This window comes from Triticum aestivum, chromosome 1B (assembly GCF_018294505.1).
Source record: "Triticum aestivum cultivar Chinese Spring chromosome 1B, IWGSC CS RefSeq v2.1, whole genome shotgun sequence".
Taxonomy (NCBI): Eukaryota; Viridiplantae; Streptophyta; class Magnoliopsida; order Poales; family Poaceae; genus Triticum; species Triticum aestivum.
Genome location: NC_057795.1, coordinates 398,665,062 through 398,736,932, shown reverse-complemented (window position 1 = coordinate 398,736,932; position 71,871 = coordinate 398,665,062). Strand labels below are relative to the sequence as shown.

The 71,871-nt window shown below is 46.1% G+C and overlaps 4 protein-coding genes and 1 long non-coding RNA gene across 5 annotated transcripts; 3 read left to right on the top strand and 2 right to left on the bottom strand.

Annotated features, from left to right (window-relative positions):
- Positions 1-19,226: 19,226 nt before the first annotated feature.
- Positions 19,227-19,784, top strand: LOC543479 (EC protein I/II-like). The gene has a single exon (NM_001427995.1). The coding sequence runs from the start codon at positions 19,309-19,311 to the stop codon at positions 19,552-19,554; it is 246 nt and encodes an 81-aa protein (NP_001414924.1). The 5' UTR covers positions 19,227-19,308; the 3' UTR covers positions 19,555-19,784.
- Positions 19,785-25,478: 5,694 nt separating this feature from the next.
- On the top strand, positions 25,479-26,485 carry LOC123078743 (uncharacterized). The gene is made up of 2 exons (XM_044501349.1): positions 25,479-26,094; positions 26,202-26,485. Exons 1-2 carry the CDS (start codon positions 25,479-25,481, stop codon positions 26,246-26,248), a joined length of 663 nt encoding a protein of 220 aa, XP_044357284.1. The 3' UTR covers positions 26,249-26,485.
- An 11,543-nt stretch (positions 26,486-38,028) lies between these two features.
- LOC123127231 (ubiquitin-NEDD8-like protein RUB2) lies at positions 38,029-43,774 on the top strand. Its single transcript, XM_044546822.1, has 2 exons — positions 38,029-39,664; positions 43,567-43,774. The coding sequence occupies exons 1-2, from the start codon at positions 39,088-39,090 to the stop codon at positions 43,653-43,655; spliced, it is 666 nt and encodes a 221-aa protein (XP_044402757.1). The 5' UTR covers positions 38,029-39,087; the 3' UTR covers positions 43,656-43,774.
- On the bottom strand, positions 43,775-45,724 carry LOC123127237 (uncharacterized). The gene is made up of 3 exons (XR_006462208.1): positions 45,160-45,724; positions 44,967-45,028; positions 43,775-44,856 (listed from the first exon to the last, which is right to left on the bottom strand). It is a non-coding gene; the product is annotated as an uncharacterized lncRNA (long non-coding RNA).
- Positions 45,725-45,880: 156 nt separating this feature from the next.
- On the bottom strand, positions 45,881-48,958 carry LOC123078737 (uncharacterized). The gene is made up of 5 exons (XM_044501336.1): positions 48,942-48,958; positions 48,325-48,586; positions 48,059-48,251; positions 46,032-46,153; positions 45,881-45,895 (listed from the first exon to the last, which is right to left on the bottom strand). The coding sequence occupies exons 1-5, from the start codon at positions 48,956-48,958 to the stop codon at positions 45,881-45,883; spliced, it is 609 nt and encodes a 202-aa protein (XP_044357271.1).
- Between the last annotated feature and the right edge of the window lie 22,913 nt (positions 48,959-71,871).

Sequence of the window (71,871 nt, the reverse complement as noted above, 5' to 3'; positions counted from 1 at the left end):
AAGATACATTCCCGACACGGTCCTGTTGATTACTCCAACTACATCGAACTTTCGAATTACTTCCGCTTCGCCGTTCATGTGCCGCCTGGTACGCCGGCAGGTAGCACGGAAGGCATGGTGATCATGATGTATCACAGGTTGCACGTGAGTAATGGCGTTGTTTTCTGCCGACCCGGGGACACGGCCTGGACAATAATAGGTAACGATAATTCAATCAACAACTGCTTCGTCGACTTTGCCTATTTCGATGGCAAGATGTTTGCCATGGACAGGAACTGTGTCACGACAGTGTTCGATGCCATGACGCTCAAGATCCTCTACCAAATCGATGTGCCACCAGCGACGTCAAACTTTGCCTTCAGGTTGTGCGGTGGTATCATCCCAGAGAAGCTTGAGTGCCTCCACCTTGTTGCACTACCACACAAGCTGTTTTTGGTCAAGGTTTTGATGGAATCATACGAGTTCCGTGTCTTTGAGTTGGCATCCGAGTCTGAGGAAGATAACAGGCTCGCTTGGCGCAAGGTGACAAAGGACGAAGGTATAGGAGGCAATTACGATATATTCATGGATGCTTACCACGCCACCTTTAGCAACAACGATGATGGGAGTGGTACTCGAATATATCATGTTGATAACGAGCTCTTCGGCACTGCAAGGTGTGTTTGGGGATACTGCTACAATATGCAGGATAACAAGATGGAGTGCATATACGAGCCACCGGAGGATGACTACAACGATTATTATTCAACTAAGCCTAGTTGGTTTGTGCCCTAGTTAGTTTTTTTCCTACCTAGCCGGGTTCGTCGGTTTCTTATACTGGGAAGAGAGATGCTTTAATCTCGACATAATATATTGATGTTTACAGACAAAAAGTCAAATGTGTACGAACCTAGTTGGTTTGTGGCCCAGTCTGTTATTTCCCTGATATTTCTTTTTTCTAATTTCGTTGTTCGTGAGGGTGTATCTTGCTGGAATTTAGTCCATATTGGGGCAGCCCAATAACTATTTCAGAAATTCCTAATAAATCCTAGAGGCCCACTTAGTCCATTTGTGGAAGGCAAGGGATACTACTAAAGTTTAGTCCCACATTGCTAGTTTAGAGGGAGTTGGACCTCCTTATAAGGGAGGCTCCTTCCCCACTTGTATGAGCATGAGAACAAGAGGGACATCCACGCCACGCCACGCCACGCCACGCCTCGCCTCGTCACGACGCGCCGCGGGTTGCGGGAATGAGCCGAGCCGATGTCTAAATTTTTGCCACGCACTACGGGTATGCGAAAGGTCACTCGGAAGCTGAAACATTTTGTCTGTGCCTGGACACTGAATTCGAACGGCGCGCCTCTTCGGCTGCTATCTGTTCGTCTCGTCTCCCGCATTCCCTTCAGCTCCCGGCGCAACCTCTCGCCTTCTTCTCTTGCGCCTATAAAAGGGAGGTCGCTCCTCTCAGAGAGACGCACCAGAACTACTTCTTCCTCTCGCCACCGGTTCCTGAGCACTGCGCTGCTGCTACGATCTTCTCCATCCCGGCTTGCGGCGTGCACCGCAGGTCGGGACAGTAGGCCTCCGAAACCGCGCTCTTTGAGACCTGTACGGGAGAAGGGTGATAAGGTTTTTGGGGAGCGCTCTGCGCGACTACTGGCTGTTTCATCACGGGCGATCCGGTCGCCGACGACTACTTCCCCGACGACGACTTCTTCCCCGACGTCCACGACCTCCTCGACGACATGGCAGGCGAGGACACCGACCCCAAGTCCAGCGCTCCTGCTGCTGCTGTGCCGTACGTGTTCTTCTCCTTTCTGTTAGAAGTCCTACTACAGTTCTTGGCTCTAGTTCCTGTCCTACGTATGTTAGGCTCTATGTCGTATAAGCAACTTCATCTAGTGACTGTTCTAGATGTGTTTATCTCAAGTTCATATATGCAGACGATGTTTACCTTCTCTCTGTCAGATTGCATGACTTGCTTTATATTTGCTATTCTAGCCATGTTTTATCTACTATTTCTGTTAATAAAATCATTTGGTAAATTGCTCATATTTCCAACAATCCAAAAACCTTATTATAGGCAATTTACCCCGAGTGGTTTTGCTGCTTCCATGAAACCTCCTATGTTTGAGGGTATCCACTATAAGAGGTGGCGCGTGAGAGCAGTCTTATGGTTTCAGACCATGAGGTGCTATGACGCCACTCTTGGCAAACCTGAAGGAGAGCAAGATGCCCAACAGGCACAAGCTTTTCAGAAAATGGATACCTTGTTTAAGGCTGCTCTCTTGAGTGTTCTTGGTGAGAACATAGTTGATGCTTATGCGTCAATTGACAATGGAAAAGATATGTGGGACGCACTTGAGGCCAAGTCTGGGGTCTCGGATGCCGGCACTGAGCTGTACATCATGGAGCAATTCTATGATTACAGGATGACTGAAGAGCGCTCCGTGGTTGAGCAGGCTCACGAGATACAGTCATTTGCTAGAGAACTTGAGCACTCCAACTGCATGCTACCGGACAAGTTTGTTGCCGGGGGTATCATCACTAAGCTTCCTCCTTCATGGAGAAACTTTGCTACCTTACTGAAACATAAGAGACAGGAGTTTTCCGTTCCGGATCTCATTGGTACTCTTGATGTGGAAGAAAAGGCGAGAGCAAAGGACACACGTGCTCGAGGTATTGAGGGAGGATCTAGTGCCAATCTGGTACAGAAGAAAAACTTCCAGTCCCACAAGTTCAAGAACAAGGGCAAGTTTGATGGTAAAGGAAAGTTTGATGGGAAGAACAAGGCTGTGCAGCACAAGAATTTCAAGAAGAAGAATGACAAGAAGAAAGCTGCTTGTCACGTGTGTGGAGATCCTGATCATTGGGCTCCTAGTTGCCCCAATCGCTATGACAAGCGTCATCCTGGGAAAGGCGGCAAGACCGGTAATGTTGTCATCGGGGACATTGACATGAAGGATGCTGGGTATGGTATATTTCCCACTATTCTTTCAGTATGTCATTCTCCTGATTGGTTGATTGACACGAGTGCTAATGTGCATGTATGCGGTGATATTTCCATGTTTTCGTCTTATCAGACCGCAGGGACTTCAACCATGCTGATGGGCAACGGTTCAAGTGCTTCTGTTCGTGGTGTTCGCACGGTCGATCTGAAGTTTACTTCGGGGAAGATCGTGCGGCTGAAGAACGTGCATTATGTCCCCTCCGTCAATAAAAATCTTGTTAGCGGATCTCTTCTGTGTAGAGATGGCTATAAACTTGTCTTCGAGTCAAATAAATTTGTAATATCCAAGTATGGAACCTTTGTTGGTAAAGGCTATGAGTCAGGAGGCATGTTTCGTTTATCCTTATCAGACGCTTGCAATAAAGTTGTTAATCATATTTGCAACAATAGTGAATCAAATGTGTGGCATTCACGACTTTGTCATGTTAACTTTGGTTGCATGTCGCGACTAGCGAAGTTGAACTTAATCCCTAGTTTCACCACCGCTAAGGGATCTAAGTGTCAAGTGTGTGTGCAAGCTAAGCAACCTCGTAAGTCTCATGTGACTGCGGAGACAAGAAATCTTGCACCACTAGAACTTATACATTCAGATCTATGTGAAATGAATGGTATTTTGACAAAAGGTGGAAAGAAATATTTCATGACGTTAATTGACGACTCCACTAGATACTGTTGTGTGTATCTTCTGAAATCTAAGGATGAGGCTTTGAATTTTTTCAAGATCTATAAAGCTGAAGTGGAAAACCAACTTGATCGGAAAATCAAGAGGCTTAGGTCCGACCGTGGTGGAGAGTATTTTTCCAATGAATTTGATGCTTTTTGTGTGGAACATGGTATAATCCATGAGAGGACGCCTCCCTACTCACCTCAGTCAAATGGGGTGGCTGAAAGAAAGAACCGTACTCTAACTGATTTGGTTAACACCATGTTAGACACATCGGGTCTATCCAAGGCATGGTGGGGGGAGGCGATATTGACAGCATGTCATGTCCTAAATCGAGTTCCCACAGAGAACAAAGAGATAACTCCATTTGAGGAATGGGAGAAGAAAAGGTTAAAATCTCTTATCTGCGAACATGGCGTTGTTTGGCGAAAGTCAATGTTCCAATTCCAAAGAAGCGGAAACTTGGACCAAAGACTGTGGATTGTGTTTTCTTGGGATATGCTTTTCATAGCATTGGCTATAGATTCTTGGTTGTAAAATCTGAGGTACCTGACATACATGTCGGTACGATCATGGAGTCGAATGATGCGACTTTCTTTGAAGATATCTTTCCCATGAAGGATATGGCTACCTCATCTAATCAGGAGATGCCTAGTTCATCGAGTCAGGAACCAGTTACAATTACCGAACCTGCCATTTCGATGGAACACTTTGAAAATCCCGTGGAGGAGAACAATGAAGTTCCTATTAGGAGCAAGAGACAGAGGACTGCAAAGTCCTTTGGTGATGATTTTCTTGTGTATCTCATAGATGACACTCCCAGTTCTATTTCAGAGGCTTATGCATCTGAAGATGCTGACTACTGGAAGGAAGCAGTTCGTAGCGAGATGGATTCCATCTTGGCGAATGAAACTTGGGAGATAACTGATCGTCCTTATGGGTGCAAACCTATAGGATGCAAATGGGTATTCAAGAAGAAGCTTAGGCCTGATGGTACGATTGAAAAGTACAAGGCTCGACTCGTGGCTAAGGGTTATACCCAAAAGGAAGGTGAAGATTTCTTTGATACTTACTCACCTGTGGCTCGACTGACCACTATTCGAGTTCTACTTTCACTAGCTGCCTCACATGGTCTTCTCGTTCATCAAATGGATGTTAAGACTGCTTTTCTGAATGGAGAGTTGGATTAGGAAATTTATATGGAACAACCAGATGGGTTTGTAATAGATGGTCAGGAAGGGAAAGTGTGCAAATTGCTGAAGTCTTTGTACAGACTCAAGCAAGCACTCAGACAGTGGCATGAGAAGTTCGAAAGAACTTTAACAGCTGCAGGCTTTGTTGTGAACGAAGCTGACAAATGTGTGTACTATCGCCATGGTGGGGGCGAGGGAGTTATGCTTTGCTTGTATGTTGATGACATACTGATTTTTGGAACAAATCTGAATGTTATTAAGGAGGTCAAGGATTTCCTATCTCGCTGTTTTGAGATGAAAGATTTAGGAGTGGCTGATGTCATTCTGAACATCAAGTTGTTGAGAGATGATGATGGTGGGATTACATTGCTTCAATCTCACTATGTGGAAAAGATCTTGAGTCGCTTTGGCTATAGTGACTGCAAGCCCTCTCCAACACCATATGATGCTAGCGTGCTGCTTCGAAAGAATCGAAGAATTGCTAGAGATCAATTGAAGTATTCTCAGATTATTGGCTCGCTTATGTACTTAGCCAGTGCTACAAGACCTGACATCTCTTTTGTTGTTAGCAAGCTGAGCCGGTTTGTCTCAAAACCGGGAGATGTGCATTGGAAAGCTCTAGAGAGAGTTTTGCGTTATTTGAAAGGCACTGTAAACTATGGAATTCACTACACTGGGCACCCAAAGGTGCTTGAAGGGTATAGTGACTCAAACTGGATCTCAGATGCTGATGAGATAAAGGCCACAAGCGGATATGTGTTCACTCATGGAGGTGGCGCTGTTTCTTGGAAGTCTTGCAAGAAGACCATCTTAACGAGGTCAACTATGGAAGCAGAACTCACAGCACTAGATACAGCTACGGTCGAAGCAGATTGGCTTCGCCGACTCTTGAATGACTTGCCGGTTGTTGAGAAACTTGTACCGGGTATCCTTATGAACTGTGACAATCAAACTGTGATCACGAAAGTGAACAGCTCTAAGGATAACATGAAGTCATCAAGACACGTTCAGAGAAGGTTGAAGTCTGTCAGGAAAATGAGAAACTCTGGAGTTATTGCATTGGATTATATCCAAACGTCTAAAAATCTGGCAGATCTTTTCACTAAGGGTCTATCACGTAATGTGATAGATAATGCATCGAGGGAGATGGGTATGAGACCCACAATATGAGTTGTTCACAGTGGTAACCTATTCTTTGTGATCGGAGATCCCGTGAATTAGATGTGGAAGACAAGCTGTTGGTCAACTGGGAGGAGAGTATCCTTATTTTAAAATACCACTCCATGAAGATGCAATACTCTCCTAATCTGCATGGCAGGTTGATGTATATCTTAATGTGTTCTAAGTGGCTCTTTGAAGCAGAGATGTTGTCCTGCAGAACATCTTTTGAAGAACACACCTATATGAGTCTGATTGTCAAATGTCGCAATCTATGAGAGTAGGGTTCTCTCTAGTAAACTCATGAAAGGTCATGGAGTATGACGCATAAGCTCCACCCGCGGGGAAGACCCACGGTAGCCACGTATCGTTCAAGGCTTTATGTGAAGCTAGATTCACAGAAAACTTGCAGTTCAAGGCTCAGTCCACTGTTCAAGTTGCTTACTAGTGTAGCATAGAGCTCTAGGTGGAAGTTCAACTTAACAGTCTCCACTGCAATACCGGTATATAAAACAGTGTTTTGGAACCAAAGGCAAATTTCTGTGTGCCTCTGGGATCTGGTGGGGGATTGCTGGAATTTAGTCTATATTGGGGCAGCCCAATAACTATTTCAGAAATTCCTAATAAATCCTAGAGGCCCACGTAGCCCATTAGTGCAAGGCAAGGAATACTACTAAAGTTTAGTCCCACATTGCTAGTTTAGAGGTAGTTGGACCTCCTTATAAGGGAGGCTCCTTCCCCACTTGTATGAGCATGAGAACAAGAGGGACATCCACGCGCGCTCCTCCTCCGCCGCCTGCCTCGCCACGCCACGCCACGCCACAACTCGCCTCGTCACGACGCGCCGCGGGTTGCGGGAATGAGCTGAGCCGATGTATAAATTTTTGCCACGCACTACGGGTATGTGAAAGGTCACTCAGAAGCTGAAACATTTTGTCTGTGCGTGGACACTGAATTCGAACGGCGCGCCTCTTCGGCTGCTGTCTGTTCGTTTCGTCTCCCGCATTCCCTTCAGCTCCCGGCGCAACCTCTCGCCTCCTTCTCTTGCGCCTATAAAAGGTAGGTCGCTCCTCTCAGAGAGACGCACCAGAACTACTTCTTCCTCTCGCCACCGGTTCCTGAGCACTGCGCTGCTGCTACGATCTTCTCCATCCCGGCTTGCGGCGTGCACCGTAGGTCGGGACAGTAGGCCTCCGAAACCGCACTCTTTGAGTCCTGTATGGGAGAAGGGTGATAAGGTTTTTGGGGAGCGCTCTGCGCGACTACTGGCTGTTTCATCACGGGCGATCCGGTCGCCGACGACTACTTCCCCGACGACGACTTCTTCCCCGACGTCCACGACCTCCTCGACGACATGGCAGGCGAGGACACCGACCCCAAGTCCAGCGCTCCTGCTGCTGCTGTGCCGTACGTGTTCTTCTCCTTTCTGTTAGAAGTCCTACTACAGTTCTTGGCTCTAGTTTCTGTCCCACGTATGTTAGGCTCTATGTCGTATAAGCAACTTCATCTAGTGACTGTTCTAGATGTGTTTATCTCAAGTTCATATATGCAGACGATGTTTACCTTCTCTCTGTCAGATTGCATGACTTGCTTTATATTTGCTATTCTAGCCATGTTTTATCTACTATTTCTGTTAATAAAATCATTTGGTAAATTGCTCATATTTCCAACAATCCAAAAACCTTATTATAGGCAATTTACCCCGAGTGGTTTTGCTGCTTCCATGAAACCTCCTATGTTTGAGGGTATCCACTATAAGAGGTGGCGCGTGAGAGCAGTCTTATGGTTTCAGACCATGAGCTGCTATGACGCCACTCTTGGCAAACCTGAAGGAGAGCAAGATGCCCAACAGGCACAAGCTTTTCAGAAAATGGATACCTTGTTTAAGGCTGCTCTCTTGAGTGTTCTTGGTGAGAACATAGTTGATGCTTATGCGTCAATTGACAATGGAAAAGATATGTGGGACGCACTTGAGGCCAAGTCTGGGGTCTCGGATGCCGGCACTGAGCTGTACATCATGGAGCAATTCTATGATTACAGGATGACTGAAGAGCGCTCCGTGGTTGAGCAGGCTCACGAGATACAGTCATTTGCTAGAGAACTTGAGCACTTCAACTGCATGCTACCGAACAAGTTTGTTGCCGGGGGTATCATCACTAAGCTTCCTCCTTCATGGAGAAACTTTGCTACCTTACTGAAACATAAGAGACAGGAGTTTTCCGTTCCGGATCTCATTGGTACTCTTGATGTGGAAGAAAAGGCGAGAGCAAAGGACACACGTGCTTGAGGTATTGAGGGAGGATCTAGTGCCAATCTGGTACAGAAGAAAAACTTCCAGTCCCACAAGTTCAAGAACAAGGGCAAGTTTGATGGTAAAGGAAAGTTTGATGGGAAGAACAAGGCTGTGCAGCACACGAACTTCAAGAAGAAGAATGACAAGAAGAAAGGTGCTTGTCACGTGTGTGGAGATCCTGATCATTGGGCTCCTAGTTGCCCCAATCGCTATGACAAGCGTCATCCTGGGAAAGGCGGCAAGACCGCTAATGTTGTCATCGGGGACATTGACATGAAGGATGCTGGGTATGGTATATTTCCCACTATTCTTTCAGTATGTCATTCTCCTGATTGGTTGATTGACACGGGTGCTAATGTGCATGTATGCGGTGATATTTCCATGTTTTCGTCTTATCAGACTGCAGGGACTTCAACCGTGCTGATGGGCAACGGTTCAAGTGCTTCTATTCGTGGTGTTCGCATGGTCGATCTGAAGTTTACTTCGGGGAAGATCGTGCGGCCGAAGGACGTGCATTATGTCCCCTCCGTCAATAAAAATCTTGTTAGCGGATCTCTTCTGTGTAGAGATGGCTATAAACTTGTCTTCGAGTCAAATAAATTTGTAATATCCAAGTATGGAACCTTTGTTGGTAAAGGCTATGAGTCAGGAGGCATGTTTCGTTTATCCTTATCAGACGCTTGCAATAAAGTTGTTAATCATATTTGCAAGAATAGTGAATCAAATGTGTGGCATTCACGACTTTGTCATGTTAACTTTGGTTGCATGTCGCGACTAGCGAAGTTGAACTTAATCCCTAGTTTCACCACCGTTAAGGGATCTAAGTGTCAAGTGTGTGTGCAAGCTAAGCAACCTCGTAAGTCTCATGTGACTGCGGAGACAAGAAATCTTGCACCACTAGAACTTATACATTTAGATCTATGTGAAATGAATGGTATTTTGACAAAAGGTGGAAAGAAATATTTCATGACGTTAATTGACGACTCCACTAGATACTGTTGTGTGTATCTTCTGAAATCTAAGGATGAGGCTTTGAATTTTTTCAAGATCTATAAAGCTGAAGTGGAAAACCAACTTGATCGGAAAATCAAGAGGCTTAGGTCCGACCGTGGTGGAGAGTATTTTTCCAATGAATTTGATGCTTTTTGTGTGGAACATGGTATAATCCATGAGAGGACGCCTCCCTACTCACCTCAGTCAAATGGGGTGGCTGAAAGAAAGAACCGTACTCTAACTGATTTGGTTAACGCCATGTTAGACACATCGGGTCTATCCAAGGTATGGTGGGGGGAGGCGATATTGATAGCATGTCATGTCCTAAATCGAGTTCCCACAAAGAACAAAGAGATAACTCCATTTGAGGAATGGGAGAAGAAAAGGTTAAAACTCTCTTATCTGCGAACATGGGGTTGTTTGGCGAAAGTCAATGTTCCAATTCCAAAGAAGCAAAAACTTGGACCAAAGACTGTGGATTGTGTTTTCTTGGGATATGCTTTTCATAGCATTGGCTATAGATTCTTGGTTGTAAAATCTGAGGTACCTGACATACATGTCGGTACGATCATGGAGTCGAATGATGTGACTTTCTTTGAAGATATCTTTCCCATGAAGGATATGGCTACCTCATCTAATCAGGAGATGCCTAGTTCATCGAGTCAGGAACCAGTTACAATTACCGAACCTGCCATTTCGATGGAACACTTTGAAAATCCCGTGGAGGAGAACAATGAAGTTCCTATTAGGAGCAAGAGACAGAGGACTGCAAAGTCCTTTGGTGATGATTTTCTTGTGTATCTCATAGATGACACTCCCAGTTCTATTTCAGAGGCTTATGCATCTGAAGATGCTGACTACTGGAAGGAAGCAGTTCGTAGCGAGATGGATTCCATCTTGGCGAATGAAACTTGGGAGATAACTGATCGTCCTTATGGGTGCAAACCTATAGGATGCAAATGGGTATTCAAGAAGAAGCTTAGGCCTAATGGTACGATTTAAAAGTACAAGGCTCGACTCGTGGCTAAGGGTTATACCCAAAAGGAAGGTGAAGATTTTTTTGATACTTACTCACCTGTGGCTCGACTGACCACTATTCGAGTTCTACTTTCACTAGCTGCCTCACATGGTCTTCTCGTTCATCAAATGGATGTTAAGACTGCTTTTCTGAATGGAGAGTTGGATGAGGAAATTTATATGGAACAACCAGATGGGTTTGTAATAGATGGTCAGGAAGGGAAAGTGTGCAAATTGCTGAAGTCTTTGTACGGACTCAAGCAAGCACCCAAACAGTGGCATGAGAAGTTCGAAAGAACTTTAACAGCTGCAGGCTTTGTTGTGAACAAAGCTGACAAATGTGTGTACTATCGCCATGGTGGGGGCGAGGGAGTTATGATTTGCTTGTATGTTGATGACATACTGATTTTTGGAACAAATCTGAATGTTATTAAGGAGGTCAAGGATTTCCTATCTCGCTGTTTTGAGATGAAAGATTTAGGAGTGGCTGATGTCATTCTGAACATCAAGTTGTTGAGAGATGATGATGGTGGGATTACATTGCTTCAATCTCACTATGTGGAAAAGATCTTGAGTCGCTTTGGCTATAGTGACTGCAAGCCCTCTCCAACACCATATGATGCTAGCGTGCTGCTTCGAAAGAATCGAAGAATTGCTAGAGATCAATTGAAGTATTCTCAGATTATTGGCTCGCTTATGTACTTAGCCAGTGCTACAAGACCTGACATCTCTTTTGCTGTTAGCAAGCTGAGCCGGTTTGTCTCAAAACCGGGAGATGTGCATTGGAAAGCTCTAGAGAGAGTTTTGCGTTATTTGAAAGGCACTGTAAACTATGGAATTCACTACACTGGGCACCCAAAGGTGCTTGAAGGGTATAGTGACTCAAACTGGATCTCAGATGCTGATGAGATAAAGGCCACGAGCGGATATGTGTTCACTCATGGAGGTGGCGCTGTTTCTTGGAAGTCTTGCAAGCAGACCATCTTAACGAGGTCAACTATGGAAGCAGAACTCACAGCACTAGATACAGCTACGGTCGAAGCAGATTGGCTTCGCCGACTCTTGAATGACTTGTCGGTTGTTGAGAAACCTGTACCGGGTATCCTTATGAACTGTGACAATCAAACTGTGATCACGAAAGTGAACAGCTCTAAGGATAACATGAAGTCATCAAGACACGTTCAGAGAAGGTTGAAGTCTGTCAGGAAAATGAGAAACTCTGGAGTTATTGCATTGGATTATATCCAAACGTCTAAAAATCTGGCAGATCCTTTCACTAAGGGTCTATCACGTAATGTGATAGATAATGCATCGAGGGAGATGGGTATGAGACCCACAATATGAGTTGTTCACAGTGGTAACCTATTCTTTGTGATCGGAGATCCCATGAATTAGATGTGGAAGACAAGCTGTTGGTCAACTGGGAGGAGAGTATCCTTACTTTAAAATACCACTCCATGAAGATGCAATACTCTCCTAATCTGCATGGCAGGTTGATGTATATCTTAATGTGTTCTAAGTGGCTCTTTGAAGCAGAGATGTTGTCCTGCAGAACATCTTTTGAAGAACACACCTATATGAGTCTGATTGTCAAATGTCGCAATCTATGAGAGTAGGGTTCTCTCTAGTAAACTCATGAAAGGTCATGGAGTATGACGCATAAGCTCCACCCGCGGGGAAGACCCACGGTAGCCACGTATCGGTCAAGGCTTTATGTGAAGCTAGATTCGCAGAAAACTTGCAGTTCAAGGCTCAGTCCACTGTTCAAGTTGCTTACTAGTGTAGCATAGAGCTCTAGGTGGAAGTTCAACTTAACAGTCTCCACTGCAATACCGGTATACAAAACAGTGTTTTGGAACCAAAGGCAAATTTCTGTGTGCCTCTGGGATCTGGTGGGGGATTGCTGGAATTTAGTCTATATTGGGGCAGCCAATAACTATTTCAGAAATTCCTAATAAATCCTAGAGGCCCACTTAGCCCATTTGTGCAAGGCAAGGGATACTACTAAAGTTTAGTCCCACATTGCTAGTTTAGAGGGAGTTGGACCTCCTTATAAGGGAGGCTCCCCACTTGTATGAGCATGAGAACAAGAGGGACATCCACGCCACGCCACGCCACGCCACGCCACGCCACGCCTCGCCTCGTCACGACGCGCCGCGGGTTGCGGGAATGAGCCGAGCCGATGTCTAAATTTTTGCCACGCACTACGGGTATGCGAAAGGTCACTAGGAAGCTGAAACATTTTGTCTGTGCCTGGACACTGAATTCGAACGGCGCGCCTCTTCGGCTGCTGTCTGTTCGTTTCGTCTCCCGCATTCCCTTCAGCTCCCGGCGCAACCTCTCGCCTCCTTCTCTTGCACCTATAAAAGGGAGGTCGCTCCTCTCAGAGAGACGCACCAGAACTACTTCTTCCTCTCGCCACCGGTTCCTGAGCACTGCGCTGCTGCTACGATCTTCTCCATCCCGGCTTGCGGCATGCACCGCAGGTCGGGATAGTAGGCCTCCGAAACCGCACTCTTTGAGTCCTGTACGGGAGAAGGGTGATAAGGTTTTTGGGGAGCGCTCTGCGCGACTACTGGCTGTTTCATCACGGGCGATCCGGTCGCCGACGACTACTTCCCCGACGACGACTTCTTCCCCGACGTCCACGACCTCCTCGACGACATGGCAGGCGAGGACACCGACCCCAAGTCCAGCGCTCCTGCTGCTGCTGTGCCGTACGTGTTCTTCTCCTTTTTGTTAGAAGTCCTACTACAGTTCTTGGCTCTAGTTTCTGTCCTACGTATGTTAGGCTCTATGTCGTATAAGCAACTTCATCTAGTGACTGTTCTAGATGTGTTTATCTCAAGTTCATATATGCAGACGATGTTTACCTTCTCTCTGTCAGATTGCATGACTTGCTTTATATTTGCTATTCTATCCATGTTTTATCTACTATTTCTATTAATAAAATCATTTGGTAAATTGCTCATATTTCCAACAATCCAAAAACCTTATTATAGGCAATTTACCCCGAGTGGTTTTGCTGCTTCCATGAAACCTCCTATGTTTGAGGGTATCCACTATAAGAGGTGGCGCATGAGAGCAGTCTTATGGTTTCAGACCATGAGCTGCTATGACGCCACTCTTGGCAAACCTGAAGGAGAGCAAGATGCCCAACAGGCACAAGCTTTTCAGAAAATGGATACCTTGTTTAAGGCTGCTCTCTTGAGTGTTCTTGGTGAGAACATAGTTGATGCTTATGCGTCAATTGACAATGGAAAAGATATGTGGGACGCACTTGAGGCCAAGTCTGGGGTCTCGGATGCCGGCACTGAGCTGTACATCATGGAGCAATTCTATGATTACAGGATGACTGAAGAGCGCTCCGTGGTTGAGCAGGCTCACGAGATACAGTCATTTGCTAGAGAACTTGAGCACTTCAACTGCATGCTACCGGACAAGTTTGTTGCCGGGGGTATCATCACTAAGCTTCCTCCTTCATGGAGAAACTTTGCTACCTTACTGAAACATAAGAGATAGGAGTTTTCCGTTCCGGATCTCATTGGTACTCTTGATGTGGAAGAAAAGGCGAGAGCAAAGGACACACGTGCTCGAGGTATTGAGGGAGGATCTAGTGCCAATCTGGTACAGAAGAAAAACTTCTAGTCCCACAAGTTCAAGAACAAGGGCAAGTTTGATGGTAAAGGAAAGTTTGATGGGAAGAACAAGGCTGTGCAGCACACGAACTTCAAGAAGAAGAATGACAAGAAGAAAGGTGCTTGTCACGTGTGTGGAGATCCTGATCATTGGGCTCCTAGTTGCCCCAATCGCTATGACAGGCGTCATCCTGGGAAAGGCGGCAAGACCGCTAATGTTGTCATCGGGGACATTGACATGAAGGATGCTGGGTATGGTATATTTCCCACTATTCTTTCAGTATGTCATTCTCCTGATTGGTTGATTGACACGGGTGCTAATGTGCATGTATGCGGTGATATTTCCATGTTTTTGTCTTATCAGACCGCAGGGACTTCAACCGTGCTGATGGGCAACGGTTCAAGTGCTTCTGTTCGTGGTGTTCGCACGGTCGATCTGAAGTTTACTTTGGGGAAGATCGTGCGGCTGAAGAACGTGCATTATGTCCCCTCCGTCAATAAAAATCTTGTTAGCGGATCTCTTCTGTGTAGAGATGGCTATAAACTTGTCTTCGAGTCAAATAAATTTGTAATATCCAAGTATGGAACCTTTTTTGGTAAAGGCTATGAGTCAGGAGGCATGTTTCGTTTATCCTTATCAGACGCTTGCAATAAAGTTGTTAATCATATTTGCAACAATAGTGAATCAAATGTGTGGCATTCACAACTTTTTCATGTTAACTTTGGTTGCATGTCGCGACTAGCGAAGTTGAACTTAATCCCTAGTTTCACCACCGTTAAGGGATCTAAGTGTCAAGTGTGTGTGCAAGCTAAGCAACCTCGTAAGTCTCATGTGACTGCGGAGACAAGAAATCTTGCACCACTAGAACTTATACATTCAGATCTATGTGAAATGAATGGTATTTTGACAAAAGGTGGAAAGAAATATTTCATGACGTTAATTGACGACTCCACTAGATACTGTTGTGTGTATCTTTTGAAATCTAAGGATGAGGCTTTGAATTTTTTCAAGATCTATAAAGCTGAAGTGGAAAACCAACTTGATCGGAAAATCAAGAGGCTTAGGTCCGACCGTGGTGGAGAGTATTTTTCCAATGAATTTGATGCTTTTTGTGTGGAACATGGTATAATCCATGAGAGGACGCCTCCCTACTCACCTCAGTCAAATGGGGTGGCTGAAAGAAAGAACCGTACTCTAACTGATTTGGTTAACGCCATGTTAGACACATCGGGTCTATCCAAGGCATGGTGGGGGGAGGCGATATTGACAGCATGTCATGTCCTAAATCGAGTTCCCACAAAGAACAAAGAGATAACTCCATTCGAGGAATGGGAGAAGAAAAGGTTAAAACTCTCTTATCTGCGAACATGGGGTTGTTTGGCGAAAGTCAATGTTCCAATTCCAAAGAAGCGGAAACTTGGACCAAAGACTGTGGATTGTGTTTTCTTGGGATATGCTTTTCATAGCATTGGCTATAGATTCTTGGTTGTAAAATCTGAGGTACCTGACATACATGTCGGTACGATCATGGAGTCGAATGATGCGACTTTCTTTGAAGATATCTTTCCCATGAAGGATATGGCTACCTCATCTAATCAGGAGATGCCTAGTTCATCGAGTCAGGAACCAGTTACAATTATCGAACCTGCCATTTCGATGGAACACTTTGAAAATCCCGTGGAGGAGAACAATGAAGTTCCTATTAGGAGCAAGAGACAGAGGACTGCAAAGTCCTTTGGTGATGATTTTCTTGTGTATCTCATAGATGACACTCCCAGTTCTATTTCAGAGGCTTATGCATCTGAAGATGCTGACTACTGGAAGGAAGCAGTTCGTAGCGAGATGGATTCCATCTTGGCGAATGAAACTTGGGAGATAACTGATCGTCCTTATGGGTGCAAACCTATAGGATGCAAATGGGTATTCAAGAAGAAGCTTAGGCCTGATGGTACGATTGAAAAGTACAAGGCTCGACTCGTGGCTAAGGGTTATACCCAAAAGGAAGGTGAAGATTTCTTTGATACTTACTCACCTGTGGCTCGACTGACCACTATTCGAGTTCTACTTTCACTAGCTGCCTCACATGGTCTTCTCGTTCATCAAATGGATGTTAAGACTGCTTTCTCTGAATGGAGAGTTGGATGAGGAAATTTATATGGAACAACCAGATGGGTTTGTAATAGATGGTCAGGAAGGGAAAGTGTGCAAATTGCTGAAGTCTTTGTACGGACTCAAGCAAGCACCCAAACAGTGGCATGAGAAGTTCGAAAGAACTTCAACAGCTGCAGGCTTTGTTGTGAACGAAGCTGACAAATGTGTGTACTATCGCCATGGTGGGGGCGAGGGAGTTATGCTTTGCTTGTATGTTGATGACATACTGATTTTTGGAACAAATCTGAATGTTATTAAGGAGGTCAAGGATTTCCTATCTCGCTGTTTTGAGATGAAACATTTAGGAGTGGCTGATGTCATTCTGAACATCAAGTTGTTGAGAGATGATGATGGTGGGATTACATTGCTTCAATCTCACTATGTGGAAAAGATCTTGAGTCGCTTTGGCTATAGTGACTGCAAGCCCTCTCCAACACCATATGATGTTAACGTGCTGCTTCGAAAGAATTGAAGAATTGCTAGAGATCAATTGAAGTATTCTCAGATTATTGGCTCGCTTATGTACTTAGCCAGTGCTACAAGACCTGACATCTCTTTTGCTGTTAGCAAGCTGAGCCGATTTGTCTCAAAACCGGGAGATGTGCATTGGAAAGCTCTAGAGAGAGTTTTGCGTTATTTGAAAGGCACTGTAAACTATGGAATTCACTACACTGGGCACCCAAAGGTGCTTGAAGGGTATAGTGACTCAAACTGGATCTCAGATGCTGATGAGATAAAGGCCACGAGCGGATATGTGTTCACTCATGGAGGTGGCGCTGTTTCTTGGAAGTCTTGCAAGCAGACCATCTTAACGAGGTCAACTATGGAAGCAGAACTCACAGCACTAGATACAGCTACGGTCGAAGCAGATTGGCTTCGCCGACTCTTGAATGACTTGCCGGTTGTTGAGAAACCTGTACCGGGTATCCTTATGAACTGTGACAATCAAACTGTGATCACAAAAGTGAACAGCTCTAAGGATAACATGAAGTCATCAAGACACGTTCAGAGAAGGTTGAAGTCTGCAGGAAAATGAGAAATTCTGGAGTTATTGCATTGGATTATATCCAAACGTCTAAAAATCTGGCAGATCCTTTCACTAAGGGTCTATCACGTAATGTGATAGATAATGCATCGAGGGAGATGGGTATGAGACCCACAATATGAGTTGTTCACAGTGGTAACCTATTCTTTGTGATCGGAGATCCCGTGAATTAGATGTGGAAGACAAGCTGTTGGTCAACTGGGAGGAGAGTATCCTTATTTTAAAATACCACTCCATGAAGATGCAATACTCTCCTAATCTGCATGGCAGGTTGATGTATATCTTAATGTGTTCTAAGTGGCTCTTTGAAGCAGAGATGTTGTCCTACAGAACATCTTTTGAAGAACACACCTATATGAGTCTGATTGTCAAACGTCGCAATCTATGATAGTAGGGTTCTCTCTAGTAAACTCATGAAAGGTCATGGAGTATGACGCATAAGCTCCACCCGCGGGGAAGACCCACGGTAGCCACGTATCGGTCAAGGCTTTATGTGAAGCTAGATTCGCAGAAAACTTGCAGTTCAAGGCTCAGTCCACTGTTCAAGTTGCTTACTAGTGTAGCATAGAGCTCTAGGTGGAAGTTCAACTTAACAGTCTCCACTGCAATACCGGTATATAAAACAGTGTTTTGGAACCAAAGGCAAATTTCTGTGTGCCTCTGGGATCTGGTGGGGGATTACTGGAATTTAGTCTATATTGGGGCAGCCCAATAACTATTTCAGAAATTCCTAATAAATTCTAGAGGCCCACTTAGCGCATTTGTGCAAGGCAAGGGATACTACTAAAGTTTAGTCCCACATTGCTAGTTTAGAGGGAGTTGGACCTCCTTATAAGGGAGGCTCCTTCCCCACTTGTATGAGCATGAGAACAAGAGGGACATCCACGCGCGCTCCTCCTCCGCCGCCCGCCCCGCCCCGCCGCGCCGCGCCGCGCCGCGCCGCGGGAATGAGCCGAGCCGATGTCTAAATTTTTGCCACGCACTACGGGTATGCGAAAGGTCACTGGGAAGCTGAAACATTTTGTCTGTGCCTGGACACTGAATTCGAACGGCGCGCCTCTTCGGCTGCTGTCTGTTCGTTTCGTCTCCCGCATTCCCTTCAGCTCCCGGCGCAACCTCTGCCTCCTTCTCTTGCTCCTATCAAAGGGAGGTCGCTCCTCTTAGAGAGACGCACCAGAACTACTTCTTCCTCTCGCCACCGGTTCCTGAGCACTGCGCTGCTGCTACGATCTTCTCCATCCCGGCTTGCGGCGTGCACCGCAGGTCGGGACAGTAGGCCTCCGAAACCGCACTCTTTGAGTCCTGTACGGGAGAAGGGTGATAAGATTTTTGGGGAGCGCTCTGCGCGACTACTGGCTGTTTCATCACGGGCGATCCGGTCGCCAACGACTACTTCCCCGACGACGACTTCTTTCCCGACGTCCACGACCTCCTCGACGACATGGCAGACGAGGACACCGACCCCAAGTCCAGCGCTCCTGCTGCTGCTGTGCCGTACGTGTTCTTCTCCTTTCTGTTAGAAGTCCTACTACAGTTCTTGGCTCTAGTTTCTGTCCTACGTATGTTAGGCTCTATGTCGTATAAGCAACTTCATCTAGTGACTGTTCTAGATGTGTTTATCTCAAGTTCATATATGCAGACGATGTTTACCTTCTCTCTGTCAGATTGCATGACTTGCTTTATATTTGCTATTCTAGCCATGTTTTATCTAATATTTCTGTTAATAAAATCATTTGGTAAATTGCTTATATTTCCAACATATCTTTTGAGCTCACGAATTGAGCTCTTCTTCCTTATCGTCCGTGGTACTCAGCTCCAACGATTACGATGAGGGTCCGGGTTTTCATAACCACTGCTCCATCCATCTACCGGATATATATGCCCGTGGCTTGGCCGTTTTCATAGGTATTTGTATACACGTCTCCGACGTACGTAGGTGCCACTGCCACCGCACCATCCCTAGTTCCTGCCGTGTACCCCACGTGTCCCCGCCCACTGCCACACGCCGGCAGCTCCGACGTTCGAAAGACATGCCGCCGCTTAAGCCCACTCTTCATATAGTCGCGCAGCGCACCCCCTACAGCCCCGTGCTCTGGCATACAGTGTGGCCATAGTGGTGAACTGAGAAGAGCTACGAGCATCGAGCAAGGCACGCCGGAGATCGAGATGGGCTGCGACGACAAGTGCGGGTGCGCCGTGCCGTGCCCCGGCGGCACGGGCTGCAGGTGCACCTCGGCGAGGAGCGGCGCGGCGGCGGGGGAGCACACGACGTGCGGGTGCGGCGAGCACTGTGGGTGCAACCCGTGCGCGTGCGGGCGCGAGGGGACGCCGTCCGGGCGGGCGAACAGGAGGGCCAACTGCTCCTGCGGCGCGGCCTGCAACTGCGCTTCATGCGGCTCGGCGACCGCCTGATCGGTGGCCGACGCGTCGACGCGCCACTAGTCGTGAACTGATGCACTAGTAGTAGAGCTAGCTACTGAGTTAGCCATAAATAAGTGCCGCTGAGCCGTCATGAGTCATATGTGGACGTGTCGTGTGTATTTACCTACCTACTCGCATCAGTGTGTAAGAACGAATAAATAGTTTATGTGTGCTATTTTCTCCTTTCCTAAATGTACTTGAAGTCCTTTGGCTTGTTACAAGTTTTACTTGTTGCAAAATAATTGTAGTTCTACGATTTTCTTAAGAAAAATGGCCAAGTCTAAAGAAAAATCTATTGAGCTCTACAATATAAAATATATATAATATGAAAATATATTTCTCACAGTAAATTTGATGTTACAGATGTCTATATATTTTTATATAGACTTAATAGAAAATGGACCCGATCTAAGCCACCCGATCTAAGCCACGCCGTAGTGCGCTTGTTGTGATACCCAAGCTGAGCGGGGCCATACGCCACACAAGACCATAACCACATCATTGTTGTGATAGCCAAGCTGAGGAAGACCATGAGCCACCTTTCTTTGTCGTCACTCTTTGTCGGCGACCCATGAATTCGTCTTTCCTCTGTTGCTCCGGCGAGGAGAGGGAACCCGGTTGCCTGGTTTAGGTTATGAGTTTTTAGTTTCATAGATGCAACATTCAGGCGGATGGCGATGCTTTTTATTCGAGTTTGTGTTTCGAGCTTTCATGTTTCTCGAGTTTGTTCATGGGGCGGTGAGATTTGGGTTTCTTGTTATGTGACAAGGTTTGATGTCAGATACTTTAGATTTGTTTAAGGATTCAACAACCGCGACTTCAGGATACTGGTTTTTAGGGGCACGTACATGAAGACCTCCCAGCTGTCATCAACAAGATCACACCTGTAATCAACAAGATCACACCGGCTCCGATAGTGGCGACAATGGCACGTCGGCAGTTCGTTCTAGCGGCGGTAGTGGTCATTCGGTGGTCTTAGAAAGCGGTGACAATGGCGCATCGGCAGCTTGTTCTGAGAGTGGCAGTGGTCATTTTTTTTGTCTTAGAATTTCGATGTAGTTTTTATTAGGTTTAAGATGCTTTATACTTTCGATAAACTTTAATAATAGACTGGATCATTTTTGAAAAAAAAAAGAGCATGAGCTACACCATTGCAAGAGCGACATATGGTCGAGATGGTAAAGTTTCCATCCTGCTGGAGAAGACGTTTTATATCACTGATGATCTCACTATTTGGCAAGCTGTCGGCTTTTATTTCTGGGACTTAATCAAATTCAATGAAGTTTGACTTAGGATAATTCTAAATCTTTAATTAAAAAAGACATAAGATTGGTTTTGAAAGAGTGAGTAATTGGTTGAAGATTGGTTTTGAAAGAGTGAGTAATTGGTTGCATGCTTTAGGCCAATAACTCAAAAAGGGATCGAATTTAGTCCAGAAACTCATTAATTTGATCAAATAAGGTCAAAATCGATTCGGAAGGTAAAAAGCCGATGACGTGGCTGCCATGTTAGCGTACCCTTTGCTTGCTTGGTAACTAACTTATTTATGGGGACCTTTTTACAAAGTGGCCTTTTTTATGGAGGAAAAATAAAATAAAATACAACGCTATGAATGGGACTTGCCAAAGCGAACCCGGAAGGTAAAAAGCTGACAACGTGGCTGCCATATCAGCATACCCTTGCTTGCTGGCAAACTAACTTTTTACAGGGACCTTTTTACAAAGTGACTGGTTTTTTTTCATAGCCCAGCTAATGGCGTATGAAGGAAATAAAATAAAATAAATGCAACGCAATGAATGGGAGTTGAACCCACGCCCTGAGAGAGGATAATGGCCTTGATAACCAGTAGGGGACACCTGATTTTGTATAAGAGAAGCCGATTTAATATATCTTAATGGTTCTGTGCGATCAAGCAATCACAGATACGTGATCAGGTGATGTTACCAAGGGTATATATTGCACTGTTATTTTCTCTGAAGGTGACCTTATATATTGTTCTCTTTTTTTGCGAGGGAGCTTGTGTATTGTTCTGAAGATGTATATATATTATGGTTGGGATCTTAACGTTACCAACAGAAGTATGCAGTATATATATTATGTAAGCCTTTGAAGACACAAAATACTTTGAATTCTATAGCAAAAGGGCAGTATGTTGCAGCGGGAGAAAAGAAAACTATTACCAAAAGTTCCTACCAAGGATCCTATCCTATTGGGTATCTGTTCCCCACTTTTTCCCATTAGGATCGGAAATCTTATATTTTCTACATCCATATACCATTGAATCCTTGGGGTTATAGAATCCGCCATACAATTTCCAATGGTCATGACCACATTTTGATGCATCACCAAGATACACTATCACTCTCAATTTTGTGAAATCAGGAACATTTTTTTAACTCGTGCACATATTTGCAATCATGAATATTTTTTATATTCACGAACACTTTTACAAATTTTTGAACATTTTCTAAAATAAGGAACACATTTTGAATTCATAAAAAGTTATACTATTTGAAAATATTTATAAAAAAATGTGAACATTTTTAAAAATAATTTTCTTGAATAGCGAACATTTCTAGAATCAATGACTTTTTAAATTGGTGGAATCACTTTTGAAATTCACAATTTTTTTCTGATTTAACAAACATTTTTATTATTTAACGAACACTTTTTGAAATGCAAGATCATTTTTTGAATCAGTGAACATTTTATTAATGAATAAACTATTTCGTAAGTCATGAATAGTTTTTGAATTTTTAGGATATTTTTCCATTCATGAATATTTTTGAATTTACAAAATTTTGTTCAATTTCATTAACGGTGTTTAATACACAAACTTCATAAAAATCATGAACATTTTTTATTTCCCGAACATTTGTTTTTGAAATGGCAATCATTTTTTGAATAAGCAAACATTATTTACAAAATCTCAAACACTTTTTGAATCAAAAAACATTTATTTAAAAATTATTTTTTAATTTTTGGAACATTTTTAGGTCCCAAATTATGTAAAATAGAAAAAGAAAAAGGAAATAATAATAATGATAATAATAAACGAAATTTAAAAAGGCCGTCCAGACATGGGCTGGCCCAAACAGGCGTGTTGCGTCTTCTTCCAGTGCCAGAGCGCAGTATAGGAGGTGCCTACTGCATGGACCGGCCCAGGTGTGGACTGCCTGTGTAAACCCTTTTTTTATCACTTATAGATGGCAATGGTTTATCGATAAGTGCTCTCACTTGCTCTTGACTTATCGGTATCACTGTGCACCGGTGTGGCAATCACGTGGTAAATATCACACCCATGCCCATGCCGATTCCAAATGGGTATCTGTGCCTGATGGGTACCCATCAGGCTGCTCAACACAATGTCGATGGGTGGTGGTGTAATTGCCAGTCCATTGTATGGTGGAGACTGCAGCCACCGAGAGATTTCTATGGTTGAGAAATTGGTTGTTGAGAGGGGGATGGGATGAGAAACAAAGCTAATTACATACAAAGCTAATTACATACAAAGCTAATTACAAAGTATTTCTTACACATGTGACACACCGATAAGACAACTGAGGTAGGGTGAGCGTACCTGAAGTTCAAGGTCACCGGGGGCACGTCGACCTGGTAGAGGGCCTCGAGTGTCGCGGCATCGAACACAACCGTCACGCCTTCGTTGTCCAAGGCGAGCATCTTGCCCTCGGACTCGGAGTAGGCGAAGTCATTGAAGAAGTATTCTGAAACGGGGTTAGCTACCTTCGTCCAGGCTGCGTCTCTAGGTCGGCAGAAAAACATCCCCGTATGTCCATGCTGTTAGGTTGATCTCTCCCGTGTGGGCCCAACGGCCCAACGGACCCCTGATCCGCGCCCTGATCGGGGGCGCCCAACCACAATATGGTTGACGGGCCCCTGTCACGCAGCGCTACATAAAGAGGTGGGGGCCAGTGGCACGCAGTAGGAGGTTCACCGCGTTGCCAGGCTCCCCACCGAAAACCCCGACCCGATCTAGGTCTAGCACTGACAGTGACGGGAAGCTCCGCCGCCGCCACTGCCCACACACTGCCGCCATCCACTCCCTGTCATCACCGGGCACCGTCACCATGGCCGGCACCGGGAGTTCCTCATCTGTACCTGGACAAGGTAGGTTCACCAAATCTCCTAGCCCACTCCGATCTAAGGTTCTATCAATGGTATCAGGTAGCCAGATCGGGCTAGAAGATTTTCGGTAAAAAGAAAACAAAGAAAGGAAAAGGATCCCCAAACCCCCAAAGAACCCTAACAGGGCACAGAAAAACAAAAAAGCAAACAAAAAAATCACAAAGATCACCGGAGGAGGCACTCGGGCTCGCCGGCAAAGTGCGCCGCCACACTGTCCGCGCCAGTTCCTCTCGATCCGAACGGGCATCGGCAAGCCGAGCCGTCCGGACGAAGAACAACCCCGCGAGGGGCAAAGTGATGGCAAAGTGTACCGCGGCCGATCCGTTCGACGGCGGCGCGCTCACCGCAGAGGGGAACACGCAGCCGGCGAAGAGAATGGCAACGGCACCGCCGCTCGAAGCTCCGCCATCGTCATTTACTGCGAGGAGGAGCGGGCGGTGGAAAAGGACAGTAAGGGGGGAAGAGAAGGGGGCTCGCGCGCGGCTCGCACGGTGCGGTGGCTTCACGCCGTCGCCGGCGGCCGGCGGAGCCCCAACCCAGCTCCACAGCTGCGCCGCTCTGTCTCTCTGTCACAGCAAGAAGAGACTAAAGTGGGAGGAAAGGAGGAGCAGGAGAGGCTCGCGCGGCGCCGTGGCATCCGCTGCCGTCGCTGGCGGCCGGGGCCAAGCCCTTCTCTCCGCCGTCAGCGGAGTGCGCGAGAGAGGCGCCGGGGCTGGGGAGGAATGGCGCTAGGTTTTCGATCGATGGGGATCGACTCCTGTTTTTGTTCGTGCGAGATCGGCGTTGGACCGTCGGATCGCGACGGACGGCCCCGATCGAAAACCTAAAGCGGCTGCGGGCCATTGGGCCGAAAGAGCAGCTGCGGGCGGCCGAGGCCGGGTTGAGTCGGCTCGGCTCGCGCGAGCGCGCGGGAGGGAGCAGGCCGTAGGCCGCTGCGGGCCTCCCGCGCCAGCCCGAGGCCGGCTGAAGCTGCGTGTCTTTTAAGTTTTTTGTTATTTGTTCAGTTTATTTGGCAGATTTCAAATAGTGTTTTCTATACATTTTTTTCCAACGAAAATTTTTTGTTTAGAAAATAGAAAAGTGAAAGAAAAAGTTTCTGAAAATGCAAACAGAAAATAGAAAAGTTCATGAATTTTTATTTAGTCAAATAAAAGTTTCTGTAAAAAGAAAAAAGTTCGTGAATTTTTATTCACGTTTTTCCGCTGCGTAAATAAATAATTGGTGCTCTTTAAAAGAAAATAAAAGTTTAAAAGGAATTATGTGTTTAAGAGCATGTTAAAGTGATTATTAAAATAAATATGATTATGTTATTTTTATGACCAACGTTATTAATAACATGATCATGTTTTATTATTGAGATTTAGAGGTGCATTTATTTCTAATATTTTGCCCAATGGTAATATAGATTTAATTGCATAGACAATTGTATGTTTTAATTTGACCAACGTTAGATTATTGCATATGATTGTTTTATTGATGTCACTTAAATTGTGATTTCAGGAGGCTTTCACTTGATGAGTTGCCTAAAAGAAGTTCCGACACTCAAAGGTGACAACCACACTGAGTGGAGGAAGAAAGTTGAACTGGCATTTGTTTGTGCTGATCTTGACTGGGTTGTGGAGAAACCATAGCCGATCAGACCCACAGAGCCAGTAAGAGAGGCCACTGATGATGATGCTGCATGGGCTAAAAAGAAGGGGGACTATGCTCCTTTGGAGCAGTACTACCTCATAGATAACCAAAAGTGGGTCAATGCAAACAAAAAGTGCATGGCTTTCATAAAGAATACAATTGAGAGCGCCATTGTGGGCTCCATTGCAGAGTGCACTTCGGCAGGGGAGTTGCTTGCAAAGATAAAGAGCCAGTTCACTGGCTCTTCAAAGATCTATGCCACCCAGGTGTTAGAGCAACTGGTGACAGAACGCTACACAGGTGGTAGTCGTGGAATAAGAGAGCACATCCTCAGGATGAGTAATATGGCAGCAAAGCTCAAGCCCATGGATGCGGATCTGGAGATCAAACCAGCGCTCCTGGTCCACCTGGTCATGGCTTCACTGCCACAGGAGTTTGCAACTTTTGTTGTAAACTATAATATGTCACCTGGAACATGGGACATTGAAAAGACAATAGCAATGTGTGTCCAAGAAGAGGACAGACTCAAAGCCACACATGGTGGCTCAATCAACTATGTGAAGGATTGGAAGAAAAAGAACTACAATCAAAACAACAAAAGTTCTCCTTCAAAGAATGGAAAAGCCCCCTATCAGCATCAGCATCAGCAACAACCTTTCTCAGTGGACAAAGACACGTGTCTCCACTGCAAGCAGAAAGGGCATTACAAGAAAGACTGCGCTGCTTGGCTGAAGTCAGTCATGGCAAAAAGAGGTAACAATATAGTTTCATTTGTCAATGAATCCTTGTATACACAGTTTTCAAAATCCACTTGGTGGATTAATTCCGGAGCAACTGTTCATGTTGCAAATTCTTTATAGGGATTCCATTCGACGCGAACTACGCTAAGAAGCGAAAGACGCATTGAAGTGACAAACGGAGTTGAAGCAGAAGTTGAAGATGTCGGTGATATCTCCTTGGAGTTAGCTGGCGGATTCAATCTTCTACTTAGAGATGTTTTATTTGTTCCGTCATGTCATAGAAACTTAATTAGTGTTTCTTGTTTGGACAAAGATAATTATGAATGTCATTTTGGACATGGCAAGTGTGCCATTTGGTATAATAATGCTTATGTGGGTGATGCTTTACTACATGATGAGCTTTATTTATTATCACTTCGTGAAAAAGTTTATTCCGTTTGCAATGTGAAAGAAAATGTTTCCGTGCCGAATAAAGAGCAAAAGAAAAGAAAAAGAACATTCGACTCATCGAAATTATGGCACTGTCGCTTGGGCCATATTTCGAAGGGGAGAATAGAAAGATTAGTCAAAAGTGAAATTCTTCCTCCGTTAAAATTTTCAGACTTAGAACAATGCATAGATTGCATTAAAGGAAAGTACGTAAAACAAATCAAAAAAGGTGTAATCCATAGCACATGCACACTAGAAATCATGCACACTGATATTTGTGGACCATTTCCGGTGAAAAGTGTGGATGGATATGACTCGTTCATAACATTCACAGATGATTACTCTCGCTATGGATATATTTATCCAATCAAAGAAAGATCTGAAGCGTTGGATAAATTTAAAATATTCAAAGCTGAAGTTGAAAATCAGCATGATAAAAGAATAAAGATAGTTAGGTCCGACCGTGGGGGAGAGTACTACGGTCGGCACACTCCATATGGCCAAGTCCCTGGACCTTTTGCAAAGTTCTTGCAGGAGACTGGCATAGTTGCCCAGTATTCAATGCCGGGCGAACCTCAGCAAAATGGAGTAGCTGAAAGGCGCAACCGTACACTTATGGATATGGTGCGCAGCATGATGAGTTATTCCAACTTGCCATTGGGATTATGGATGGAGGCGCTTAAAACCGCCATTCACATTCTCAATAGAGTACCAAGCAAGTCGGTGCCCAAAACACCGTACGAGCTATGGACAGGAAGGGTGCCATCCCTACAACACTTCAGGGTGTGGGGGTGCCCTGCTGAGGCCAAAATGTTTAATCCAAACATTGGAAAGTTAGATCCCAAAACAGTGAGTTGCCACTTCATTGGCTATCCAGACAGATCAAAGGGTTTTCGTTTCTACTGCCCAGACAGATATACAAAGTTTGTAGAAACGAGACATGCAGTCTTCTTAGAGGACGAAATGATGAGGGGGAGCTTGGTAGCTCGGAAAATTGATCTTGAGGAGAAGAGGGTGCATGCACCTAATCCGATGATTCAGGAGCCATTTTTCTCACTACCAGTTGCAACTCCACCCATGACAACTATGGGGGCAGACCCGGAACCTGTCCGTCAGGAGCCGACTGAACCCGTTGTTGAGCATGAAAGGGAGGTGCAGCAGCAAATTTTAGAAGAAGTGCCAGAAGTTGAGGCACAGAATGTGCCAGAAACTGAGGCCCTTAGAAGGTCTACAACACCAAGAAAGTCAGCTATTTCTACTGACTTTAAAGTTTATAACACAGAAATGGTTCATATGGAAAAATATCCCACCTCATATGAAGAAGCCATGAGAAGCCCTCATTCATCGATGTGGATGAAGGCAATGGAGGACGAGATGAAATCAATGAGTTCCAAAGATGTTTGGGACTTAGAGGAAATTCCTAAAGGAGCCAAATCAGTAGGCTGCAAATGGGTCTACAAAATTAAGTATGACTCTAAAGGGAATATAGAAAAATATAAAGCACGACTCGTGGCAAAAGGATTTACACAAAGAGAAGGAATAGATTACAAAGAGATATTTTCTCCGGTCTCATGTAAGGATTCCTTCAGAATCATAATGGCATTAGTTGCTCATTTTGATTTAGAGTTACATCAAATGGATGTAAAGACGGCATTTCTGAACGAAGATTTAAAAGAAAATGTCTACATGAAACAGCCCAAGGGTTTTATCATGGAAGGCAAGGAAAATATGGGATGCCGCCTAAAGAAATCCATTTATGGATTAAAGCAAGCCTCTAGGCAGTGGTATTTAAAGTTTAATCAAATGATTAAAAGTTTTGGATTTAAAGAAATATTGAGGATAACTGCATTTATGCAAAGTTTAAAAATGGGAAATATATTTTCCTAATCTTGTATGTGGATGACATTCTGCTTGCTAGCAGTGATGTTAGTCTACTACAAGAAACAAAGAAGTTCTTATCCTCGAATTTTGACATAACAGATCTTGGTGAAGCATCATATGTTTTGGGCATAGAAATTCACCGAGATAGAAACAATGGAGTCTTAGGACTATCGCAGAAAGCATATTTGGAGAAGGTTCTTAAAAAGTATAATATGCATGCGAGTAAAGCCACACCTGCTCCTATAGTTAAGGGCGATAATTTTGGGAAATTTCAATGTCCCAAGAATCAGTATGAGATCGATCAAATGAAAGGAGTACCATATGCTTCGGCAGTTGGCAGCTTACAGTATGCACAAGTGTGCACTCGCCCTGACTTAGCCTTTATCACCGGGGTACTCGGTAGATATCAAGAGAATCCAGGCATAGAGCACTGGAAGATGGTAAAGAAAGCATTGCGTTATGCGCAAGGCACGAAGGACTACATGCTAACATACAGGAGATCTAATTCCCTACAGATAAAAGGGTATTCAGACACAGATTTTGCGGGGGGACAAAGATGATAGAAAATCCACGTCAGGATACGTATTCACCCTCGCTGGGGGAGCTATTTCGTGGAAAAGCTCCAAACAGTCGACAGTTGCATCATCCACGATGTATGCAGAATTCATAGCATGCTCCGAAGCCACGGGGCAGGCGATATGGCTAAAGAAATTTGTACCCGACTTGAAAGTGGTAGATTGTATTCACAAACCACTAAAGATGTACGGCGACAATCAGCCCGCGGTATTTTACGCTCACAACAACAAGTCGAGTAATGCTGCCAAAACAATAGAGATAAAGTACTATGTTGTGAAAGATAAAATCCAGGATCAAACTATAAGTCTCGAGCATATAAAGACAAAAGATATGCTTGCGGATCCGCTAACGAAAGGTTTACCATCCAATGTGTTCAAGGAACACTTAGCCGGCATGGGTTTAAGGGAAAACCTTATGATTCCTGGATAGGCCCAAAAGGAACAGAATTTGTTTCTGAACAAAACGTATGTTGTAGCTGTATGATTCTACCGGCATTTAAGCTATGACGATGAAACATGCTCTATGTACCAATATGTGATGAAACAAATAAACTAGAAAGTATAAGGTTAAAAGTAAAGTTGAGATCAAGGGGGAGAATGTTAGGTTGATCTCTCCCGTGTGGGCCCAACGGCCCAACGGACCCCTGATCCGCGCCCTGATCGGGGGCGCCCAACCACAATATGGTTGACGGGCCCCTGTCACGCAGCGCTACATAAAGAGGTGGGGGCCGGCGGCACACAATACGAGGTTCACCGTGTTGCCAGGCTCCCCACCGAAAATCCCGGCCCGATCTAGGTCTAGCGCTGACAGTGACGAAAAGCTCCGCCGCCGCCACTGCCCACACACCGCCGCCATCCACTCCCTGTCATCACCGGCCACCGTCACCATGGCCGGCACCGGGAGTTCCTCATGTGCACCTGGACAAGGTAGGTTCACCGGATCTCCTAGCCCACTCCGATCTAAGGTTCTATCACATGCACAGCGTGGTACGCCATGATCACCACCCCGTCCGTGCTCGCTGTCGAAGTACTAGGCGGGACATGGGCGGCAAAGGTGAAAAGGTGTGATAATTCGAGGTACGTTTTCAAGAAACAAATAAGAGGGTGTAAGGCAGTAATCCTGATCTTGAACGTCCGATACCAGTCATCCTCCAGCGCACCACGACCCATGTGGCCATGTCTGTAGTCGCTTCTTCATGATCGGGAGCGTGCTCGTCACCCAGGTGCGTGACCTCGGACGCGGCGCTGCTGTCGTTGAGATTGGGCTCTTCATGATCGGGAGCGTGCTCGTAACCCGTATGCGTGATCTCGGGTGTGGCGCCGCCGTCACGGACGGCGTTGAGATTGGGCAGCGCGGCCGTAGCGCCCGTGGGCAGATGCTTGAGGTGACAGGAGACGTCGAGGGCATCCACGACGATAGACCAGCCCCGTGACAAGGGGAAAGACGAGCGCGTACTCCGAGCCGCCGCGAGGAGCGGCGCTGCCCTGGGCGGCGGGAAGCAGGAGGCGCGGCGTTGGTCTCACAGCAGCGCGCCACGCCCGGTAGACGGAGCGGAAGGTGGCGACTCCCATGACGGCATCGCGCGTCCTCCGGCCGATGGGTTCCAGGAGGTCCGACGGGAGCTTCAGCCAGTCGGGTTGTTCGGCCATCGTCGTAGTGCTAGGGGACGTACCGTAGGAGCACGGCGGAGGCAAGGGTATATATGCACGGTGTCCATATCTGTAGTTGTAGCGCCAATACACAACTTTGTTTATGGGAACCCGATCAGAATACTATTACTTGATTTGAGAGAATACGAGATGGCCACGAACAGCACGTTGTGTGCGGCGGAGTCCGTGACGGATCATGCCACGGCACGTCATGGCGGAGCGGACTCCCGACCCGACTCTAACGCCTGGATCGATCGATATAAATATCCACGACCCGAGCAGCACGGAAAAAGTCCATTTTAAACCTTGAATTCGTAGACGTCCAGCGAATCAAACCCTGAAATCGAAATCCCTGTCGTTCGGCCCCCAAACTAACTGATCCCGGTTCAAATCTAACCTTAGTGTCGTTTCCCAAACGGGGATTGCCGACGTGGCAATGGGGTGGCCGGGATGGGTCGTTCGGCGCGCGCCTGAGGCGATATTAGTGGGCCGGCCCAGTTCGGCCCGTCATTTCGCTTCGTTCTCTCCGCGTCCCTCTGCATTCATCCTTCTCTGGCGACGGCAATGGCGACCGGCGGTTGATCGCCACCTCTGCGACGATCGTGATGGCGCGACGGCGCATCGAAGGAGCAGGTAATGTTCTGGATGCCCTCCTCCCTTGTTATTCATAGGTTGGAGTAGTTGCGGCATTAGGGTTAGGGTTGAGCGGCAAATTTGGGGCAAAATTGGGGACGATTTGGGTGACAGAAAAAGATTGATTTTTTGTGAATAGATTGATTTAGGAATAGATTGTTATGCTTTATTTTGATCGCGGTGTATGTTTTTTCAGTGAAATCATGGACCCAAGTGAGATTTTGAACGTTCGGTTTCATATTGGAGGGAAGTTCATCCACATTGGTCCAAATTTGGACTATGTTGGGGGAGATCAAGCAATGTCAGAGATTGAGAGGGATAAACTGTCACTGCAGGAAGTGAAAGACTATTTAAAAGATCATACTCAGTTGATGGAATCGATGAAGTTCTATTTTCTGCTTCCTGGAAAAGAGCTTATCAATGGTTTGGTGTTCCTTCATGATGACAGTTCGTGTGTGAAGATGTCTGACTACATTTGTGTTGGAGGAGTTGCTGATGTGTATGTGGAGTATCATGGAGAGGAAGATAGCAATGACAGCAGCAGTAGTGGGAGTGATTTTGAGGATGAACTCATGGAACAGAGTGATGATGATGAACTAGATGCAGTTTTAACTGCTGAAGAACCAGATGCACTTATAACTGCAGAAGAACCAGTGCCAGTAAATGCTGTTGAACCTGCAGAGTCTGACACTGATGTGCTCATACCTGATGAAACTGGTGTAATCACTGAAAGAATTTGCAGCCCCTTGAAGCAGAGAAGAAGCAGAGTAGTAGATGTGGATGAAATGGCAGGCATGGAAGGTGTTTTTTCACAGGTTTTGGATCCAAGTCAACCTGCATCAGCTTGTGCTTCTGAACCTCAGGCTTCAGGGCATGTGAATAACCAAATGGTGATAGCTGCAAATGTTGACAGTGCCAATCAAAATTCAGACTCAGACAGTGACCCTGAATACATTGGACATACTGATGATAGTGGGGAGGATTCAGAAGTTGTGGAGCTCAGGAGACATGCTAGGAAATTTAAGAAAAGGATGAGGGACTCCAAGAGCTGGATAGGTAGGGATGCCACAGGACCAGTGCCAATTGAATTGATTGCCAGCATGGAGGAGCAAATTGAAAGAGAAGAAATGGATTGGAACTATGATTCATCTGATGAGGACTACAGCTATGATGAAGATTCAGATGGTCATATAAGGAAGAGGAAGAGTTCATTCCCAAGATACAACCCTGAAAGTGAAGTACCACATTTTGCTTTGACCATGGTTTTTAGAAGCAAGAATCAGCTATGCAAAGCTTTGAGAAGATATGGTCTAGTAACAAAGAGGAGCATTAAGCTCATGAAATCTGAGTGTGACAGAGTTAGGGCAAAGTGTGGATGGCCTGGCTGCCCATGGCTGATATATGCAGCCAAGAGATCAAGGACTTCAAGATTCCAAGTCATAACATACAATGATGATCACCAATGTGCACAGAACAGATGCAACAAGTTGGTTACTACAAAGGTGATTGCACAGAGGTATGAGCACTTCATACTGGCAAATCCTATGTGGAAAATTGAGAGCATGAAAGCAACTGTTTTGCAAGATATGTTTGCTGATGTCTCCACTTCAAAGTGCAAGCATGCAAAAATAATTGTCATGGACAAATTGTTGTGTGGAATGAACAATGAATACACTAGAGTGTTTGACTACCAACTTGAGCTGCTAAGGAGCAACCCTGGAAGCACAGTTGCTGTTTGCATGGACCCAACCAACATGGAGGAAAGTGTATTCCAGAGCTTCTATGTGTGCTTTAATGCAATGAAGCAAGGATTCAAGGCTGGTTGCAGAAAAGTAATAGGCCTTGATGGTTGTTTCTTCAAAGGTGCAGTGAAGGGTGAGCTCTTGTGTGCCATAGGTAGAGATGCAAATAATCAGATGTATCCACTAGCCTGGGCTGTAGTTGAGAATGAAACTAATATCACATGGAAGTGGTTTCTTGGGCTGCTCATTAAGGACTTGGAAATAAACAATAATGGAGATGGCTGGGTTATTATTTCTGATCAGCAGAAGGGCTTGATAAATGCAGTGAATGATTACCTTCCTGCTGCACAGCATAGGATGTGTGCTAGACACATTTATGCTAATTGGAGGAAGAAACATAGAGATCATGAGTGGCAAAAAAAATTCTGGGCAGTTGCTAAGGCTTCTAACAAGCAAGATTTCAACTATTATAAGGCCAAGCTTGCACAAGTCACTCCTGAAGGGGCTAAAGACATCATGAGGACTGAGCCACAGCACTGGGCAAGGGCTTTTTTCCCAGTTGGTTCAAATTGTGAATCAGTTGACAACAACCTATGTGAGTCATTCAACCATGCTATAGTTGATGCTAGGTTTTATCCTATTATTTCTATGAATGAAAAAATTAGGAAAAAGGTACTTGTGAGAATTCAGGAACAAAGAGAGAAAGGTGCCAACTTTAAAGGAAAAATATGCCCTGCTGTTTTTAAGAAGCTCAAGAAAAGTATTGCTAGAACATAATATCTTGAAGTGCTATGGAATGGAGAAAATGGATTTGAAGTGAAGCAAGTGAATGGAAGAGGAAGGCAGTACACTGTGGACCTGGAAAAATGGACATGCTCTTGTGGGTACTTCCAGCTGGCAGGGCTTCCTTGCCACCATGCAGTTAGTGCCATCTACAAGTGCAACAGAAAAATTGAGGATTTTATTGCTCCTTGCTACTTTGTTGAAGTGTTCAACAAAATCTATGAGCATTGCTTGCAGCCTGTGGAGGGTGAAGAGATGTGGCCAGTGTCACCCAATCCTAGGCCAGTGCCTCCCGAATATGTTAGGTTGCCAGGAAAAGAGAAGAAAAAAGGAAGGCCTAAAAACAATGATAGGAGAAGAGAGGAAACTGAGCAACCTAAGGGGAAGAAAATGAGCAAGCATGGCACAATTATCAAATGCTCCTTGTGTGGTAACCCTGGACACAACAAATCAGGATGTAAGCAGAATCCAGAGAGAGGCAAGAAAAAAAATGCTCATCTTGCTAGAACTAGCAAGAAAAAGAACCCAACTGAGGTATTTGTTGCTGTCATGTACTTATCTATTGCATATTTATCCTGCTTATTACTCTTGTGTTGGAACTTATTGCATATTTATCCTTAATTTGCAGCAAACATCTGCCTCTGCCTCTGCATCTGCTCCACCAACAACAAGTTCAGTACCAACAGGTCCTTCTACTGGGACCAACAGGTTCAAGCCTCCAAGAAAGAGAACTGCAACTGCTGAAGCTGGATCATCTACTTCCACAAAGACAGGATCTGGAGCTAAGAGGGGAAGAAGGCCTGCATCATCAGTGCCAAGCTTCAGATATTTCACTTGCAGTGGAAACTACTAGTTATAGTTGAAAAGGGCTGCATCTAGTTCTTTTGTTGAAGTTGCAATGTTTCAAAACATTTCTGATGTAATGTTGCAAACTTATCTTTTGTTCATGGCTCAAACTAGAGGTCATGTATTTGTGTGGAAGTGTGACTTATTTCAAACCTAGTCTATGTGAAATTAAGTTGATCTGAATGATCTTTCATCAGTGGCATTTCCTTCTTATTACTTGCTATCATTGTTTCTAAATGCCATCCTGACAATGCATTATGTTACAAACAGTATAATGTTCCACTGTACTGCAATATATTACTAACTGCATCATTTTTCACTTTACTGCCAGCAAAGATTGCAAACATATATGCATTTCAGAGAGGTACAAAATGATGGCATAACACAATTTGCACTTCCACTTTCATTGATTCCAAACAGTGCCAAATGCATACAACTTCCAGTTCATTCTAAACCGTAAAACATTGCTACATTGCATACAAATACAACTGATGAAATAACACTTGCACATCTTATTACAGTAGCATCTTCCCTGCAACTAAACCCACCACAAATACAACAAACAGCATGACAGCAGTCTGATATTTGCCCTTCAGTGCATCTATCTCTGAATTTTTCTGCTTCAATTGATCTTGCAGAGCCATAGCCATTCCCATTCCTCCTGTTTCAGCTTCAGGGAGAGCCACAACTGCAGTGGGATCTTCAATCACAGCACCACTTCCTTGACCTCTCAGCCTACGCACTTCATCTCGCAAATCACCAATCAAATCACTCCAAAACTTGGGAAGTGGGCCATCATGCCATTCCACGAATCCACAACCACCATGCTGTTCAATTGCACCAACAGAAATCAATGAGGGGGGGGGGGACAAATGAACAGAACAAAAAAACAGCAACTTGAAGCTCACCATCGCATCAACACAGGCGTAGTATCTCCTGCCTGGATTCTGACGGCTCCAGGAGATCCACCTAGGCGCCTTCCGATGGGGGTTGCACCAGCAGAGCCTCGCTGGCTCGTACGCCATCGGGGCCTCGCGGTACGGCACCGGCGACCTAGATTCCTCCCCTCTCCTTCCGGTGGCTCGACGGAAGCTGGGAGCACTCGAACCACCAGAAGACCACGACATTGCCGTCAACGCAGCCGATGCAGCCGCCCCCTGCGCAATCGCCTCCTCCGCCGCACCCCTCAAGGAATCGCCGCCGCCGCCTAACCCTAGTTTCTCCCCCCAAATCCCCAATCGATTTGCTGTTCACCCCCCCGCGCGTTCCAGTTATAAGCTGGCCCACCTAACTAGCAATCCTGGCCACGTCAGCGTTTTAAGGGCTAAAACGACACTAAGGTTAGATTTGGACCGGGATTAGTTAGTTTGGGGGCCGAACGACAGGGATTTCGACTTCAGGGTTTGATTCGCCGGACGTCTACGAATTCAAGGTTTAAAATGGACTTTTTCCGAGCAGCACAGCCCCATCGTTCCAACTTCCAAAGCAACCGAGCGAAACACACGGTCGTGAGGACTCGCCAAAACAGGAAAGAGCCGCCGACGACAACAAGATGCAGATCTGGAAAAAAATTCGGTGGAGACCGGCTCCAAACCTCCTCCTGTGCAACCCCGCCTTCGATTCGCGCCACGTGGACAAGCTCTGCATCGAACGGATCGTCTCCTCCGCATCAGTTCCCAAGCGTTGCTCGGCTCCAGGCTCGGCTCGGCTCCTACCTTTCCAGAGTATCGCATGGATCTCGGGCGTTGGGGACTCGATCCCGACTGCTGCGACCGGTTCACGAGCGCGCCGCCGCTGCGGATTCGCCTCCTCCGTCGCCTGGGTTCGCCTCCTCCGTCGCCTGCAATCGCCTCCAGCAACGCCCTCCATCTCCGAATCTCCCGCCGGCAAGGATAGTTTCCCCACCCAGCTCTCCACCTCTCGTACTGAAGTGCTTGCTGTGTCCTGTGTATATATGCCGCTGTTGTTGCTCTTGCTGGCTTGCCTAGGAGTACTCCATTACAGTGCAAATACCTTTAATTTTATTCATTTTTCACCCATTAGAAGCACGAGTTAATCATCTACATGACCACAATATGTATGTAAACATTCTTACTGGTGCTCTTTTATTATAGAATCACTGAATTTTGATAATGCAGTTCACTAAGTACATATGATTTTTTTAGGATTAAGTACATACTATGATTTAGTTATCACTTGCACCTGCAGACTCAAACTTTCTTCTAAGTGACAGCTTTTCACTGCAATGAATGGGTTCAAGGTGTGATTTATACTACTGTTGGTCCAGAAAATGGTCAAACTTATGCTTTCAGGAAGGTATCTTGTGTCCTGTCAGGGTTCTCCAAGCCACCAACAAGTTGCAATTTCACCTAGCAGAGCGAGACATTGTGGATCAAGCCTGCTGATGCAGTGATCAAATAGTGTAGAGATTTTCTTTAGTGGTCAGAAAATACATGTAGAGAGATTTCTTATAGACAAGTTGAAATGTCAATGTACGATGTATGCAATGAGCTAATTGTAGATTGTGTCACAGGGTGAAATTTCAAGATTTACGAAGACATGTATTTTCCATGTTAGTTGTCCTTAAGGCTGACATGTTCCATAGTTGACTTTTGCTCTTAGCCATCTTAATGAGGTTTCCTCGAGACAAAAATATTTATAGAATAATGTAGGATGAAAAGGATCTTGCTCCAATAAAGTTTTATGATTTTTGTGCTTCTGGTTTGGAAGCTACAAACACAATGAAGGAAGATTGTCCAGATTTTCAAACAGATTGTGTTCTTTGACTTGAGTTGAAGTTTGAGCCTACTTAATACAAAGACAAAATTAATATCCTTGATAAAGTTGTACTAACTCACTTTTGAAGTTTCCAGAAAAAATTATTTATTTGAAACATTGATTCTATAGATTATTTATATGTATAGCAGATGAGAGAAACAATCACACTTTTTACCATCAAAGTGAAGATTTCAAATCATCCATATATATGTCAGATAAAAAGATACATTGTACATTGCCAGGGAGAGAAATCAACTCTAGATGCCTACAACACTTGTCATACATTCAACTCCAAAGTTGCAGACTTGACATTTAGTGTAACAAGACTTGTCATACAGTCTATCTAACTTTACGAAATCAGCAATCTTTCCATCTTCTCCAGTCGTTTCAACGACAGTTGTGTACTTGAGGTCTTTCGTCTAGGAGACGGACGGTGGAGCCTTGTTTCTGCCCGGCGAGGAAGCCTCCCATTTGTTCTTCTGTCGCCGAGGCTCCCGCCCCTCCATAAGGCATCGTCGATGTCAAAGATGGCCACCCTGCTTGGATTATATATGCTTCCATCCTTTAGCCAAGAGTAGAATCTTGAGAAACATTTTATTTGTTGGCCTCGAGCTCACTGTGATTCATTCGGAAGATGTCCTTCCAGCCATGCTTAAACATCTGGTCACTCTAGTCAAGGTTTTTCTAAAATTGACTTTCTACAGGGCAAAAGAAAAGAAAATGTCAGTGAAATAAAAATCCAATCCTCAAAACTGTAACATGCTAAGAAACCAGGGGGTCCATAATATTGTCAATTTTACTTGTTGCAAAGAAACACATTCTATACTTTTGCCATCTACTTTGCCCTAAGCTGAAATGTACTCTAATATTTTTCTTGATCTATGCAAACCATCGAACCAACATGCTGCTTTTGTCCATGAAAACTGCAATGTTGTAAATTCTACACAAAAGGCTCCTGTTTACAGAACTCAATAGAATTGAGATCATGGACAATTATCTCTTGCTTGTACTTTAACCATACTTCATGGTTATCTGAAAATGCATCTATAATCGCTCTCTTTTTATTATACAATTACAAATGCAGTATTTTCTGAAGGCCTGATTCCACTACACCAACATGTATGCTGATTTGTTGCTTAGTATTGGAATCACGGGAAGTTCCTCACATGTATATGTTTTATCACCTAAAAAATGTACATGTTAATTAATCAATATTTACCTACCACCGCATCAGGGGCAGTGGCTGTCTCCTTGACCCAACACTATACAACAACTGGAGTTCATCAGCAAGAATAATAGAAGTACAACAGGAACACAAATCAACGAACCAACCCCAGACATGGACAGATCAATTGCATCGCACCCAAATGAATCTCGAAAAGATCAGCGGGCAAGCCGAAGGGGGAAGGAACTCAAAGCCGCATCTGTGTCGTGTGGCCGGCCGCTCTCGCTCTACCCCGTGGCGGACGAGGGGGCGGGGCGGAAGAGGTGACTGCGGAAGCGGACGAGGAGGCCGGCGGCGACGCGGAGGCGATTGCGGCGGCGGCGGATGAACGGAGCGAGCGACTGGGAGAACAACGGAAAGGAGCGTCTGAGCCGACTCATCTGCGTGGCCAGTGGTCACCTCGTCCAGGAGCCGAGATAGTATTGATTGGAGCCGAGCGTCAGCGCGCGAGCCGAGGGGAACACATGGAGCCGGTGAGAGGAGGGATACCGTGGGATGTTGGGAACGTACAGGTGTCAGCAGATCCGATCGGGTACGCACGGGAGGAGGCCTGCACACGGTCTTCACCAAATTTTTTCCCGCAGATCTTCGTGAAGACCCTGACGGGCAAGACCATCACGCTGGAGGTGGAGAGCAGCGACACCATCGACAACGTCAAGGCTAAGATCCAGAACAAGGAGGGCATCCCGCCGGACCAGCAGCGGCTCATCTTCGCCGGGAAGCAGCTCGAGGACGGCCGCACGCTCGCCGACTACAACGTGCAGAAGGAGTCGAAGGAGTCGACGCTGCACCTGGTGCTCCGCCTCCGCGGCGGCACCACCATCAAGGTCAAGACGCTCACCGGCAAGGAGATTGAGATCGACATCGACCCCACCGACACGGTGGACCGCATCAAGGAGCGCGTCGAGGAGAAGGAGGGCATCCCGCTCGTGCAGCAGAGGCTCATCTTCGCCGGCAAGCAGCTCGCCGACGACAAGACTGCCAAGGATTACAACATCAAGGGTGGCGACGTGCTGCACCTCGTTCTCGCCCTCAGGGGCGGTGTCTGTTGCTAGAGCCGACTAGTCACAGGGTATAGGCATATAGCTACCCTTTTTTTTACGTTAATATTTTTGCTACTTTAAAAGATCAGTTATTTTTCCTGTTGGTGTGTATTCAGGACACTAATTCTGTAATTTCTGAAGAGGGAAAACATGTATGAGCTGGTAACCTCACCAATCTGCACAATAGAGCTAAAGATAATAGTTTCTGTTAAATATAATAGTTTTCATTAAGTAATTTGAACTTCTTATTGCAAGGGTGAGAGCTACATATAAATATAAAGTAATCTGAACGGAGCTGAGTCCAGTTCATGGCTTTCTTCTCATGTTTCTACTTTTTTTTTGCGGGTGTTCTCATGTTTCTACTTACATAGACAAATTTTATAAATGTCCATCTGCATATTGTTAATAAGGTCACTGATATGGCTGGAAGACATTAGAATTGCTAACTCGCATAATTATGTTGCTAGCATTGTACTTCGGTTCTCATATGAAAAAGTGAGATGGAAAATTATGAAACTGCATCAAATTACAGAGAGAGCGCCTCTTCAACACAAATTGTACCGAGTACGATTAGTATCCTGAATGATCCCATCATGCCCCATTCAGCCATATCTTCATTACTATTGAAAAAGCGAACATTTTCTTTTCTACAGCCGCCTAAACTTTATGTACACGAATTAACCAGCACCGCATGATCTTCTCCACGTAATGAGATCGAGCATTCCAAATTACTCTGATGGTCTGAGATCTAATCTAAGGGTTCAGATTAAATGTTCTGCCGAGCAGGCAAACCTTCCTGTGCTCGCTGATTATGTGGATCAAATTCCCACCCAAATTGTAAGCCAACCGGTGCAGTGCAGTGGGTCGGTCGGACTCAAACGCACAAGAGTGCAGTGCAGTACTACAACCTACTTATCATGTTGTTTTCTCATGTGGCGGTGTGAAGGATTTTAAGGAGTTTGCTAATGTCATCAAGTATGAGGCTAGGAGATGTAATTTTTTCAGCAGACAAGCCTGTTTGCTAGTATGGAATAAAAATAGCAACTTGGCACAATTAAAATTGACAACTAGTGTGTATTTGTTTTTACAAGCTATTATGAAATGAAAATGCCAACTCAGACAGAATTAAAATGACAACTAGTGTGTAATAGTTTTGGCGACCTATATGAAATAAATATGGCAACTCGGGTACAATAAAAAACTGACAACTGGAATGTAAAAAAGGTTGGGAACTGAGTTAATTTAACCTAACCAAGTGACTCGGAATCTGGCAACTATTGACAATTTTTTTAGATGAAACATGTCAACATGAGATCTAGTTTCATAGATCTTGTCACGAGGAGGCTAACAATGAAAGTGAATCATCAACTGAATTTAGGATTTAGTAGACAAAACTAAATAATATCTAAAATTGAAGAAATCTTTGTTGATGTCATGCTGATGTATTGGTTTCCATACATGTGGAAGAACCGCCGCATCAGAAGGCACTGGTGCCGCTGCGCAGTGGCATCCTTACATTAAAATACTCTAATACTTCCAAAGACGAAACTACCAATGTGATTTATAAATCTCCAGTGCAAATATTAAAATATTTAAAACAACTGCTGGTCGATGGTTCCAAATTTTGACATAAGACATGTCTAAAAGGTCACAGAATACAACCACAAGACAAGAGAAATGATCTATGAATGGTTGCATATGCGGCCTCAAACAAATCGGACGGTGTGCGGCCCAGTCATGCTGCAAGACACATGGGAGAACGTTTGTGCTTGATGAAAGTATAATTATAGCTAGTGCAAGGTGTTATACATGCCCTTTCAAAGTATAAGTAGCATCACATGGACGTTAAAGCGAGAATAATTGAAGACTAACAACCCCATCAGACATATCTTTATGGCCATCTAGGAAATCTTCCCTCGGTCAGAGTCATCCTGAAAATGTGACATACAATCAAATGCATAAGACGTATTATACATGTCCTACATATACAACCAAATATATGCAGTATATAGAAAAACTGTAATCCCTCTATAAACTAATATAAGAGCGTTTAGATTACTAAAATAGTGATCTAAACGCTCTTATATTAGTTTACGGAGGGAGTAGCAAGAAAACAGCAGGAAAAAAAGATGTCACTTGATTCACAGTACCTCACTGATACTATCCCACATAAATGGGAACTCATAATCCACATGACCTCCAATATACAAACTTTCGCCAGCTAGATGCCTCAAGTCCACAGAACCTTGCTCTTACTGATTTGAAGCATATAAATCCACATGGCGAAAGAGAAAATAATAATATAATTTTTCAATTTTTTTAAAATGTTAATCATGCATTAAAAAATGTTAAATATGCATAGAAAAATGTTTCTAATGTATAAGAAAAATGTATACAATAATATACAATGTGTATGGAACAAAGTAGACATAAAACAATATAAGTTTTCAAAAATATTATCATGTACTGTATTTGGACAATGTTAAACATGTTTATAAAACATGTTCCTAGTGTATACAAAAAAGTAGAATGTGTATAAAAGAAGTAGACATAAACAGTAAATATGTCTTGAAAAATGTTGACCATGAAATTGGGAAGTATTAAACGTGCCTATATAAAATGTTTCTGGTGTATAAAAAATGTACACCGTTGCTGGTACAAACTTTACGTAAATCAATGGCTTGACTTTAATTTTCATATTGTTTTAGATTGTTTTCATAATGATTTTTTTAAGAATATCAATGTTGATACACAACCTTGAACATTTGGTATGCATGTCCTTACAAATTGGTTGTTATTGATGGAGCTGTCTAATATGTTTACAACCAAATTAAGACTTGACTAGGATTACAAATAAAAACACATATCAGGAAGACAAAAATAATGCTCTTATGCATATGCTATCACAAATATGCTCCCATTGCAACACACAGGCATGTTTGCTAGTCACACTCTAAACTAAGTCTATATACATCCATATATAGTCCATACTGAAATCTCTAAAAAGACTTATATTTAGAAACGGAGGAAGTATTAGGCAAAACTTCTTAAAATTTAAAATTAAAGGAATCTTTGTTGATGTCCTGCTATGTGGAAGAACTGCCGCATGAGAAGGCGCTGGAGTGGCTCCGCTGCGTAGCGGCATCCTTAGATTAAAATACTCTAATAGTACTTCCAAAGATGAAACTATGAATGTGAGTGCAAATATTAAAATATTTAAAACAATTGCTGGTCAATAGTTCCAAACAACTGCTGGTTGATGGTTCCAAATTTTGACATAAGACATGTCTAAAAGGTCACAGAATACCATCACGAGACAAGAGAAAGGATCTATGAATGGTTGTATATGCTGCCTCAAACAAATCGAACGGTGTGCGGCCCAGTCACGCTGCAAGACACATGGGAGAGCGTTTGTGCTTTATGAAAGTACTAGCTGGATGTCCGTGCGTTGTCACGGAATGGCAAATAATATACACACAAATAGAACTCCTCAGTAGCCATTTGTATCTTCTTAACTAACATCCTTGCAATCAGATACTTACATGCAAGTGGTGTAAATGGTAAGGGATAAATGTAGGTCGCGCGCCTCTATTTTGTCCTAGCTTGTTTTTTTGTCAATAAATAGGGTGGAACCATCCTAGCTCCAATCACGTGTTGTATAAATTTATGCTGAAATAAATATTTATATCCAAGCACAAAACAATGCAAATTGCAGCTCACAATTTTGTAAGAAATATGGAGTATAATACATCATAAGTGGTACATGCTACGGGATCAATCAATTAGAACTAATATTAAACCAATCATTTGCTTGCTTTTTTCCTCAGTATCTTCAGAGGAAAAGGAGACAGATAGATAAACCAAATTTTGAGCTAGCTCTGTATCTTAATATAATGGGAGGTGGGAAGCAAAAAAGGAAAACGAAAAAGAAGGTACAGAAGCCTCACATCCAGGTTTTCAAGAGAGTGGCTTTGAAATGTTTCCATTAGTATTTCAATACAGCAACATGCAGTGCTCACATTCAAAATCAGAACAGAGTATATGAAATGCATAGCATGTCCATCACCACAGAAACGAAGCAAGGAATCAATCGACGAGGGCGTCAAACATAATACAAAAACTGCTGATAATATAAATGACACTAACAATAAAACTAATTCATACATATTTTTTCTTTCTCCTCTCTCAATGGCTATGATGTGAAATAATGCTCAAACTATTCACACATATAAGGGGAGAAGGTAAGGTCCTGAGTATAGCTATCAAGAAGATGGATATTTCTTCAAGGCAACTACAAACAATTAACTGTGTAACCTGCAGGGATAACACAATACTACAAATTATAAGATTTATTATTTGCAAACCACAATATCTAGCTTTGGATACTAAGAGCCAGTTAATTGCATGAGGTACATCCATCTTCTAGCAAGGCTCAGTGGCTACTTGAAAGCAGAACATGGCTGTTGATGCTGCCCTCCACCTCCAGATCCTTACCGAAACGAGATAGAATTGCATTAGTGTACAAATAATAATGAGAACACGATAAAAGATGCTTGGTCAATTTGCCAGTGAAACGATGCATATGGTATTTGACAGTCAAAATACAAGGTCTTTTGTACCTTTTTGCAGGGTCAATGTTGGTGTATGAAATATCAATACCTGGACACTAAATATGAGCTGGTAAATTTGTGCAGTTAATAAAATAAACATGTGTATGAGCTGCAAATTTCTAGAATATAAACATACCTCTACATACATGCTGCTAATTTAACTAAGCAACACATTTTACGTTGAATGTAAGGAAACTTTACTGAAGTAAAACTGTTGGCAATCCTGTAGCAATAGTCACCACGCTTCAGTCGAGGATTAATTCATCACTAAGGAACCAACTCCACCAGCAGGATGATTTGCTGAACCCGCGATGACCAAATCCTAAAACTAAGCACAACGGGAAAGAAGCAAAAAAACAGGACACACATACGTTCTTGCCTTCTTGATGTACTTCATGGGAACGAGCTCCTTGATGTGCTTGTCCTTGACCAGCATCATGTCGTCCGCATTTGTTCCTGCATGCGTCCGCAGCTGTTAGGCCTTCGTGTCGTCCACACAGCCTATGATTACCCCTGGTATGCTCGCTCGTCCTTTCCATCACGCGTTGCCGCTGCAGCCGGTATATATGCAGCTGCTTCCCTACAGAAGTTGTCCAGGATGTGGCAGGGTGGAGTGAATAAATATATGAAACGACCAATTATATACTACTCCATGGAATCATGAACCATCCAGATGCCAATTTTGTATACCACGTAAATTAGAGAGATGCACATCCAGTCCAGGTTGATGCTGCTTATAGGATGTTAAGGATCTGAAACAGGAACCACTATCAGGGTCATAAATCAACCCTCTACAACCCTCTACTTTCAGGTAGAAACACAACTTGGGAACAAACAAAAAAGAGATGAATTCATATGAGAAGCTAGGTCAGGTAACACCTACTTCCTGTCTTCGTAGGCCGGTAGGCGGCGTCTTCCACGGTGTCGTCGTCATTGGCGCGATGTCCGTGATGCCGAAAGACGACAAGTGCCACGCGGAGATCGGGATCGTGCTTGCTCACGCCCTAGGGCGCGGCGTCCATGAGGCGGAGGCGCTCGACGTTGGCGACCTACACGGCTTGGAGCGTGTTGAGGTGCTCATGGACGCCCGCTCTTGAGAAGGTCGGATTTCCACTGCCGCCGCCGCCGCCGCCCTGTACCTACTCATCCTCCCTCTCTTTCTCCATCATCTCCTCCGGACGCGTCATGGGTGGGGATGGGGGAGCAACCACATGAAAGGGCAGAGAGGACGGAGGAAGGGGGTCACGATGGAGGGGATCGTGGGAGCCTCGTATGAGAGGATCGTGCGTGCGTGGGTTTGTTTACTCGTGGCGGCTATTTTAGCGCTGCTCTTTTTTTACATTTGCGTGTTGAATGGGGGAGCGATCGTGGCCCTCGCCAGACGCGGAGAGTTTTTTTTTTGTCGATGGTTATCGCTCATGGGGTAGAGGTCGAACCATCACAACGACGGCAGATTGCCCTTTAATAGTAGAGACAATTATAGCTAGTGCAAGGCGTTATACATGCCCTTTCAAAGTATAGCATCACATGGACGTTAAAGTGAGAATAATTGAAGACCAACAACCCCATCAGACATTATTTATGGCCATCTAGGAAATCTTCCCTTAGTCAGAGTCATCCTGAAAATGTGGCATACAATCAAATGCATAAGACGTATTATACATGTCCTACATATACAACCAAATATATGCAGTATATATAAAAACTGTAGAAAGAAAACAACAGAAAAAAAAGATGTCACTTGATTTACAGTACCTCACTGATACTATCCCACATAAATGGGAACTCGCAATCCACATGACCTCCAACATACAAACTTTCGCCAGATGGATGCCTCAAGTCCACATAACCTTGATTCTTACAACCAAAGCAATGTCCTTCGAAAACAAAAATATTGACGTCATTTTTCAATATCATGACAAAAGAGAGAATGATTTGAAGCATATAAATCTTAATGATATATTAAGTTTATGACTTAGTAATATGCTACCAAACTTTGATCTACATCATCATAACTACTGTGTGAAGATAGACGGCATGACTACACAATTGGGCAGCGAGCTGAAATGACAATAGCCAGAGAAAATATATTGATTGCTCTTGCTTATCTCGCTAAATACATAGCATTTTCATATATTGTATGGTGGGTGCTTAGGTTTTCGAACTGTAAAATCCTAGACTTCCCAATGCATATTACTATTTCCTAAAAGTAAAAGAACACGCACATATGCATGGTATTCATTCATGATATTACCAGAATGTTAACAAGAATAACAGGATATAACTCTGTGTTCTCCACTATTACCAGAATGTTAACTAGAACTGGAGTCCTGATTTAGCCCGTTTCACTAGCTGGTAAAGGAAGTTGGAAAACGAAATACATGCTTCCAACGAATAAACAAAATAATCTATGATACATAATCATTTTAGGAATGGCCATCTCTCTGCTCCTCTTGACATCCCCGGCCATGATTTTCCTATAGTTTAATATGCAGACGATACATTGGTTATTATGAATGGTTCATCTGGTCGGATGCAGATTCTCATGAATACTTGGAGGATTTCGCTAAGGCTACGGGGCTCAGGGTTAGTTTTGCTAAGTCCTGCAGCTAACTTCTATAAATTTCTGTTTGATGGTCTTCAAGCAGACCCGATTTTCCCCAAGATTTGGAAGAGGAAGTGCTTGCCCAAGCATAAGGTTTTTGCCTGGCTTTGATTATGGACAGATTGCACACCAGATATTCATAATCATCAGAGGGCATATTGGCACCTAGACTCCAATTCTAATTGTGTTCTTTGCAGCTCGGGGATACTTGAGACACGTGACCATTTGTATTTTGAATGCCCTTTTGCCTCGAGATGTTGGAACAGTGCAAAGGTCAACTGGATTCAGGGGAACAGCCTTATTCAAGCCCGGTGCACGGTGAACTGGAACATTGGGCAATGGACTCCGAAGTGTGCCATCCAGGTGACCAAATAGCCGATGCGCTCCTGCACCTGCTATTGATGCAGAGGGGCGGTACCCTACTGTTACTTCTGCCAGAGCTCCATGCGACGTCCACGGATCATTGTAACACAAAGCCAAGACATAATGCTCTCCAATACCATGGTGTTATGGCTCCTTCATTTGAGAGCCTACCCCACGCCAGTAGGAGCTTGAGGACCGACCAGATGCTAGCGGAAGTGTCATCACCAGCAAGCAGAACCCGGAAGATAACAGACTCAAACCATGGTGATTTCCTCCTTATGTGAAGGATGGCTTAAGGCAAGACTCTACTCGAATACAAATATAACTGTATCAATTTTTTTGACACGCACAGGGATTCAATGTTATGTAAGGCTCTTGCCTAAGAACAAATCATGTAGAGTACCAATCAGATACAAATCCTGACTAGATATGAACAACAACTGGTAAGGTGACAGATCTAGGAGACCTAACCATCTACGCCACACCTGCTGTATGTTGATCCCCACATGACAAAACATCAGACAACAGTAGTAAATTTACACACAAAAACTTGCTCAGCTATTCATATTAATCGAATTATAGTAATACTACTACTTAAGGAGTCACTTTGTATGGCTTTACATATTTAAGATTAACAAATCCAATCCAAGCATGGCAAGTACGTATAAATAGATTGAAATGCAAACTAGAGGCAAAGCAGTTCATCAAATAACAGTTCCTAACATATTAGTAAATGCAAAGCAGCATATTTCATGCAACCCATTATATAGCACTACTATATGACTAGTAGTCACGTACAATAAAGAAAGCATACCATTGTCATCAGAATCCAAAGGCTTGCAGCAAAGAACATTACACAGCTGTCCTTCGTCTCGGGTCACTTCAGCAAAAAATAGAACGGTGGAACCAGCCTGCTTAGCTGTAAAGTTGAAGTGTTCATAGGAGTTCATGTTTCCTTCAATAATGATAACTTCGTCTTTACTTTCATCAAACACAAAACGCATCTCCTGAAAATATTTCTCAGATTAAAACATGGAAATGTGCTCAAAATAAAGAGTTACGAATTTATAAGGAAAGAGCACAAAACCCAGCAAGATCCTCATCATTGTTATATTTCTGTAAAGCATATTCCATGTACTGTTTCTTACGGTCAGCATCACGCTTTAGCATTTCCTTTTTGGAATATTTCTTTTCTTCTACCTCTGTTTCACTTTCTTCATTTTCAAGATAATTATCTGCTGCTGCCTCCAAATCACTCAACCTCCAACTTGTCAAATTTCCAAATCTATCGGTAAGAAAAGGATCTCCAATATCCACATCATCGTCACTACCATCATTAGAACTGAAACAGATTGCAAATGATTTTGAACAATTTTAGGAGAATAATCAATCATATAAGCACCCTATTGATAAACGAGTACAGATATTTTTACAAGAGAATTATGGACAAATCTTTATCTTTATTTGTTAAATATAAAGCGACTACTTGGTAGTACTTCACCCATTATACATGGACCCAGATATGAGATATCTAGGGACCGAAAATGCTAAACCTACGTAAACTATTACTTGAAGTTACGAAGCCTTCCTTCCCCACGTACTAAACATTCCCCCCCCCCCCTGATTTTCAGGGTGGGCCCCGCGCCTCATTAAGCCCAATTAAACGTTGCCACCTCATATTCAGCACGTAAACTCACGTCAGATTTTTAGGCATGGCAAATCGAACGTTTTTCATGGCAAATTATGTTTTCTGAGGAGGCAAGTTTAGCTGACGAGCATGGCGTTCCAGCTGTCGTTCTCTAATTATCCCGGTGCTTCGTTCAAGTGTTTTCTTAATCAGCTCGTGATCTCTTTATTCTGTTACATCTAAATCCCCTCGAGCATATTTGTTCTTCTAATTCTTCCCGGTGATTCAGCCCCTTTTCATCAGTCATTTTGAATTCTTACGGTGGTTCGTTCAAGATTCTTTTTCCTTGATTATCATATTATTTCATTCGTTCTTTCAATCCTACCGGTGGTTCATGAAGACCTTCTCAAGTTTGCGATATGTCACTTCGCAATCCTTTTTAAGAAGAATAAGTGATATGAAAAATCCATTGCTTGTCATCAATTAAATTTGATGAAGGATAAGCATACAATAAATCTTATTCTTATTTCATTCAAGTGAGTAATCCCTTTCTTCGGAGTTTGTTCTTGATGAATAAATTCTAGTTCCAAGTGTTTTCATCTTTTCTTTTCCGGAGTTCAAATTTCCTCAGCAATTTCGTCGGAACCCCATCTAAATCATCGCAAGCCTCATCTTATTCTTTCATCCTTTCATTCTATCTCATCATCCTTTTTGTCAACGGAGTTCTTCATGGTGGTTCTTCATGATTTAGTTCATTCTTCTAGAGTTCATCAAGATTTTGTTGGTGGAGTTCAAGTATCTTTCCTTCTTGCTTTTCGAAGTGCAATTAATTCTCCGTATTCTTTTGAAGTGGAGTTTTGCATTTATTCGTTCTTCTCAGCTATCCAATCATTTCCGTTTGTGGTCGGTTATCACCTCATAATTTTGAGATATTTTCCATAAGTCCACAACAAGCTTATTCTTTCGTTGTTGATTTTCTCAACAACTCCGTTCAATGCTTCCTTCTAAGTTTCTTTCATTCAATTTTCTTTCAAATTTTTCCGGAGGTTTTGTGTCATGTCTTCATCAGGTATCATTCCATCCCCTCAAGTTCATGTTCTAATCTTTCCATGATCAGCCGGAGTGCTGCCTAAATTCTTTCAGTCTTATTCGTTTCTCATCTCGTTCTAACCGGAGTGCTTTCAGAGTCTATCGTGTTTCCATGAGCATTTGATTCTTGTCATTCTCGTCGTTCCGCTCTTTTCTCGAGTGCTCTTGATTCTTTGTTTCTTCTCTTGAGTTCTTGTTTCACCCCATCCCTTTTGCCCTTCCGTCTCGGTCCTAAGATCTCGGGACGAGATCTCTTGTTAGTGGAGGAGTGTTGTAACGCCCCGGATTCGATGCGCTAGGTGTCTGCCAGTTATTCGCCGTTGTTGCCATGTCATTTGCTTGCGTGTTGCATTTTATCATGTCATCATGGGCATTTCATTTTGCATACGTGTTCATTTCATGCATCCAAGCATTTTCCCCGTTGTCCGTTTTGCCATCCGGCGCTCCTATGCTCTCCGGCGTTCCCTTTTCGTCTCTCGTTGTGAGCGGGTATTTAACTTTCTCGGAATGGACTGAGTCTTGTCAAGTGGCATTGGTATAACACCGGTAGACCGCCTGTCAAGTTTCGTGCCATTTGGAGGTCGTTTGGTACTCCAACGGTTAACCGGGTAACCGTAAAGCCTCTCTCTCTTTGCAGCCCAACACCCTTTCCAAACTGGCCCAAAACCCATCTAACTCCCCTCCATGCTCTCGGTCGTTCGATCACGATCGTGTGGGCGAAAACCGCTCCTCATTTGGACTCTCCTAGCTCCCTCTACCTATAAATATGTGGCCTCCCCCGAAAATTTCACAGTCCAAATCCCCCGCAACCCTAAATCTCCTCCATCTCTGCCGCCGGACATGTCCGCGTCGTGCCGGACATGTCCGTGCCGCCCGCCGCAGCCAATCGGCAAGCGCCACGTGGCTCCCGCCGACCGCGCCGCCGCTCCTCGCGCTGCCGGCCCGCCCGGGCCCGTGGCTGGCCCCCGCGGCCCAGATCCCGCGCCGCCCGGGCCGCCTTGCCGTCCGCCGCCCGCGGCTTTCGCCGCCGTCGCCGAAGCTCCCCGGGCCGGCGCTCACCTCCGCCGGCGCCTCCCCTCGCCGCCCGATGACCTCGCCGGCGCCGCCGCCCACGACTGCCATCGCCCTGCCTCCTCTGCCGCCCGGCTGCACCTCGGGTCGCACCTCCCGCCGACGCCCTTCGCCGCCGCCGCGCCTGCTCACCGCCGCCGGTCCGCCTCCGCCCGATCCGGCGGGATCCCGGCCGGAGGAGGCCCCCCCTCGCCGGATCTGCCGCCCCGCCGGCGATCTCCCTCGCCGGAGCGTCGCCTCGCCGCCCGGGTCCTCCTCTGCCTCGACCCGACCCGACCCGCTCCGTCTCCGCGCCCATTTCAAATCCCGGAGGTTGACCCCGAATCCCCAAGTCCCAGATTTTAGTTATTTTCATGCCATGTTCGTCATGTCGTATCTCTGCATCCGTAGCTCCGTTTCGTGCGTGTAATATGTCAAATTGTTCGCCTCAACGAGTACATAATTTCATTCCATTGCATCATACTCATTTGAGGTCATCTAGATGCCTGAATCAGCGTTGTAAGAGTGCTTCATAATGTTTTCGGCTGTCTGTTATCAGAACGAGCTCTTTTGTCATTTTTGCCATGATTGATGTGTGCATCCTATGAGGTTGATGTCTACGTGTGTTTTGAACTATGATATGTCTTCTTTACAGAGGTGCTTACCATATATTTTTGTGATCAATGTGGTGACTAGCACAAGCATGCAAACTAGGCATCGTGATGTTGCTGATTTTAGTCCCTGTTCTCCTGTTATTTTGATTCCATGTAAACTTGATGCTACAGAGAGATTCATGCATATTTTGAGATACTTCAGTAAGGATGATTTGAACATGTGGTTGTTTTCTATCCATTCATGCCCTTTTTTGTAATTATGGAGTAGCCTAGCATGTCATTTAAGTGCTCTACTTTTGCTTCAAAATGTTTCCTGGCAGATTGTTTACATGTTATTCAATTTTACCAAGCTTGCTATAGTTGATCCTTGCATGCTATGGACTTGTTCTTGACTTGGTTTGTTTCACAAACATGTCTTCTTGATGATGCCATGCTTATCTTGTCATGCAATGACTTTTGGTGAGTGAATCGAGCTTTTTAAGTAGGGTACATGATGTTGCTGTTTTGCTAGGCTGAATCTATTATTTCGTGATGCGATTTAAACCTGCTTCCACTAATCATTCTATGCATAATCTGGAGATGTTCTATAAACATGTTTTGATCTACATGTCATCCTCTATCCATCCATGCCCCTGGTAGCATTTATAGCCTGCTGTAGCTTGTTCATATCTTGCTCCAAAGTTGCTTCATAATGTTGCTGTCAGCCTGTTAACATTAAGTTCAGTTGTTTCCATGTGTTTTCCTAGTGTTCTATGCACCCTATGACCTTGCTCTTGCCATTCTTAGCTTCAAAAACATGCCTTCTACTGTTGGTTGCCTTGCCATGCCATGTATTGCTTTGTAGTGAGTTGCACAAGCTCATCTACATGCCTTCATAATTATGTTTCTGCTATGTTTAATCTGTATTATAACTTGCTATGTTTACGTGGGTGCCATCATATTTTCTGATCCTTTTGGCTTATGGTCAATAAAGGACTTTTGTTCTATGCTATTAGTAGATTCATGCCATGCCTTTGTTTGCCATTATAAGTTCCTGTAACATGTTGTTTGATATCTCTAAACATTGCATCGTAATGTTATTTTCTGCAAAGTCTGAAATTGTTATAACTTGCAATCTTACCATGTGTGTTTGAGCATGTTCTAGTGATTTCTGGAGATAGCTCAGTGTTCATGTTTTGTAATGCTTTACCTGTACATCTTGTCCATGCTTTTTGTTATTATGTTGGGGTGCTGTAGTATGTTGTTTTGATGCTTGCAATATGCCTAGTTGCTGTTTTGGACAGATTGTCCTTATAACTTGTTTCATGTGTGTGTGTGTTGAACCGTTGCTCCGTTTTGAGTGTGCTCTATATGAAACTTGCTTAGAATTGCATGTAGCTTCATATTATCTTGTTGCATCCATGTTTTGAGGTGTTTGCTTGATGTTTGGGTGCATTTTGCATCAATGCCATGTTTAACTTGTTTTGCTCATATCTTCTAGGCCGTAGCTCCGAACTAAATGAACTTTATATGTAACTTGACTAGAATCTCGTGTAGATCATCTTTGTGCATCTTAACTTGCTGTTTAACAACTTGAACATAAGGTTTATTCAGATCTGGACCAATTTCGAAATATGCATATGAGGACTTACCGAAATTGTTATATGTTGTTCCCGACCTCATTTAAACTTGCTTTGATGTGTTGTTCTTGTTTGCATCATCTTTTGCCATGAGTAGCTTCATCTAGATTGGTCATGCATCATACTTGGTTGTGCATCATGCCTTATTCATTTGTGGTGTGTTTACCATGTTGTGTGCCTCTTCTTGTTAGTTCCTGTTTCGTTGCGATCGTGAGGATTCGTTCGTCTACGGTTGGTTCGGCTTCATCCGTTCATCTTCTTCATGGACTCGTTCTTCTTCCTTGCGGGATTTCAGGCAAGATGACCGCTACCCTAGATCTCACTACTATCATTGCTATGCTAGTTGCTTCGTTCTATCGCTATGCTGTACTACCTATTACCTGTTTATCAAGCCATCCCATTTTGCCATGAACCTCTAACCTTTGATACCTTTCCTATGCAAACCATTGCTTGGCTATGTTACCGCTTCGCTCAGCCCCTCTTATAGCGTTGCTAGTTGCAGGTGAAGTTGAAGATTGCTCCATGGTGGACAGGATTTTGGTTGGGATATCACAATATCTCTTATATTATTAATGCATCTATATACTTGGTAAAGGGTGGAAGACTCGGCCTTTTGCCTGGTGTTTTGTTCCACTCTTGCCGCCCTAGTTTCCGTCATACCGGTGTTATGTTCCCGGATTTTGCGTTCCTTACGCGGTCGGGTGATTTATGGGACCCCCTTGACAGTTCGCTTTGAATAAAACTCCTCCAGCAAGGCCCAACCTTGGTTTTACCATTTGCCTCACCTAGCCCTTTTTCCCTTGGGAGTCGCGCATCCCGAGGGTCATCTTTATTACAGCCCCCCGGGCTAGTGCTTCTCTAAGTATTGGTCCAAACTAGAGCACCGTGCGGGACCATCCCTTGGCAACTTGGTTTACGTCAGTTCCTGTACGCTTAGCTTATTCTGTTTTGCCCTGAGAACGAGATATGTGCAGCTCCTATCGGGATTTGTCGGCACATCCGGGCGGCTTTGCTGGTCTTGTTTTACCATTGTCGAAATGTCTTGTAAACCGGGATTCCGAGTCTGATCAGGTCTTCCTGGGAGAAGGTCTATTCCTTCGTTGATCGCGAGAGCTTGTCATGGGCTAAGTTGGGACACCCCTGCAGGGTATAATCTTTCAAAAGCCGTGCCTGCGGTTATAGGCAGATGGGAATTTGTTAATGTTCGGTTATAGATAACTTGACACCAGATCGGAATTAAAACGCATCAATCGTGTGTGTAGCCGTGATGGTCTCTTTTCGGCGGAGTCCGGAAAGTTAACACGGTTTCTGGGTTATGTTTGACGTAAGTAGGAGTTCAGGATCACTTCTTGATCATTGCTAGTTCACGACCGTTCCGCTTGCTCTCTTCTCGCTCTTATTTGCGTATGTTAGCCACCATATATGCTTAGTCGCTGCTGCAGCCTCACCACTTTACCCCTTCCTTTCCCTTTAAGCTTTGCTAGTCTTGATACCCATGGTAATGGGATTGCTGAGTCCTCGTGGCTCACAGATTACTACAACAATAGTTGCAGGTACAGGTTATGCGATGATCATGACGCGAGAGCGATGCTTGTTTGCGTTGAGTTCTTCTTCTGCTTCTTCGATCAGGGGATAGGTTCCAGGTCAGCAGCCTGGGCTAGCAGGGTGGATGTCGTTTGAGTTTCTGTTTGTGTTTCATCCATAGTCGGATGTTGATCTGATGTATTGTGATGTTGTATTCGTGTGACATTGGGTGCCTTATGTATGTATCCCCATCTATTATGTAATGTTGATGTAATGATATCCACCTTGTAAAAGCGTTTCAATATGCGGGTCTATCCTTGGTGGGACCGTCGAGTTCCTTTTGGATAGGGTCGCATATTGGGCGTGACAGTAGGTCAACAAAAACTGGTCAGAACATTATGGTGGAAAATTGCAAAATATAGATAATTGCTTTATGTCTACTGACTACTGGTTTCACTAAATGTTGTTGGATGCAACTTATATTATATAGCACCTATTTGAGCTAAAATCCGACTGTGACTCCAATGAAAAGAGACCACTGCTCGAAACCTTTGTAAAAACAGCATACAGTAACAAAATTTAAGAAATTGTTTATTTTGCTAGAAACCCATCCGAAAGCGCGAATTATGAACTCGATGACGACGCTTGCTTACACCAGTCTTGGTTGTGGTGTCACTGTCACTCCAGATTCAGTAGAGAGATCATGAGGATAGCTGTGGGGGCTCTTTCCGATTTCAACCGAATGAGAAGGACGTGTATCTCTCTGGCTAGGCACACTGGGGCTCGGTCGGGGTGGCTGAGATTGTACCTGGCAATGCGTTGGAAGGGGAGCCAGACGAGGAGGAGGTGGTGGAGGTGGTGGTGGGGCATCCTGACCAAGACGATGACGGCCCATTGATTCGGAACAGGGGCAGGCGGCGCCGGAGGAGGCTATGCCCTAGACCTAGAGGAGTTCAGAGGAGATAGCGGGGGTATGCGGGGCGGATATGGGTCAAGGCGGCAGCTAGGGCTGGCGGCGGCGCGGCGGATCAGGTCACGGAGGCAGCTGGGGATGGTGGAGGAGGCGGCGGCGGCGGCGGCGGCGGCTTCGCCTCGCTCGACGGGAATTGTGGGCGGGGGGGGGGGGGGGGGGGGGGTTGGTTGAGGACGGCGGTCGCGTTTCTGGCTCCGCAAGAGCTTCTTTCTTTTTCATTTTTGAACTTGGCTCGGCAAGAGCTTTATGTTTTTTTCTTTTTGATGGGGCAAGAGCTTTATGTTACTCAAACAGCGGGATTACAAACTGCCAAAAAGAAAACAGGGTAGGTCGGCATGTAATAAATCCAAAGATATATATCATCCTCTCCCCTGTGGCTTGTTTTGCACAGCGGTGGGCAGCTTTCATTGGCTTCTTCTTCTTTTTTTTTTTGCGGGGGTTTCATTGGCTTCTCTTTGCACGTACACAAGACCACAACTCCATCGCTCGCGTTTACTTTGGGTATATTGGTGCGCTGATTTTTTCATGTGTTTAAACGCTGCTAATATACAACACAACACGCAGGCACACACACCCTGCTCTAGTTATTGCGTGTCTAAATGACTCAACTAAACTGGGAAAGAAAAGAAAAAGGTTAAAAAATGTTTACACGGATCTCCATGTAAAATCAAACTTATTACATCCCCGAAAAAAAATCAAACTCTTGGCAGACGAGACAAGCAGAAACTGATGAGACCAACTTAGCGTACTTAAAATATAGCACGAGAATGGAAAGGAGACAATCAGCCAAATTTAAACCAGTTGCAATTCATAGGTGCTAGAGATATCAACACGGCAATTTTCCATAAATATTCTGCAGAATGAGATAACCTGGAAATTTACAGCACAAGTTCCGTGGACGAGCTTACCCCGGGTTCTCCTTTTCGTCAGCCATAATCCATCGATCAGGTTGTTCTCTGTTTCGAAACAGAGATGCACAATACGTCGGTTGTTCGCCGGTTGTGAGAGAGTAAGTACGGTAGTAGAAGAGGCAAAGGGATGTGTATATATGGCCATGGAAGTACGGGAATCACATCTAACAATACACAAACGTTCTCGGATACGTACTTGACTGGAGTTGTAGTCTGACTGGAGCTTATTTATGGATGAGAGGATAACTCCATAGGTCAGTAAATCTACAAATCTTTTCTTTCCATCAGACTTCTCCACAACCATCGATTTGTTTCTCCATCCGACGGCACTTATTTTTTTAATATCCTTATTAATTACAAATTCACTACAGTTACGAAACTAACCACGCTCCTTCCAGTCCACCAGTCAACCCACGATTGCCCGACAACCTGGCCATGTGGCGATTAGGCCAACCCCTCCGGCCCAAATCACTATTCTGACCCTATCAACAAACTTTGTCACAAAGTGAACTCGACATAAAAGTATTTTACGACCTGACCCTTTTAGCAACGCCAAAACCCGCGGTGTTTCTTCCCCAAATAAAAACGCCGAGCTAGCTAGCGTTCCTACCTAAAGGAGAAACGCCGAGCTAGCTAGCGTTCCTGCCCAAAAGAGAAACGCCGAGCTAGCTAGCGTTCCTGCCCAAAGGAGAAACGCCGAGCTAGCTAGCGTTCCTGCCCAAAGGAGAAACGCCCAAGTTGCTCGCGTTGCGGACCAGGTAAGCAACGCCAAGGACTTTGGCGTTTCTGCGCTGGCACCCAGCCCATTCGCTTCCCCTTGCCAAAGTAAAAAGCTGCTCCTAAACCCAGGGCCTAAACGCCAAGCCCTACGGCGTTTCTGGCCAAGGCAACAACGTCCACTTGCTTGGCGTTTCTATGTGGATTGGAAAAGCTAGCTACTCCGGAGTTTGAATGTGGATTTGAAACGCTAGCTAGCTTGGCGTTTTTATATGGAGAAGAAACGCCACGGGCTGTGGCGTTGCTAAAAGGGTCAGATCGTGAAATACTTCCATGTCGAGTCCACTTTGTGGCAAAGATTGCTGAAAAGGTCAGAATAGTGATTTCGGCCAACCCCTCCCGCGAGGCTCCTTCCCGTCGACGACTCCTCGTTTGCTCGGGCGCATGATTAGTACGGCGCCTGCACTCGACATGCGATTTGATCGACCTGATGGTCGCGTCTCCGCCGGCTTCGGCCTGCCTCCCTGGCTTCCACCTCCTCCAGCGGTAACTCCCTACACAATGGCAGGGCCGCCTACGATATAGGTGACCAGATTGCCATATTATTTCAAAACTTAGAAAGCCGGGCACGAGATTCATTACCTTGTCTTTGGACAGATGCTTGTGGGAGAGTAATTTGATGAGATAGCATCAAATTCATCTTGATCTTTATGACGAATACATTATAATTGATAGCATCATTTTTTCGCAACGAGGGCAAAAACTTTGCCCTATTCATTCATTAAGAAGGGTTTTACAGAATCCGACACCAAGAAAACAAGAAAGCATACTCTCGCGGTAGTTGGTCTCTTTTGGTACCTAGATCTTGGTTTCAAGCATGTCAATTTACGAATTCATGTCTCTATGATTCCCATCCATGCTTCCATCAAGTCTCACATGTGGTTCCATTATACACAGGTTTTGCGCCACAGAATGCTAATTATGCTTCTTTAATTCATACATTTCCTTCAATCTTTTCTTATAGGGATAATACATTTGTTTCTATTGTACATAATGTTTGCTGCAAACATTGCCTCATGATTCCTTTATTTTTGTATCCAAATCTCCGCAATAACCATTTCCTGTTTCGGAATTCAAATTTTGATGTTTCTATTTCGTCTCACATCAGTTGTGATAGCATAATTTTGTGCTTCCTGGTGCTTCCTGATATTACCTAATGCTTCGTTCTTTTCTTGTATGTGCTTCGATTGTGCACATGCTTTGTGCCACTGCCATACAATGGTATCATGGTACCTTATTTTTCGTATGCCACCCGGTGTTTATCCTCACTCTACAACCTCGGTGGTGTCAGAGGACATGGAATGAAGCAAACTTAATTCACCGTGTTACCTTCAGGCATTCGGGTTGTCGCGGTATACAGCCTCAAGGATGTCACCATGAAAAAGATCAATGCTCTGTTCCCAATGGTGATGGTGGTGGATGCGTAGAAGAGGTTGAGGTCATGTTCATTGCAGGGGTTGCCCATGCCAACCCACATCTTGGCATGCTCTTTCCATTCAAAGCATGCCATTTGAGTCTCAAAGCTCGCACAAACTTGTCTGTGTTGAGTACTCCAAGGCCTCCACGCTCGTACAACCTGCATACCAAGTCCCAATTCTACTTGCATTTCACTCCTTTGTTGTCTTGTCCGAGCCAGCCCAGACAAAAGCTCTTTCCAGTTTGTTGGTGTTATGTAGGGTGCTCGGGGGAATGATGAGAGGCGTGATGTAGTATAACTCTTGGCAGGAGAACTGATTTGACAAGGGCGGTGCATCCAATGGCAGTGATGTTGCCTCCATACCAAGGAGTGAGCTTAGCTGCCACCTTGTCCTCCAAGAGTTGAAAGTCCACTTTTTTTAGTTGCCATACCGAGAGTGAGAGTCCAAGGTATCTCATTGGGAAGGAGGATCTTTTGGCCATCGGGTTACGAAGGATGGGCGCCAAGCTTATGTTGCCGCATTTGATGGGTAAGACCGAACTCTTCTGAAAGTTGGTTGCAAGACCCGTGACCTCGCCAAAGCAGTGTAAAATCTGATAGAGCTAATCAATGCCCCTCCTGATGGGCGCCATGAAGACTGCCCCGTCATCCTCATAGAGAGAGGTACGCACAGTGGCCCTCCGTCCACGAATCTTGTGTAGTAGGCCCTTTGTGGTGGCGTTGTTCAGAAGCCACTGTAGGGGATCAATGGCGATGAGAAACAGTAGCAGTGATAGTGGATCTCCTTGTCGCAGACCACATCCATGATTGATCGGTGGACCTGGCACTCCATCGAGGAGGACCCTGGAAGAGGAGGAACACAAAAGGGCAGTGATCCGATTTCTGAATTTGGTGGGGAAACCTCCTTTCTGCAAAAGGTCGATGATGTATTCCCATTTGACCAAATTGAATGCTTTGTGGATGTCCAACTTGAGAGTAATGTGGTTTTGATCTTGTGAAGGCTCCAAGCAGAGGCTCCATGAATTAACGATCGGAAACCCAAGGAGATAGCTCCACTCATTTTTGAGGCTTCATCGCGCAAAAATTGGAAGGTCGGAGAGGCGCTCAATAATGGTGCTTGGTTGCCAAGGTCAAAGTTTCGGCCAACTTCACTATGGAGCATATCCACCAATTTGTATCCCTATGGACGACCATTCAAGGCTTCCACCTAGATGACTGAAAGGATGTGGATGCCTCCTAGAGGGGAGGGGGTGAATAGGCACTTTAAAATAATTATGATTTAGGCTTGAACAAATGCGGAATAAAACTAGCATTTAATTTGTCAAGCACAAAATCTAAATATACTAGACTCAACTATGTGCACCAACAACTTATGCTAAGCAAGATAAACAACTATGTGATGGCAAGATATATAACATGAAACACTATGGCTATCACAAAGTGTCGGGGGGATGAACCCCGGGCAGGCAACGGAACCCGGATCCTCTTCAAAAATAGCGGGGCCCGCATCGCCCCTCAAAACCGGCACGCGCCTGGCCGGGTCGCTCGACCCGGCAAGGCCCACAACCCGGCCAAACTCGCCGACCCGGCAAGGTACGTCGACCTGGCCTCAGCAACTGGCGCAAGGCAGCCGAACCCGGCGCGACCAAGGCTTCCCCAACAAGCCGACCCCACCCGTGGCGTGCGCCGCAATCCAGCCACGGGTCAAGCTCCCGTCCCATCCAGGCTGTACGATGGGACGAGACCTCAATCACCGATGACCAAGACAACAGTGTTTCCACCCATGCCTATGGTCAGCCGGAGTGTGGCAACAATGCCCCTTACCTACCCGTTGACCAGGGCCGGCGTGGCAATAGTGCTCCCGCCCTCACCACTGACGACAGCAAGCGGCAACCTGACGAGAGCACTGTACACGACTCGACTCGGCCACACCCTGACGATCGACAAGATGGCGCACAGTCCCCCTAGGCACGCGGGGACCGCACCTAGGGGAACCCGGCGAACCACAAGCCCTCAAGCGGGACCCGGCCCGGTATCCCGGACACCGACAATACGGACCCAACGACTTGGCATATTACCATTGTAACCCTAGGTGGGTTGATCTATAAAACCCCCAGGAACCCACGCCTACAGAGGCAAGTAGCGGAAGATACACAAGGCAACTTGCGAGAAACAAACACAAGCAATCATAGGACTAGCCACCCAAATCGCAGCACCGGAGAGGAGGAGCAGCCCAAGCCTTGGCCAGCTTCCTTCCTCCTCATACAGCTCCAGGAGCAACATTGTACTATCGACCATCCAACTATACTCGGCGGGACTAGAGGTATTATCTCTCCGGAGAGCCCCGAACCTGGGTATGTCCGGCATCCCGCGCCCGCTCATGCCAACCTCGCCTCTGGAGCCCCCTAGCGCCCTCGAGCCTCCTCCTCCTCTCTAGCCATCCCTTGGCATCTGCCGTGCGCCCACCACGACAGTTGGCGCCCACCGTGGGGCAGCTCGAGGAGCTGGCCGGGAGCATGCTTCAGATGGGGCCCTTCTCCTACACCGACGAGTCCGTCGCGCTGGCGGATGACGTCGTTGGCACGCTTGCCGCCTCCTTCGCCGCGCTACGCATCTCCGATGCATTCGCGGCCGACAAGTACCCCAGCGAGGTGCTCAGCTACTCTGACTCTGCGCTTTCCCTCGGCGGTGGCATTGCCGCCGGGGCGATAGACGTCCATGTGGAGGTTTATGTCACCGGCGATGGCGCCTCCTCCTCGTCGAGCAAGACGAGGAAGGCCGTGGAAGCCAGGGCCGCCGTGGAATTGACCGAGCCGTCCGATTTGTTGCGCGCCGCGATGCAGAGCCTCCGCATCCCCATCGGCACCGACGTCGACGCCACCAACGTCGTCGAGGCCCGATCTCAGCTCAAGGTAAGGCGCCAGCAGATGCTGGACCTGTCCGAGACGCTCGCCGCCACCAAGCATCGCTTGGAGGCCGCTCAGATGGAGCATGACGCCGCCCACAGATTCGCGCCCATCGCGGTCGAGCCAAGCTGGGTCGCCGATGTGCGCGCCCGGGGAGGAGCGATCGGCCGGGCCCTCGGCGCCGTCCGAACCGTCTACGAGACCCCAGTGAAGAACATGCGCGTTGCGGAGGCAGCCGCAGTCAGCCTCGACCAGCTCACGGGTGAGGAGCTGAAAGAGTGCATCGGGCGGATGCGCGAGCTCCTCCATGCCGCCAACGCCCACCAAGATCGCCTCCACCAGCTCGCCAAGCCGGCGGGGTCCGGCTCCGCCCGCCTTAGCGGACCCGGCGAACTTCTGCACATGGCTTCCTCGCCGCCCGAGGCGCACCCCAGCCAAGCCCAGACTCGGTGCAACCCGGCCGCCACAGCCACCGATGTCCTGGGCAACGAGCCTGCAGTGGAGAGTCAGCGCGGACCCGGCCAGCATAGCCGGCGTTCGGTTCCCACCGACCCAGCCCCTCGGGGCCTAGCCGCCAGTCGACTCGGCCCGCGCGCCATCGACGATACCGATGCTCGCCACCGCCTCAATCAGCTCACTCGCTCCCTGGAGGTGGAGGAGAGCCACGCATCCGGGAGGAGCCCTTCCCCAAAGGGTTCATGCTTCCCCGCGACACCCTCAAGTACAATGGGACCGTGAAGCCAAAAGACTGGCTCATCGACTACACCACGGCCATTGGCATCACCGGTGCCAATCGTCGTCTCGCCGTGCGCTACGCACCGCTCATGCTCCAGGGGTCGGCCTGCACGTGGTTGAACAGTCTGCCGATGGGCAGCATCAACGCGTGGGTCGACTTCGAGGAGGCCTTTGTCCGCAACTTCATGGGGACCTACAAGTGACCCTGTGGCCCTAGCCATCTCGCCATGTGCGTGCAGGGGCCGACGAAGACGGTCCGCGAGTACCTCGCACGCTGGACCGAGCTCCGAAACAGCTGCAAGGGCGTCCATGAAGTCCAGGCGATCCAGTACTTCGTCAGCGGGTGCCAAGACGACACCCTCCTCAAGCACAAGCTCTTACGCTCCAAGCCAGCCACCATGGCCGCGCTCATGGTGACGGCGGACAAGTACGCCAACGCCGACTCCGCCATGAAGATCAAGGTGGCACTGGATTAACCCGGCAAGGCGAAGCCGGTTCCTCCCCCGAAGCCGGTCGGCGAAAGCAGCCGGCAGCAGCATCACCAGAACAACAAGCGCAAGGCCGACCAGCTGGCGCAGCATCACGATAGCCGGCTCGTCGCGGCCACCGAGCCCGCGACGGACCCGGCATCAAAGCGCCGGCAGACCGGCAAGATGGCGTGGCAACCCGCCATGAGTTTCGAAGAGATGCTCGACGCCCCATGCGAGCACCACAGCGGCGCAAGACCCTCCACGCACACGCTTCGGCAGTGCGCCATCACCAAGCGCATCATGAGGGGAGACGTCCCGCCTCCTCCGGCTCCGGCTCCAGCTCCAAGCGCATGACAGCCGCCTCCGCCTCCACCGCTGATATGTCTCCAACATATCTATAATTTTTGATTGTTCCATGCTATTATATTACCCCTTTTGGATGTTTATGGGCTTTATTTTACACATTTATATCATTTTTGGGACTAACCTACTAACCGAAGGCCCAGCCCGTATTGCTGTTTTTTGCCTATTTTAGTATTTCGAAGAAAAGGAATATCAAACGGAGTCCAAACAGAATGAAACCTTCGGGAGCGTGATTTTGGAACGAACGTGATCCAGAGGACTTGGAGTGCAAGTCAAGAAGCAGCCGAGGCGGGCACGAGAGGGTAGGGCGCACCCACCCCTACAGGGTGCGCCCCCTGTCTCGTGGGCCCCTCGGGTGGCCACCGACGTACTTCTTCCTCCTATACAAGCCTATGTACCCCGAAAACATCCATGGAGCCACCGAAACACAATTTCCACCGCCGTAACCTTCTGTATCCGCGAGATCCCATCTTGGAGCCTTCGCCGGCGCTCTGCCGGAGGGGGAATCAACCACGGAGGGCTTCTACATCAACACCATAGCCCTTCCGATGAGTTGTAAGTAGTTTACCACAGACCTTCGGTTCCATAGTTATTAGCTAGATGGCTTCTTCTCTCTTTTTGGATCTCAATACAATGTTCTCCCCATCTCTTGTGGAGATCTATTCGATGTAAACTCTTTTTGCGGTGTGTTTGTCGAGATCCGATGAATTGTGGGTTTATGATCAAGTTTATCTATGAGAAATATTTGAATCTCCTCTGAATTCTTTTATGTATGATTGAGTTATCTTTGCAAGTCTCTTCTAATTATTAGTTTGGTTTGGCCTACTAGATTGATCTTTCTTGCCATGGGAGAAGTGCTCAGCTTTGGGTTCAATATTGCAGTGTCCTTACCCAGTGACAGAAAGGGTTGCAAGGCACGTATTGTATTGTTGCCATCGAGGATAAAAAGATGGGGTTTATATCATATTGCATGAGTTTATCCCTCTACATCATGTCATCTTGCTTAATGCGTTACTCTGTTCTTTATGAACTTAGTACTCTAGATGCAGGCAGGAGTCGGTCGATGTGTGGAGTGATAGTAGTAGATGCAGGCAGGAGTCGGTCTACTTGTTGCGGACGTGATGCCTATATACATGATCATGCCTAGATAATCTCATAATTATTTGCTTTTCTATCAATTGCTCGACAGTAATTTGTTCATCCACCGTAATACTTATGCTATCTTGAGAGAAGCCTCTAGTGAAACCTATGGTCCCCAGGTCTATATCTTATCATATTTGCTTCCAATTTACTTTTATTTGCATCTTTACTTTTTGCATTTATATTATAAAATACCAAAAATATATTTATCTTATCATACTATCTCTATTAGATCTCACTTTCGCAAGTGGCCGTGAAGGGATTGACAACCTCTTTATTGCGTTGGTTGCGAGTTCTTTGTTTGTTTGTGCAGGTGCGTGGGACTTTTGAGGAGCCTCCTACTGGATTGATACGTTGGTTCTCAAAAACTGAGGGAAATACTTACGCTACTATTGCTGCATCACCCTTTACTCTTTAAGGAAAACCAACGCAAGCTCAAGACGTAGCAACCGCCGCCTCCCGCCGATGGTGCGACGCGGAACGACGCCTACCCCGACCAGAACGCGGCCTACGTCGTCTTCACCAGCCTCGGCAACGACAAGCGCAACGAGCGCCTTCTTCGCCAGGAGGTGAACACCGTCGTCTCGGCCAAGCCGGATTTCATGCATTGGTCGGATCGCCCAATCACCTGGACCCGGGAGGATCACCCGGCAGTCATGCCGAGTCCGGGTGGTTACGCCCTCATCCTCAACCCCACCATTGTCGCGCGACGCACATGCAAGTTCTCCCGAGTCCTCATTGACGGTGGCAGCAGCATCAACATCCTCTACGCGACACGATGACCAAGCTCGGCCTCAAGGCCGAGGACCTGGAGCCGACCCGGACGATCTTCCACGGCATCATGCCCGGCCTCTCCTGCTCCCCCATTGGCCGGGTTCGTCTCGATGTCCTATTTGGCGACAGCAGTCACTTCCGACGCGAACCGATCTGATTCGAGGTGGTGGACCTGTCCAGCGCGTATCACGCGCTGCTGGGCCGGCCCGCACTCGCCAAGTTCATGGCGGTTCCCCACTACGCGTACCTGAAGATGAAGATGTCGGGTCCCAAGGGCCTGATCACGATCACCGGCGATTGCCTCAAGTCCCTGGAGTGCGCCCAAGACGGCGCCAAGTTGGCCGAGTCACTGGTCATTGCCGAGGAGCGGCGCCAGCCCGACCGGATCGTCACCCTGGCAAGCGAGGCCTCCACTGCGTCGATCCCGACCCCGGACCCGGCTGACGAGGCTGCCTTCAAGCCCTCCAAGGAGACCAAGAAAGTGAAGCTCAACCCAGAAGACCCCAGCTGCAGCAGGTACGTTGTCGTAGGCGCCCGCCTCGACAGCAAATAGGAAGGCGAGCTCGTCGACTTCCTCCGTGAGAATCGGGATATGTTTGCATGGACCCCCAAGTACATGCCGGGTATCCTGAGGAAGTACGCCAAGCACAAACTTCACGTCTGCAAGGACGCCAAGCCTGTCCGTCAACCCCTACGATGATTTTCCGAAGAGAAGAGAAGAACCATTGGTGAAGAGGTCGCCAAGCTTTTGGCGGCCGGCTTCATAATGGAAGTGTTTCACCCCGAGTGGCTGGCCAACCCAGTCCTCGTCCTGAAGAAGAACAAGAGCTGGTGCATGTGTATCGACTACACCAGCCTCAACAAGGCCTGTCCCAAGGATCCGTTGGCTCTCTCGCGGATCGGCCAAGTCATCGTCTCGACCGCCGGGTGCGAGCTCCTGTCCTTCCTAGACACTTACTCCGGCTACCACTAGATCAAGCTGGACCCGGCCGATGCCCTGAAGACGTCCTTCATCACGCCCTTTGGGGCGTATTGCTACATCACCATGTCGTTCGGCTTGAAGAACGATGCGCCACCTTCATACGCTGCATGCAGAAATGCCTGCTGCCGCAACTCGGCCGGAATATCCACGTGTACGTGGACGACATCGTGGTGAAGACCAAGCAGCACCTCACGCTCCTCGACGATTTGAAGGAAACATTCGCCAACCTCCGGGAATACAAGGTCAAGCTTAACACGGAAAAATGCGTATTCGGCGTCCCGGCCGGAAAGCTACTCGGCTTCCTCGTCTCGGAACGCGGCATTGAGGTGAACCTGGAGAAGATCAAGGCCATCGAGCGCATGCGCAGGCCGACTCGGCTGCGCGCTGTTCAGAAGTTCACCGGATGCTTGGCCTCAGTCAGCCGGTTTCTAAGCCGGCTGGGTGAGAGGGTGCTACCCCTGTACCAGCTGATGAAGAAGACAAGTCCGTTCGAATGGAACGACAAGGCAGACGAGGCCTTCCAAGACCTCAAGCGCATGCTCTCCACCGCACCAGTCCTGGCCGCGCCAACCGACAAGGAGCCGCTGTTGCTCTACATTGCCACGACCTCGTGGGCGGTCAGCACGGTGCTGGTGGTCGAGCGACCAGAGAAGGGTAAGATCCAGGCCGTCCAGCGCCCAGTCTACTACCTGAGCGAAGTGCTCTCCATCTCCAAGCAGAACTACCCGCACTACCAGAAGATGTGTTACGGTGTGTACCTCACCGCCAAGAAGCTGAAGCAGTACTTCCAAGAGCACGTCGTCACCGTCGTCAGCACGATGCCTATCGGAGAAATCATCGGGTGCTGGGACGCCTCTGGCCGGGTCGCCAAGTGGGGGATCCAGCTAGCCGGCCACACCATCCTCTACGAGCCCCGCACCACGATCAAGTCTCAAGCCCTGGCCGACTTCCTCGTCGACTGGACCGAGACCCAGTACCTGCCGCCGCCTCCCGGCTCGACGCATTGGCGCATGCACTTCGACGGGTCCAAGATGTGACTCGGCTTGGGGGCCGACATCGTACTGTCATCTCTGAAGGGCGACCGGCTCCGCTACGCGCTCCAGATCCACTTCGCCGCCTCCAACAACGTCGCCGAGTATGAAGCCCTTGTGCACGGCCTCCGGCTTGCCAAGGAACTCGGCATCCGGCGCATCCTGTGCTACGGCAACTCGGACCTGGTGGTGCAGCAGTGCTCCGACGAGTGGGACGCCTGCGACTCAAACATGGCAAGCTACCGCGTCCTCATCCAGAAGCTGTCCGGATCCTTTGAGGGTTGCGAGTTCCTCCACGTCCCGCGCACGGAGAACGAAGCAGCCGACACGCTCGCCAAGATCGCCTCGTCACGACAGGCCATCCTGTCCGGCGTCTCCCTCGAGCACCTGCACAAACCGTCCGTCAAGCCATCACCGGACTCCGAGTCCATTCATGTTCCAGACGACCCGGCCGTACCTCAAGCTGTCCCAGGGATTGCTGAACCCGGCCCAGGGGCTGCTCAGCCCAACCCGGCCACCATCGACCCGGACCCGGCCATCGCCATCCCCGACCCGGGGGCTGCTCAACCCGGCTCGGGGGCTGCCAACTCGGAACCCACCCTGGTGGCCGTCTTCACCGTGGTTACAGCTCCATCTTGGGCCCTCCCAATATCAGAATTTCTGGAGAACGGGGTTCTCCCCATGGACGAGACCGAGACTCGGCAAATATGATACATCTCCAACGTATCTACTTTTCCAAACACTTTTGCCCTTGTTTTGGACTCTAATTTGCATGATTTGAATGAAACTAACCCGGACTGACGCTGTTTTCAGCAGAACTGCCATGATGTTGTTTTATGTGTAGAAAACAAAAGTTCTCGGAATGTCCTGAAAATCCTCGGAGGCACTTTTTGGAAAATATAAAAAATACTGGAGAAAGAATCAAGACCAAGGGGCCCACACCCTGTCCACGAGGGTGGGGGGCGCACCCTCCCCCTGGGCACGGCCCCCTGTCTCGTGGGCCCCCTGAGGCTCCACCGACCTCAACTCCAACTCCATATATTCCGTCTCGCGGAGAAAAAAATCAGAGAGAAAGTTTCATCACGTTTTACGATACAGAGCCGCCGCCAAGCCCTAATCTCTCCTGGGAGGGCTGATCTGGAGTCCGTTCGGGGCTCCGGAGAGGGGGATTCGTCGCCGTCATCATCATCAACCATCCTCCATCACCAATTTCATGATGCTCACCGTCGTGCGTGAGTAATTCCATCGTAGGCTTGCTGGACGGTGATGGGTTGGATGAGATTTACCATGTAATCAAGTTAGTTTTGTTAGGGTTTGATCCCTTGTATCTAGTATGTTCTGAGATTGATGTTGCTATGACTTTGCTATGCTTAATGCTTGTCACTAGGGCCCGAGTGCCATGATTTCAGATCTGAACCTATTATGTTTTCATGAATATATGTGTGTTCTTGATCCTATCTTGCAAGTCTATAGTCACCTATTATGTGTTATGATCCGACAACCCCGAAGTGACAATAATCGGGATACTTCTCGGTGACGACCGTAGTTTGAGGAGTTCATGTATTCACTATGTGCTAATGCTTTGTTCCGGTTCTCTATTAAAAGGAGGCCTTAATATCCCTTAGTTTCCACTAGGACCCCGCTGCCATGGGAGGGTAGGACAAAAGATGCCATGCAAGTTCTTTTCCATAAGCACGTATGACTATTTACGGAATACATGCCTACATTACATTGATGAACTGGAGCTAGTTCTATGTCACCCTATGTTATAGCTATTAAATGCATGAGGAATCGCATCCGACATAATTATCCATCACTGATCCATTGCCTACGAGCTTTTCACATCTTGTGCTTCGCTTATTTACTTTTCCGTTGTTACTGTTACAACTACTACAAAACCCAAAAACATTACTTTTTCTACCGTTACCTTTATTATCATACTACTTTCCTACTAAATACTTTGCTGCATATACTAAGTTATCCAAGTGTTGTTGAATTGACAACTCAACTGCTAATACTCAAGAATATTCTTTGGCTCCCATTCTGTTGAATCAATAAATTTGGGTTGAATACTTTACCCTCAAAAGCTGTTGCGATCCCCTACACTTGTGGGTTATCAAAATACAGCGCCGGGCGTCCGCCTACACCATCATCTACAACGAGCTCGTCAAGCGCAGCTCCACTGGCGTGTTCCAGCGCTGCGTCGAGCAGGACAAAGGCATCGACATCCTCCTCGACATCTACCAGGGCGAGTGCAGGCACCATGCCGCATCGCGATCCCTGGTGGCCAAGGCGTTCCTCCATGGTTTCTACTGGCCGACGACCCTCGAAGACGCCGAGTCACTCGTTCTCAAGTGTGAAGGGTGCCAACGCTTCAGCAAACGCAGCCACCAGCCGGCGTCAGCACTCCGCACCATACCGATTGCCTGGCCCTTCGCGTTCTGGGGACTCGACATGGTGGGACCCTTCAAAACCGCTCGAGGCGGCATGACGCACCTGCTGGTGGCAGTGGACAAATTCACCAAGTGGATCGAGGCAAGACCAATCAAGAAACTGGATAGGCCAACAGCTGTCCGGTTCATCAAGGACATAGCGGTGCGCTACGGCATGCCGAACAACATCATCACTGATGACCCACAAGTATAGGGGATCTATCGTAGTCCTTTCGATAAGTAAGAGTGTCGAACCCAACGAGGAGCAGAAGGAAATGATAAGCGGTTTTCAGCAAGGTATTCTCTGCAAGTACTGAAATAAGTGGTAACAAATAGTTTTGTGATAAGATAAATGGTAACGAGCAACAAGTAACAAGAGTAAATAAAGTGCAGCAAGGTGGCCCAATCCTTTTTGTAGCAAAGGACAAGCCTGGACAAACTCTTATAATAGGAAAAGCGCTCCCGAGGACACATGCGAATATCGTCAAGCTAGTTTTCATCACGCTCATATGATTCGCGTTCGGTACTTTGATAATTTGATATGTGGGTGGGCCGGTGCTTGGGTACTGCCCTTACTTGGACAAGCATCCCACTTATGATTAACCTCTATTGCAAGCATATGCAACTACAACAAAAGTATTAAGGTAAACCTAACCATAGCATGAAACATATGGATCCAAATCAGCCCCTTACGAAGCAACGCATAAACTAGGGTTTAAGCTTCTGTCACTCTAGCAACCGATCATCTACTTATTACTTCCCAATGCCTTCCTCTATGCCCAAATAATGGTGAAGTGTTGTGTAGTCGATGTTCACATAACACCACTAGAGGTTAGACAACATACATCTTATCAAAATATCGAACGAATACCAAATTCACATGACTACTAATGGCAAGACTTCTCTCTTGTCCTCAGGAACAAACGTAACTACTCACAAAGCATATTCATGTTCATAATCAGAGGGGTAATAATGTGCATATAGGATCTGAACATATGATCTTCCACCGAATAAACCAACTAGCATCAACTACATGGAGTAATCAACACTACTAGCAACCTACTAGCACCAATCCCGGACTTGGAGACAAGAATTGGATACAAGAGATGAACTAGGGTTTGGAGATGAGATGGTGCTGGTGAAGATGTTGATGGAGATTGCCCTCTCCCGATGAGAGGAGCGTTGGTGATGACAATGGTGTTGATTTCCCCCTCCCGGAGGGAAGTGTCCCCGGCAGAACAGCTCTGCCGAAGCCCTAGATTGGTTCCGCCAAGGTTCCGCCTCGTGGAGGCAGAGTCTCGTCCCGAAAGGTTGCTTGTTATTTTTTTATCATCGAAAGACTTCATATAGGAGAAGACGGGCATCGGAGAGCCACCAGGGGGCCCACGAGGTAGGGGGGCGTGCCCAGGGGGGCGCCCCCCACCCTCGTGAGAAGGGTGTGGGCCCCCTGGCCTTCATCTTTGGTGATGATTTTTCTTTATTTAATTTAAGACATTCCGTGGAGTTTCAAGACTTTTGGAGTTGCGCAGAATAGTCCTTCAATATTTGCTCCTTTTCCATCCCAGAATTCCAGCTGCCCGCATTCTCCCTCTTCATGTAAACCTTGTAAAACAAGAGAGAATAGCCATAAGTATTGTGACATAACGTGAAATAACAGCCCATAATGCAATAAATATTGACATAAAAGCATGATGCAAAATGGACATATCAACTCCCCCAAGCTTAGACCTCGCTTGTCCTCAAGCGAAAAGCCAATAACAATAAATATGTCCTCAGCAACATATATAGATTTTGTCATATGATTAGTTATGTTCAAGTGATGATCAATTCACAAAGCAAAAAGCATGAATCAGAAACCTTTTGAGCACCAACAAATTATAACCTCAGTCATTGAAGCAATTGCAATTTATCATAACATCGGAAAGAGTCTATGTCAGAGCTTAAAAGCAAGTCCACATACTCAACTATCACCTAGTCCTTCATAATTGCTAGCACTCACGCGATACTTGTGGTTATGGAGTTTTAATCGGACACAGAGAAAGATAGGGGCTTATAGTTTTGCCCCACAACCTTTTACCTCAAGGGTAATGTAAACAGTAATAATTCATGCTTCCCCACATCCAATTAAATATATATATATATATATCATGTTCTTTCCAACGTGCTGAGCTTGCCAAAGGATAAAATAAAAAG

Coding starts and splice junctions, on each gene's coding strand:
- LOC123127231 (XM_044546822.1), top strand. CDS start 39,088: ATGGAGCCGGTGAGAGGAGGGATACCGTGGGATGTTGGGAACGTACAG. Junction 39,665..43,566: donor CGTTCTCGCCCTCAGGGGCG/GTGTCTGTTGCT, acceptor ATATAATGGGAG/GTGGGAAGCAAAAAAGGAAA.
- LOC543479 (NM_001427995.1), top strand. CDS start 19,309: ATGGGCTGCGACGACAAGTGCGGGTGCGCCGTGCCGTGCCCCGGCGGC.
- LOC123078737 (XM_044501336.1), bottom strand. Junction 48,252..48,324: donor AGGATCTTGCTGGGTTTTGT/GCTCTTTCCTTA, acceptor AAATATTTTCAG/GAGATGCGTTTTGTGTTTGA. Junction 46,154..48,058: donor TTTGGATTCTGATGACAATG/GTATGCTTTCTT, acceptor TTGTTTTCGAAG/GACATTGCTTTGGTTGTAAG.
- LOC123078743 (XM_044501349.1), top strand. CDS start 25,479: ATGGCTTTCATAAAGAATACAATTGAGAGCGCCATTGTGGGCTCCATT. Junction 26,095..26,201: donor GTCAGTCATGGCAAAAAGAG/GTAACAATATAG, acceptor AATTCTTTATAG/GGATTCCATTCGACGCGAAC.